General features: G+C 41.0%; 3 protein-coding genes across 6 annotated transcripts in view; all 3 read right to left on the minus strand.

Annotated features, from left to right (window-relative positions):
* Positions 1–3,479: 3,479 nt before the first annotated feature.
* On the minus strand, positions 3,480–20,246 carry tspan17 (tetraspanin 17). Its single transcript, XM_034121195.1, has 8 exons — positions 19,665–20,246; positions 11,783–11,833; positions 9,209–9,355; positions 8,271–8,441; positions 7,645–7,770; positions 6,997–7,044; positions 5,312–5,428; positions 3,480–5,064 (listed from the first exon to the last, which is right to left on the minus strand). The coding sequence occupies exons 1-8, from the start codon at positions 19,749–19,751 to the stop codon at positions 4,999–5,001; spliced, it is 813 nt and encodes a 270-aa protein (XP_033977086.1). The 5' UTR covers positions 19,752–20,246; the 3' UTR covers positions 3,480–4,998.
* Positions 20,247–24,118: 3,872 nt separating this feature from the next.
* Positions 24,119–41,238, minus strand: LOC117475100 (nascent polypeptide-associated complex subunit alpha, muscle-specific form). Of its 4 annotated transcripts, none has more exons than XM_034121204.1 (4): positions 41,183–41,238; positions 36,046–37,364; positions 29,181–31,246; positions 24,119–27,240 (listed from the first exon to the last, which is right to left on the minus strand). In XM_034121204.1, exons 2-4 carry the CDS (start codon positions 36,206–36,208, stop codon positions 25,921–25,923), a joined length of 3,549 nt encoding a protein of 1,182 aa, XP_033977095.1. In that variant the 5' UTR covers positions 36,209–37,364; positions 41,183–41,238; the 3' UTR covers positions 24,119–25,920. The 4 variants fall into 4 exon arrangements, with proteins under 4 accessions (XP_033977095.1, XP_033977094.1, XP_033977096.1 ...); XM_034121203.1 differs by lacking the exon at positions 41,183–41,238 and adding an exon at positions 41,047–41,150; XM_034121205.1 differs by lacking the exon at positions 41,183–41,238 and adding an exon at positions 37,466–37,484.
* Positions 41,239–69,502: 28,264 nt separating this feature from the next.
* dctn4 (dynactin 4) overlaps positions 69,503–72,089 on the minus strand; it is a 10,669-nt gene continuing 8,082 nt past the window's right edge. Inside the window, exons 12-13 of the mRNA XM_034121274.1 lie at positions 70,939–71,036; positions 69,503–70,853 (exon numbers count right to left, since the gene is read on the minus strand). Coding sequence (XP_033977165.1) covers positions 70,634–70,853; positions 70,939–71,036 — 318 coding nt within the window. The 3' untranslated portion in view covers positions 69,503–70,633. The remainder of the gene's footprint in view (positions 70,854–70,938; positions 71,037–72,089) is intronic.

The following is a 72,089-nucleotide window of genomic DNA, read 5'->3' on the forward strand; positions in this document are numbered from 1 at the left end:
TCTATATTAACAGCAACGGCATATAGATGAACATGTTTTGATTGAGTAGCTGGTCGAGCACTTTAATATGCTTTTTATAGAGCACAAACTATTAAACAATATACTGTGTATACAATGTTTAATAGTTTCTGTTCTATAACAAATTACATTTCATAAGTTGGTCATATGTACAGTTTCAATCTGCAAAATAATCAGTAACTTAAGATATCAAATACAGTAAATATACAAATAAAAGGTACAAATAAGGGGATATATTAAAGAAAAGTAGATCATTGTAAACACAATCCTTGAGTTAACCATGAGTAATAATAATAATAATAAATGTAATTTATATAGCGCTTCTCATCTGTCAAGACAAATCTCGAAGCGCTTACTTATGAGTAAAAAAAAAGAAAAGAAGAAACGCTCGTCTGTTTTCATAAATCCTTTAATATATGAAAGAGGCATATTTTAACACATTATACAGTGTAACAGACCATGTCCCACAGTTTTCATATACAACATTTCTTTACAAGGCTACCCATACACGCAGACAGGTCTAAACTGAGAGAATGGATCGATAACATGGCAAGTCAAACTGAGAAAAGATATTCATAGTGGTTTCGGTGTAAAACATACTTATTCCTCAACTGTAAACTCGTTCAACTTTAAAAACGCTTTTTCGTTCCAGTCACATCACGCTTGTGTCCTAATCTAATGTCATGAATGTACTAACAACTGTGATATTACTGTTAATGTGCTCACTAACAACTCAATTATGCTGCTTCTCTGTGCTGTGATCAGCATCTGCGCATGATGAGGTACAACTTGTGAATGTCAGATGTGCTGCTTGATTATAAAGGGAAATGTCAAAAGAAAATGCATCAAAGCTTTGAAGCTTGATAAGGATCAGAGGATATAGTGGGTGAAAAGGACAGTTATTTAGTATTCATAAAGGAAAATACAAAAGAGGTCAATCAAGTCATTCAAAAATCAATTTGTAGCAAAAATAAGTTCCACAGCAATAAAGAAAGATAAAATCCTGGAGTGATGATTTTGATGATATTCAGAAACCGTCCGCATCGAGCTACTGAAGAGAAAATATTGTTAAACCGGTCGTTTCTAATCATTTAAATGCTTTGTGATTGCATATAAGGTCTGCACACACGCCTTCACACATAGGAAATTGAATGCTCATCTGCTTTCATGCTCACGAAAACAAATTAAAAAAATGTAAAAAAAACATAAATCTAAAACATCGCAGGAGACAACCTTTATTTCACATTGCTGAGCTTCACTTGTCTTGTGCATTGCGCTGCATAAGGAGAACTTGTAACGGAGCGTGGAGCAGGAGTCCAGGCTGATACAGACTTAGACATTCATATGCATAAGGCTCCTCCTTGGGAATGATTTAACTGCCCACAGGGAAAGCAGAGAAATTAACAGGGTGTTTCATAATGCAAGGCCATTATGATAAAGGACAAAGCCTAATTAGCATTGTTTTCTCCCTCCCCCTGTCCCCTACATTAAAGGAATACAAAACCAGAATTACCCAAAGCTGTTAAAACAAACATACACCAGAAAGTCACCTTTGTTGAGTCTGCATATGAAAGCCACGCTGCTAGAACGGCTTATTATGGCATTATTGTCCTTATTACCAAGGTGACTGTCTGATTATTGGCATATCCATCCTGACACGGCAGTGGCTGCTGAGAGAGAGAGCCGGAGTGCTTTTTGTTTAAGAGCTGCAGCAGAACTGACACCCGTGGCCTCCATCTGCATTCAGCCAGATCCTCGGCATCACTCAAAAAGGCAGCAGGCCACCATTTTATCATGTACAACAGAATATTCTCACAGAGGGTGTTTTTTTTATTCATGAAAGGGGCATTTGAGACCCTGAGAAAGCACTTCCAATCAAGGGTGATTTAGGAAAAAATATTTCAAAGCTTTTTGAATTAACTAATGACACATTATTAGTTTCAAGCCACTTCTCAAAAGGATTAAGCTAGAAAGGTGTGGAGGGAAAATAAACACTGTTTTCATCCTGATCTGCTCGACTCCAGTGGGACAGATTGATTTACAACGCTTCGTGAAATCAAAGAGGCCCACACACATTTTTTGAATCAGAAAGAAATCCCGGCACATCAGGCGAACGTGGCAACTTTGGGTGGGAATTTCACATGTTTCTACATCAGATCTGACGGGGAAAAATAATGTGTGTTCTCTCAGATTGCTGGAGGCTCTTACTCACTGAATTACACCTAAAGCGCTGAAATAAATGAGGCTCTCCAACGAAAAGCCACCCATTTTAACAGAGAAGTCATTAATTCAGTTCAGAACAGATGCAGTGTGCTACTCTGGATCTATGCTATGGTTGTTGTTTTGACTTGAGAGGCTGTTTTTGTTTTTTTCCAAAGGAGCCCTGCGTGTAAAAATACATCAAAATGACAGGCGAAGTCGGATCAGATAAAGTTTTGAAGAGGGAGCGTGTGGGCGAAAGCAACATGCCTCATGTAAGCAAAGCAGGTGATCAGAAGGTGCCACTATTCTACGAAGCAGAGTTGGTGTGCTGTTCAAAGAATATTAACGTGACTCATATTTCACCTTGCATGCATCACGATTCATCATGTTTCTTTTGGCAGCCAGTCTGTATATGCAGCTGTGTGTGGTCCAGTGTAACCCACCCAAATCATGCCTGTGCTACGTGACTGAATGATGCTGCTGCAGTCGGAAACAACTGTTAAATGTAGAAAGAAATGTACAAAAATCAAGTCATATCAGAAACTACATTCTGCGAGGATCATGGACGAAGATGAAAAGCTGTGAGGGCAACTTAAAGGTGGGGTAGGTAATTCACTTCAGAAACACTTTTTGTTATATTCCATGGAATGCTCTTAACATCCCGATAGCAATGAATACATTAAATGCTTTGACAATAAATACATACAAAAATGTCATCTGTGGAAGCCGTGGCGCTGTAAAAAGCACAACCAATCATTTTAGCCGGCCCGGCTAAAATAACTGGATGGCCTACCTGCCTGTCAGCCTTCCATCTCGTGCACAAACTTATCTGGTGCCCTCATTGGTCATGTGCGCGTTCGTGTGTGTTGGAGGAGGAGCTCTGTAAGGAAGTCTGAAGGAAGGGGCAGATTTCTTTCGGCTGCGTACTTTCAAATTCTAGCGCACTCGAGCTGGTTTCTCCATTCTTACCTACCCTACCTTTAATAATCTGATTTTTCTTATAATGAACAAAGGGCAACACAAGCTGAGAACCAAAGTGTTAACTTCAATAATGCCTCAGCCTGGAAATAATGGCAAAATATTCAATGCCATCATGTGAAGATTCTTGTTAGCATGGTTATTGTACTACATATCAATTATCTAGGCAAGGTTAAAGCAGCATTCACGTTATATTGAGGCTGTAGCTAATATAAAAAGCTCACAGCATGGTTTTACTATTCTATTTAAAAACTAGTCCAAACAAAAGACACAACATTGAATTAAAGATAAAATCGGTTCTGTAACTTTTTTAATATTTGTTTGACTTTTCATTTCAACTGGCACTTCCCACATAAAAGGGACAATAAATTCACATTTGGGCTATCTAGAAATGCTACTTGTTATTATGGCATTCCTAATATAATCACAATATGTAGCCAGACAAAATCATATGCATTTAGCTTGTCGCCGTATGATTTTTTTTTGGTCTCCAAAAGCTTTTTTGCAGTTGACTGATGGTTCAGAGGTAAAGCAGGTGCCTGGTGAAGTCAAATAATGAACCCAGAAAAGAAATTAGTCTATGAAAAGATAGAATATAAAGGATTAATAAAAGGACATCTTTAAAATAGACAAATATTCTTATTTCATAATGCAGAGGACAAAATATAAGACATATGCGGTTTAGTAAGTCAAGTAAAAAAAGGCCCCAAACCAGCAATCCCATGTGCCTGAGGGATGCTCAGAGATAACAATCTCCACTATCTGTAAACCCTTTCCCTGTATAGCATAGTTCCACCATCATAACCACACCAGGCCATTTCATGTAATACAATACAACATCCTTCAGTAAATCTACAGATAATACAATCACTGCAGGGCAAACAGGGTGACTTTCGAGGAACTGTCAGTGTTCTGCATTAAGTTAGTCTTCTCAATTCAACAGACATGGATGGAAACAAATAAATATGCTTTCTTACCAGTGGCAGAAAGCACATGTTTTCGGCCCTGAGGTATTGTGGGGGTGGTGCAGAAATTCCATTTAAGAGAATAGGAAAGAGACAAATATATCACTGGAAATTAATGGCACTTTTTTTTACATTTTGAGTTAGAATTTAAGTCTCCTGAAAACATTTAAAGTTGCAGACTTGACCGGCCAGTGTTCAGAGTTTTTTCAGTGGTCATAAAAGGTCACGATGGAGAGAAAAAATGACACGCAGGGGAATCCGTGTGTTTGTTTTGACGGTCGGCCAGTCGCCCATGATTCCCCAGAGCAGGAAGTGGTGACAAGCACGTTTAAAACAGGCTGTTTGTAGAATGAGGTGTTCAGCCCCTCACTGAGGCTCGGTGACATAAAATGGAGACCTATTGTCCCTTTTGCTATGTTTTTGTTTGCTTTATCCATGGCTTCCAAACTCCCAGTTGAAAAGGGGTCCGTGTGCAACTGCGCCCCATAAATACACTTGTCCAAAGAACAAAATGAGAAGAAACATAAAAAAAAGTAAGAATCTAACTATGAAGTAGGCAGGACAGTCTTCTGTATATTTGGGTTAAAATCCCAGCAGAGTGGTAAACAAAGTGTTGACTGTTTGGTTTGTGTGGGATGTTCCTCACCCCATTCAAGTGTCTCTGATAAACAGGGAGTAAACTCTTTGTGTCTGCACGTTTAGTGTGAGAGTGCGTGGGTGCTGCTTAGCTCAAAGGCAAAGTAGACAGAGTTGAAGGTTCTCGGCGTCCTCATTGTGTGCGGTGTTGACCTGGCTGGGGGGTGAGGGGCGGACCTCCCTCACTTCCCCTCTCATGTCACCAGTTGGCTTTGACAGCTTTCACATCGCTCACCAGGTTTTGAGCAAGGCAGATACCAAAGATCTGAAGAGGAAAACACACAGGAGTCACGACATTAGATCAAATTTGATCAGAATACAGGATGTTGTTTAGAAAGAAAAAATAATGCTGTATTGCAGTGGTTTGCTTAATAGTACCTGCCGTCAGCACTAGATGGCAGTCACAATACAAAATCACACCCAAACATTTTAGTTTTCGGAACATACTTTATTTTAAATGCAGTAGGTTCCCTTTTTTCAATAAAAAATACAATCAAACATGGACTTCTTACCTGTAAAAGTGCAACACCAACAAAGATTCCAGCTACAATAATCAGGTTGTCCTGAAGCCACTTCTCAAACTGTCCCACACAGCCCTTGGTATAGATATATTTCTGCCGGTCCAGCTCCTTTAAAAAACAGAACAAACAGATAACAAGTAAATTCATAGTAGGAGTAAATCAATTGTTTCCTAAAATCACATTAACAATGATCAGCTCTTAGAGAGGACACTGGCTGTTTTCATGGTTTAAAAAACCAACTCTGAACTATGACTCATGATGGACAAAGCAAACAGACACATAGCATTTTGCCCACTGTCTCTTTCCCCGCTGAGGACGGCATGAGGAGAGATAGATAGTCACTCTGAGATTAGAACATGTCAGTGTGTTCACATCATGGAGAATATCAAGGCCGTGTATTCAGCTTCTGGGAGTGCCCCTGTGAGGACTGAGCAAACAGGCAGAAGCTGCTTCCTGTTACCGGACAGATGTCTGCTTGTGTTTTCACATGTTGATATAAGTCTTCTATCCAGAGATGGGACATAAAAAGGTGTTATTTAGAGCCGCAAAGACTCTAAACTGGGGGGTAAGAATGGGTGTGAACAGGACTCTATACAATACTCTCTTTGTTACTCTCCAACACAAGTCAACCCGGCAAACCCTTTGTCCTCCTGCAAAACCTGAAAGCTATCTTTCAACCAATGGGAGGCAAAGGGAGCCCTTTGGCAGCCAATAAAAAAAAGCAGGAAACATGATGTTATTCTGGCTGTGAACTTCCTCTGAAGCTATTTCAGCCCTCTGCTTTTTTCCCCTGTCCTCCCCATGTCTCCTGCTCTTCCTCAGCCTGCTCTCCACACAACAGGCAGCACAGGAACTTGCTGCACATCACTGATAGTTCCAGCAAAATGTCAAAGGCCAGGGCGTTAGCAGAAGAGCATGCAGAGAAAATGAATTCATACCAACTCAGTGGCAGGTGGTTCACTGTATTGCAGTGCGCCTAGCAACAGCAATCTCCCTGACTGCAGTGCAGTGAGTTGTAACCACCACACCCACACACAGAGGAAAAGGGAACGGACTGGCATAACCCACTGAGTCGCCAATTACAGAGTGTAGTAAGGCTGCTCTCAAGGCTATAACTGGAGCCTAATTATCCCCGTTAGAAGAACAATCTGTTATTAAGGCAAGAAGCACGAAGGGGAGCCTGTGTGTGACTTAACCCTGTACACACACTCTGTCTGCTCTGTTGGCCAACTACTTCTGGGTTTACTTTTTCTATGTGTGCATTAAGAACAATGAAAAAACATCTTTTAATCAATAAACGGGAGGTCTAAATGTTGAGAAATCTTATTTGTATTTGTTCCACTGAATGTTATCACATTCTTTACAATACAAATGAAGCGGATTACCACTCCACCCTCCACGGATGCTCAGACCATTTCAATCAAACAGGATTGCAGCTTGTCAATCAACTCGCCCTCAGGAGTAATTCCATTCAGCAGCTTCGAGTCATTTTAAGCAGAAATCACACACTGCCTGCCAATCATACCCCACTCTGACAGTTCTGTGAATGCAAAGGTTTAGGTGCTATCATTTCATTAACATGTTTAAATATACTATCAATATTCATTTTGAAAGCTGGGTCCAGATAAGACTGGAAGAGTTGTAACTAGAATATAATGGTAAGAGAGTGTACAAACCAATTTAAGCCGAACATCGTAACCACACTGCGTGTTGATGACATCCTCCTGTAAGAACACAAGAAAAATGTAAACGTCATCTTTATTTCAACTACTGGTCACACTAGTGTTATTAATGCTCATTTTAAGTCTGAGGGACAAAAGCAGAATTACATTAAGAACTACCTTCCTTTAAGCCCGTGTCACACTGTCCCGAAATTGACACCAGATGGACACACGATAAAGGAAATGTTCAAATTCGGCTCTGATCGTAACAACATCGGGCCATTCGTAAAGTCTACGATCATATTTTCGTATGTGGTTCGGGTGCCATCCTGTGGCCTTCTGGAGGCATCGTACTTGCTTCGGCTGTTGCTTGGCTGTTGACCAAGTTCGGGGCCATCTTCGTACGAAATTCACAATTCCATATTCGTGTGTCCATCTGGTGTCGATTTCGGGACAGTGTGACGCGGGCTTTAAAGAACAACTCTACGTTATTGATACACCAAGGGTAAACGATGGCTTGAAATCAAATGGCTGCAGGACTTGCTACATATTGGACTTGTTATTTGTCTGAAAGGCCCCAAAATAATTATGTCATTTTAGAAAGCAGCAAAAAATGGCCATTTTTGCAGGATTAATCCTGCACTTTATGGCGGGATGACTCACTGCAGGGTCTTTGACACAGCAGGAGAAGGGGACTCCACAGCGCTCCCTGCTGGGGTTCGGCTCTGTGCAGTTGAAGTAGATGTTCAGGTTCCAGTCGTCGGGCCCGTGAGCTCCACAGCAGGACCACTGAGACGGCAGAAATAACAGGCAGAGATTAAGCGGCTACCTCCGGTTAACGGACAGGTATATTTTCTCTGATCTTGAAACAGCTCTTTATATCTGGGCTCAAGTCAGCCTGGGTGGGTAGCCAGCTTACTGAGGCGGGAAGCAACAACAGATAGTGAGACACAAATGGAGGGACAACAGCCGATCTAATCGCCTTAACTGTGCGTCATAACAGAGCCCAGTGATTACACATGGGAGTCTATTATCTAAACTGTCTTGTTCATATAATTGAATAATCATTTGAGAGGAATACAGTCACATTAATCATGAGATTTGCTGAACATTTGTAGTGTCTGTCTCCTCCCTGCTCACTACTGAGCTGATTCAAGATAAGCTTAGAAACTTGTATGAAACATCATTTCTAAAGAAGGGAGTGGATTTTTCCAGCTGAGCTGTTAAAAAGACATTTTGATGTGGAAATTCTGTTACAAATCTTTTTCAGTCAGTAGGTGTGTACTCACATATTCCTGGGCAAAGTCAATAAGATTCTGCAAGTCGATGTCATCACGGTAGGCCTTTACATTGTTGTTGATGAAAAAGTTGAGCTGGTCTTTGATCCAGTCTTTAAAGACGAAGGCAAGGATCCCCGCAGTCAGCTCCAAGAAGAAGATCAAACCCAGGAACACAGAAAACTGACACACACAATTGAAACACACAAGCAGAAAACAATAAATCTGTCACTTCAATCAGGGACTCTGTGCGCCCCACAGAGAGATCCTGTTTTCTTAAAGATCAAAACATTAAATCACATTATTTCTAGCATTTCCTGTAAAATAATTAAAAGGACAACAGGTCTGATGAAAAGTCCCTGTCAGGGTCTGGTTCTAGCAACAAATACCGCAGTCCCAGAAGTGCCGTTATATCATCCCTTTACAGTAAATGTAGCAGGAGACGGGGCTAATGATAAATGCACAAAAGCCACATTAGCTCTTCTCTCAGACGCCTGACTTACTGCTGCTAATGGACATCGGCTGGAGTTAATAGCTACTCTTGCAGCCAGCAACAAGGCAAGTTTGTCTCCGTCAGTCACATGCGGTTATCAATACAGCTGAACACAAACAAGCCTCCCAAAATGGTACCATCATGGCTTTGGGCTTTAGAATAATTATTCTTTGTTTCACAGATCAGAAGCAATGATGATGAAAAACATTACGTGACACCATGAAAATGTCTTGGTGGATTATATAGCATGGATCATTAATTTCGAATGAAACAGGACTTGGTTGCGTGAAGAGATAACACATATTTGTGACATGCAACCACCCATAGCATTTGGCTCGGGTGAGTCAAAGTGACACCTGCTGCAGAGACAGCCTCGGCTCTGGTGTGAACTGCAGACTAAGGGGGTGTGAAGAGCTTGAGTTGGTGTCTATGCTCAGAAAGTCGGGAGCTGGCTTACGAATTTAAGCAGGGTGGTGTTCTCTCGGAGCGCTCCGATGCAGCCAGCAAAGCCCAGGACGAACATGACCCCTCCTATGACGATGAAGAGCCACACCGGGTCGAAGCCCCCGAGGTCTGTGATGGATGACAGATTGGCCAGCACGCCCTGAGGCAAAAGATAAAAGGATAAAAAGATAGGTTAGAACTCTGACAATAATACTTCCGAAATCAAACCTTACTATCTCTTTTACAAGTTCCAAACTGAAGTCATAACCTGACAAACCACAGTTAACCTTGGAGAAGAGATTGTGATATCAAGTAGTGAGAATGTAATGACACAACCACGAGGCAAACTGGTGTTGCACTGTTCAGAGATGCAGGAGCCGCGCGGAAAAATCTAATAAAAGGCAATACTGTTATTTGATTAGAACGGTATCTACAAAGTGTGTTGCTTTCTAAACACAATAACAGCTTTCCAATGTAATCAACACACAACACAATTTCCCTCTCTGGCAGACCTATGGGAAAAATAACTTTTATCAGGAGAGACACAGTCCACAGCCGTCAGCAAACATTCACTAACAGACATCGGTCCTTCCTCTCTGCATATCCTGCTGCACAGCCCCCAGGCCACAGTGTTTCCGACATGTTTTCCTGTCAGTTTTTAGTCTGCATCATCCCTCGCATTGACACATTTCACAAACAGACGCCAAAGAGCGGGTTCATGGTACGCTGAGTCAATGTTCCAGGGTAGCACATTAGAAGGAGGTGCAAAAAATGCTTGTTCATACATAACTTGTGTTCTGGTTCATGCATGATCTCTCACCACCTCTTCATAGATCTCTTTCCCATCTTGAAGGATATGTATATGTGGGCCTCTGCAGGCGCCTGCTCTCTACTCTGATATCCTGTTTGCTTGTCACATACAGTGCACATGTCAAACACTTGAAGCTAAAGCCCAAGAAGCTGAAATCTCATTCTGCTTAAAGTAAGCTCCACTGCACTGAGCCAAGGGACAGCGATATGACAGAGGCATAACTGGGTTCCTGTGTTTTTGTGGCACTCGTGCAGAATTGAGTGCCTTCATTTTAATTAAAGCATGAAGCCCAGAAACAATGTCGTCTGGCGGAACGCAGCAGGCTAGAAACTAATCGTCTTAGGCGGTGTTTACACGAGAACGAAACGGGTTGTATCTACTTTTCTCTCGCGTATTGCCCGTTCGTTCACACGAGGCCGTAACGGAACCACGGAAACAGACCCCGCAAATGATAACGGGTCCCAAGGTGGATAGATCTGCAAACGGAACGCTCTGGGGGGCCAAACGGCTCAGTGTGTACGTCCTATACGATCATTTCCTGATAACGATGAAGCCATAGCCCCACCTCTGCTGCTCACTGCTGTAGCTACTGTCAGTAGCTACTGTTAGTAGCTACTGCTACTGCTACTGCTACTGACCATGCTACAGATGTTAGTGCAAAATCTACAGCTCCTCAACCACAACCATCAGCAGCAAGTGGACATGGAGAATTACATGAACTACATGCTGCTAAATCTACCACATAAACAGAAGGGCAACCATGGCAACCATGCTCGGGGGTCTTCTTCGCTGCTTTTGGTGTATTTCGTGGCAGAAGTACAGCGCCACTTACAGGCCCGGCATATGTACTACAGCGTTTCCAGTGGTCTTGTGTGAACGGACACGTTAAATGAGCCGAATGCGTGTGAACGGAAGACTTTTTTGATAATGAATTCGGTCCGTTTGCGTTTGCGCTCCCGTGTAAATGTGGTCTTAGTCACTGAGACCCAAACTCACCACCACTGTGCCTTTCCAGTACCCGCTATTCATCATTGGGCCTAATCCCTTTAAATTATTCCCGCTCTTCCACCAAGGTACTCCGATGCAGGCCTATTTGTACCTAATAGGTTCACGACCAGACGTTTCTAATCGGTACACGCTTCCACGCTGGTGCAGCATTTACTGAACAGACCGGTACAATTTCTAGCTAATTAATGAACAAATTGACTGTTAACTCAATTGGAGGGAGTTTTAAATGTGGTCATGATCCACTGCACATGAGAGGTTAATGGTAGCACCTGGCTTTTGTAGTTGGTATACTGAAGAAATAAACAGGAAAAATGTTCAATGCAAATGTAGGGCATTTGTTTTTTGCCTGGAAAAGAGATTGTAATCTTGGTGAATATAAATCAAAGGAGTTTGGAAATGTGAACTAATGCGTCCTTATTTGTAACTATGCTTATCACTAGATTCTGGTTAACTACCGACAATTGGAAAAACGTATTGGCCCAACAAAATGTTAACAGTCAGACGCAGCAACATAATTTATTGCCTGAGACAACCCTGACTTGTTTACCAGGACTTCTTCCCGGTAAAATGCCTTTTAGTGCTACAAAGCATTACAGGAACATTGCCCTTATTTTCCACGCCACTTCTCTCTTAAGCCCTATTTCTATCTAAACGTTCGTGCAAATGTTACTTCCAGCTTATTTCTGCCGGAATATGGAGAAGAATTTGAGCTATGCTGTTGAGGCAATCATGTATTTCAACAGTGTGTGTTTGTGTGTTTGAACTCACCTTCTCCGCCCATGCCCACAGGCCAACAGCCAAGAATGTGGCTCCTAGTAACTGTAAAACAAAGCACACAGAAGAGACTTCACTGTAGGGTGGAACGCAATAGCTAAGTAATGAAGAAAATCAAAATTTGACACTAAATAAGGATCAGGTTAGATCAAGTTAATGAAATTAATAAAAAATGTCTTTCTTGACAAATGAACAGAATCAGGACTGTAGGTGTGGTTTGATCACAGTGATGTCTCCAAGGCAACAAACTCAAACAAACCAACAACTTTCTGTTGTTAAACTCAACTGCGAATGATCCACAGTTATCCATAACATCACCTTTTTCCAATAGCCTCACCCACATCACATCAAGTGATAAGAGCACAGACAAATCTCTCAGTGACAATAACTAGTATTTTGTAAAACGAGCAGATAATAGTGCGTTCAATTGAAACAAATGGCTTTTAGAGCCTTGAAGCAAAACGGACAGCTGAGTAGATTCCTTAACGAGCCGTGGAAAGGGTAAATCACTAACTCTGCAGGTTATTGCAGGTTAGAGTCATTGCACTGCTCCGCTTAATAGGCTGGAGGATCTGATATCCTGAGAGTTAAGGGAAATCCCTTCGGCATTAGCCTCCTGTCCCAGTGAAGGATGAATGTAGGGCTCACAGTTTAAAAGATGCCAAAAAGAAAGAGATCTTCAAAAAGCACTGGGGTTGTGGCTTGAGATAGCCAACTTACTACTTTTTGAAAGAAAAAGAACAGTACAAGGATTATAGGAATATGTACAGAATCGTTCATAGCCCTATTTCAGGGGTCGGCAACAGGCGGACCGCGGACCTAGATGGACCCGGACCAGTGTTTCCCCTACCATTGTCTTGGAGGGGCGCTGCGCCCCTCGCCGTCCCTGAAATTCAAGGTGTTTTAAAAAAAAAAAAAATTATAATTTTTTATTTTTAATACTTTAAAAAAAAAAAATGTATATAAATATAGCACCAAATTTTAACTAATCTATATCTACTGTCACTTTTCACATTGAACATGTGCTCTTTTATTAAATAAACTAAACGCTTTCATTTTAAGTTGTGAGTTTAGTGTTTTTGACCCTAAGAAACACTGATGCATTAATCAATAACAATAATCCACAGCTCCTCTCTATGCTCGAGAGGTTTTTAAAAAAAAATATCCCAATGCCTGCCACCCCCCGTATATAATACACCAAAAGCAGTGAATAAGACCTCCCGGGCATGGTTGCCATGGTTGCCTGGTTTCCCTTCCATTTATTCTCCGCGGTGGATTTAGCAACATGTAGTTCATGTAGTTCTCCATGTCCACTTGTTGCTGATGGCTGTGGTAGAGGAGCTGTAGATTTGACGCGGGGTGAGCAGCAGAGGTGGGGAGAGGCTGGGCTCTGGCTGTTTCGGCGGCCTCTGTTTCTCTTTTTCTCCCTCCCCAAGGCGAGCGTGTGCTTCTGCTGTAAAAGGCAGGTGCACCGCACCCACTGCCACTAACTCTGAGCCTGGCTCCTGAGCAGGACATTCTCCCCGGTAGTCCACCAGCAGAAGAAAAACACTCTCCGCCTCTTCCAAGGGAAGAGGGAACTGTGCAGGGGGGTCTGCCGGAGGTTCCTGCTGGGTGCACTGTCCTGCGAGATACCGGGACTTGGCTCGAAACACTTGGAACACTGTTGTTGTTGTTGTTGTTGGCGAAACACATCAATGACGCGGGTGACGTGCAGGAGAGGTGGGGAGAGGCAGGGCTATGGCGTATAGGGCGTTCACACGGAGCCGCTTGGCCCCCCCAAGAGCGTTCCGTCCGCAGAACTACCCACCTTGGGACCCGTTATCGTTTGAGGGCTCCGTTTCCGCGGTTCCGTTACGGCCTCGTGTGAACGAACCGTCCATACGATAGAGAACTGTAGCGGATACAACCCGTTCCGTCTCCGTGTAAACGTGGCCTTAGGCTCATAAAATGTGTATTATACCATTCCTAGAACTATTGTTTCTGCTCCAAAAAGTCAACATTTACTGGAAACAGATGAATGTCATCATTTCCAAAAATCACAAGATCTTTTATAATGCAGTTTATTTGCTGCGTGAAGAAAACGGTATAATCTCCCAGTTGCCACAGAAAAAAGGACCAACTGATGAGTTAAAGTCCTAAAAGAAAAGTGACCTGAAAAATATAAACTCTTCATTTAATCTGATCAACTATTTTTTTCATCTCTTTAAGAGTGACGGCATCATAAAATATGACGACAGACATTCATAGCTTGAAAACCTAAAGGTCAAAGGAATTCCATTTTGTACATACTCACTAATCAGACAGCAATTCAGTAAAAATCACCCATTTCTTGGTAGTGGGGCTTTACACATATAACGTTAGTCAAATTAACTGCTTAGCTCCCGCAAAATTGACATTCCTAAGAGATTTGTGATGGTAATTAACTTAACTAAGGAACACCGTAATGGCAAAGTCTGAAATATAACAGCTCCATTGAAATTGGATTAAATCATATTGTTGGGAAGCTGATTAAATCGGGAAGCAAGTAAACTCATGGCAATCCATCAGCACACTTAACAAGACTTGCCGCAGGGCATTCACATACTGTGGGGTTTTAGTAAAGGGTGTGGTGGATTCAACTGGAAAGAGACACGCAGGAAGAGTGTAAGATCCTGGAGATCAGGTAGAAGAGATTAGACAGACAGTCAGTGGGAGTATTAAACCAATTAGCGTCCGACTCTAAGTAATCCACCTAGATTAAAAACTGAGACAGAGAAAACAACTCTTACCTTACAGCATGGAAGCTACTGTTACACAAAGGTATCTAAAGTTTAATGATATGGAATCGTTCTTTAGATAATATAGGTAATTTAGTGAAAATTCAAAGTGGGATATTATTTACATATGCTATGAAGATTAGCTTCTAGAACACTGTGATTTACATTCAAAACAACAGTTAAATAATTCCCCCATTATATGAAAATATAAGGCAGCACAAGCACCTCATTTTCAAATGAAAACTAAATAGTTATCAGCCAACATGACTGTTAAGGGAAGTGCATAAACATTATCATTCCCTACATCGGATATAAATGCTAAAATAAGGAACTGTAGCACTCCCACAAAAAATGTTGCATCAATGTTGCTTATTTCAGCATTCAAAAGGGGAAGACAACTTTGACTGAGGGAAGTTAAGTTCAGTTCACAGTAAATATATATAATTGCGTATGTTGTAAAGGGAGGAGCTTTTCTAGTAAATGCCTGCCAACCATTTAATGGTTCTTCCTGTATTATTTGCACTACTTTGTCCTCAACAGTACACCAGGAAGAGTTGATGAAACACGGTTGGGTGATATCTGGCACACATAAGGATTTAATTTCCTTCTTAAACAAGTTTAAATTATACCACTGCTTCACTTAGGAGACATTTAAAATGTTTATAATTAACCAGAAATCCTTAGGAACAGATTGCACATGACTGGGATTATTATTATAATTTGGTGCTGCCTTCAAATGCTTCAAAAAGTGTCCATCCAATTTGGAACGACATTTTTGGTGATACCAGAGCTGCTACATGTTGAAGAAAAACAGCACTGAAATACTGTGATTTGACATACAGTGTACCATGCAATAGTCCATTTAATTTATATTGTAAGTAATATTTATATTCAATAGCATTATAATGCATGTCATGTTGCATTTCCCCCATTTCCCAGATTAATTGAGGTGTTCTTGAAGGCAGCTTTAAGTGAGACAGCTATGAAGGTGTCCAAACCTAAGGCCCTGTCATTTTGGATTTCCATTTCTTCAACTATGTCTCAATTTCTTTCCTAACTAGTTATTTGAGCTCGATTGTCTTTATTTATAAAATGGATAATCATTGAGTCTCCTTTTGGATAGGTAAGCCAGTTGAGACGTACTTAAAATTAAACTAAAATGTAGCCAATTTAAGCAGGAAATCCAACTGTTACCTCAAAGTATCTCTAGGCAGTGTCTGTCACTATATAAGCCTCACACATTATTTTTCAGCAAATTTTTGTACCCGTATTATGTTCCTATTTTAAAGACCTATCTGCAGAAAAACATCCCTCATGGGAAAATAAGGTTTGGACTGAAGTGAAATTGACTGAATGAGTACATTGGAACTGAACATGCCTTTGTGCAGTGCTCGCTGTGTTTTCTTTTATCTAACTTTTCCCACAGGCCGAGCAGCCAGAGTCATATTCAGGTCAGTTGGTGGCATTGAAGCACACTATCTGCGAAAACTGTCAATGCTTCCCTAAGAGTACAATAACCTACTGATAATCAGTGCTTTTTAGCCAGAAGAAGATAAAAAACAAAGGATTTAAAATATAGATGCTAAATATAGAGATCCACATGAATCCCCTTTTATCCATTAAGCAATAAAACCAAGAATAGCACAGAAAAACAGTTTTGTTCTTGCTTTGTTTATTCGTAAACAAGGTGTTTGAAAGTTTCTTTTATCACAACGGCTCGAATGAGATACTTTTTTTCTTTCTTCTGTACAATGTTTGAACATTTAATCTAATCTATGTGCTTATATCCCTTAGCAAATACACAAAGTCTGGAACTAGATGTCCCTGTATGCGCTTTGTTTGTTAAAATCAGACTTTTCAAGTTTATTTTGAATTGTTATCAAGTACCGCTGCAATGTGTGTGTCCCAGTGCGAGGGTTTCCTCTCCGTGTGGAAATAGAGATTATCACCACTTGACAAGATGCTCCCTGAGCCAGCTGATCCCATTAACCTCAACTAACTAGCAGACACACCAAGCTCCACGCTGCCTGGACACACACAAATACACAGGGTATAGACTTACTCAAGTGTGACTGCCCTTTCGCTGACTCTCTAAAAAGCTGAATATCTAATGCGGCTGGCCGTGTGAACGCAGCCATTCTTAATTATATGATATCAGCGTCACTGCCAGCGCAGTGGATTAAATGAGAAGCTCTTCTGATTTCACAGGAAGAAATCACTTTCAGACATTATGAATTAAAACTTCACAACACTTGACACTGAAAAATCAATTGACATGTGCCTGATTAATTACAACAGCATTTAAATAAAACAGGTTTCAGAGCCAAATTATATCTAAGTGGAATAGACTGTTCCTGTTCAAAGCTTTTAACTCGTATCGGGATCCAGATATTGTGTTGACCTAAATTAGATATAAAACATTTGACATGGAGTATGACATCAGAAATAAAAATGAATCAGAAAAGAAAAAACCCTTGTGAGTGAAGTTTGCCTTCCTGTCCACATCTGATTTTATCTGTGGAAAATGGCAAATATTACAAAACAGAAAAAATCAGACATAAGACTAGAGGAGAGGAACAATTTTGTTTTGTGAGGCCTTTTCTTTGATACACAGTTAAACCCATGTTTAATAGGTTAAGCAGGCTGAACACTATAGTGCAACTATTACTTGTATTATTGACTAACCTGTTGATTAAAGTCTCTGTCTTATTTGAATTTCCCAGAGCCCAAGATGACATATTACACGTTTTTGTTTTGTCTGATAATCAGTCTAAAAAGCACAATTTATATTCCGATAACCCCTTTTTTTACTGGAGAAGCTGCAATCAGCAATCATTTCCAATTTTTTCCAATTATTTTGTCAATTGACTAATTGCTTAGATAACAAATTATTCCTGTCCTACTATGCGCACAGACAAAAGCATGCAATACAAGGCTTTCTTCCAATGCACTGATACATGCTGCATATGCAACATGTGAAAACATTAACTGTTGTTTACTTCATTATGTGCATTGAGCGCCGTGTCCTGAAATGGCTGCGTTCTCACTTTTACAGCTGTCCACCTGAATGTAGCCCATTCTGCATTTATCCCCTAATGTGGACAGTCACACTTATAATAACACACAGCCTGCCTTCAACCAACTCAGCCAGTTGGTAACAAGCCCTTAATTACAGCAAATAGAGCTTCTAAACAGTTCTGCGGCTCAGGCAGAAAATATGATTAATTAAGGGGATGTTTGTGAGGATTGTGTCTTTTGTGAGGACGTGAGAAGGTATGTTGTTGGGTGAAAATGTCTGGCTGTCAACAGCGAGCATGAGCGATGGAAGAATCCAAACTAGGTTTTACCACTCTATTTTGTTCACAAAATGTAAGGTCTCACAAGCATTCTGTCTCAATTTAGACAGCATTTTCAAGCCTGACAAGATCACTATAGGAAAGACAAATGGCTTGATTTGGAGAGAATAAACCCCATCTCTCTCTATTTCGGCAATGCACTAGCTTGTCTGTCGAATCGTGTTTAGCAGCGCACAGACAAGGGGAGAACATCTTCTAGCGATTATTAACGGAAACAGCTAGCGAGCTGGAACTTGTTGCAGCTCAGACATAGGACTGTTGGCTTGGCCTGAGTGTCAATACAGTCTGCAACAGAACACAATATGAGTCAGACAATACTATGGCCCTATGACTCAATATTTCCTGGAAGATTGAATTACAGAGCACTTTTCATTTGTGAGGCCAATTGTAAAATGATTATGTGCATGCTCCAGTCTGAGGTATGTTTGTCAGTTCATATCAGTTTCAGAAGAAAAAGACAGAGATAAAGTAGCAGTTTGTGAAACTCCTACATCTTGAAGGGGAGTGTTGAGCAACGAAGAGGTGGTGACGAAGGAGGAAAAGGAAGATATCCAGTTGCATGTGGATCCCATGTGCCTGTTGAGTCCGTCAGAACAAGCATATGGAAGGGAGAAAACACAGAATCACACCCTGTCCTCCCCCCCAAGTCTTTGTTATCACCAGCCCTCTTTGTGCGTTTGTGGGTGTGTGAGTGAGAGAAACAATGCTATCCCACAGAGCCCGGGCACTATAGTAATGGAGGGAGTGAAAAGGGGTGCTTGAAAAGAGGAGGGCTGGATGGTATTCAGGCCTGTGTGGCTTTTTCCTCCAGCTCCAACAATGTGTGGGAAGACCCTGTGGGTCACAGAGACACGCCATTCCTTCACCCATAGACATTATTATACACCAGCCCCACAGACGCAATGCAGACGGGCAAGGAGGGTGGGGTGAAAGAGACTGAACAGAAGAACTTTTCAGACTTAGAAGGGATACATATGGAGAGAGGGCATTGTGAAGGAGATGTGCCACTGATCTAACAATACAGACTCATGTAATTTCTCAAACTCAAACACAATGGTACCATCTTTACAGCCAAGTCAGAGCTGGGAGAGAAACTAACATTAGTCCAGCTTTTGTTTAAGTTTGTTTGTATCTCCACCAGCCACCAACGCTTACAGACAACCAAATCATTAATAGTGGTCCCTTTACTATAGTAGAAACTATAGTTAGCCAATGAAATGTTAATATATTTACATCGGTGATTTAGCCACAATATTAGTATATGAGTTTTGTGAAGGGTAAAAGATGCAGCTGACCAAAAAGTGAGAAAAAAAAGTACAATAAATGGACGTCTGCTAAAAAAGTTGACAAAAATAACATTTTAAAAGGTCATGTCCATAATGCTCTTAAGACCTCTCGCACATATAACTACTATCCTACACTAGTAAGTAATTAGTGACTTCCTGTAGGACAGTAAAGTAAACAAGCTAATCTGTTATACGTATACAATGAGTTACTATACAAAGCTTAACAACAACACAAAACCAGCACAACAACAACACATGGCATGAGCAAGAACTAATTTAATACTTTTCTAGTAACTTAAAAGATCGTGAAACTAAAACTTAAGGATTAATCTAAATCCAAGTTGGCTAACTCTAAAGGTGCTAACGTAAAGCTAACTTACCCAAATACTTAATGAGACTTTAAGTTAGCAGCATTAGCGTTATGTTTGCTTGTGGCACCGACAGGAAAAACGATTTAAAAAGTGTATTTACTTACCCAGAATAAAATGTTGAATCCAAATAAGAAGTATTTCACGCAGCAGCTGACTTCTGCCCCTTTATAATGATTGTGTTTTCTATTCATTCTTCCAAGTATGGTGGCTAACTGGCAAGCTAACTAGATGACGTGAACTACTATGGCTGGTACTTTAAAAGCTTAACCAAAGCTTCAGTTCTTGAACTACTGAAGCCAAGGTTAGCTGGCTCCATCAGCTACAGTACACGACGCCGAGTTTACTCGCCGGACAGCGATAAGTAAATCAAACATAGGAGGCTAATTATCTTTTCCTCGCTTTAGCAATTAGCTTGCTAGCCCAGCTAGCTCGCAACTTATATGGTTAGCATTAGCAGCTAACAACAACAAATGCAGGGACACTTTAAGGCACAGGCATTCATCTGCAGTTCAGTCGATATTCAAGTTGCCTGGCGTTACTTTCGTAGCGTAAATCACACCGGGAAATGGAGATAAAGCTGCTGGCCTTTCAGCTAAACGCCTCCTCGATTATCTCTGTTGCCGCATCGTCCCTTGAAATCTTCATCCTTGTTGTTTTGTGCAGTAAAACAAGCCCCTGCTGTCAAACGAGGAAACCACTGCACTGGCGTTCGCCCTTTTCACCTCAAGAGCGGCCTCTACTGTCTCAATACAGGTTTTCACTTTACTGGGTGAACAGCATAGGCAGCTATACCAGCAATAATTGTATACGCCGAAATCGAGCAAACCAAAGAAAACAGCTATGATATTTTAGGTTAATAGCGGCAGGGATTGCAAAGGTTAGCTTTTGTTGAAAAATGTATGTTCAGCAGTTTTGAATACATGGTTTACAGACCACGTTGTTAAATGCCCCATCCCAATAGTTATATTTAAGAATATGTAGCCTTTTCCTCTTTGTATGGTAAAGAAAAGAGAGTTTTGGAAGATAAACTAACTTAACTTTCACATAAGTGTATTGCCAATACATATATTCCACAGCCCGTCCAATAATGGAATGCATTAAGGGGTTAAAGGACAAGATGAAATATAAAACTGGTTTAAATGTTGCTGTAGGGTTAATGTGAATATGAGCCCCCAAACCTATACAGCTGATGACATGCCATCTTATTTGCAGTTCTCTTGACAGTTCTCTTCACTTTTTGAGCTAAATTAAATCTGTGATATTTAACACAGAGATCTCACCTTTTTATCCCTCAACAAAGCTGTGCCAGAATCGACAAGTTATATTCATCATGACATTTCAATTGAATAAGTGAGCATCCAGGTTACTAGAAATGTGTACACTGCTCACCATATTGTGACTGAAAGTAAAAAGATGATGCAAATATGACTAATGTGGACACTGACAGTAGCAGAGTTCAGAACTTACAGATATGTGGGCTTGTCAGGAAAAGCAGATGTTAACTAGAAAATGCATTTCCTGCTGAAAATGCGTGTGAATGCTGTAAACTGTACATTTGTTGCTGAATTTAGCTGAAAATGAATGGTCTCTGTAGCTGCTTTTAGCTACAAAAACCAAGTAAGTGTGTTGTTGAACTTAGCGGAGAAATGCAGAAAAGTGAAATTATTTGAATCAAAATGGTTACAGCTCAAATGCATTGCAATGACAATAACTTGAAAGTGAAATGTTAAACTGGAAGAGTAGGAAAAATAGTGAAGAAGCTTAATATTTAAAAGAAAAGGTTTAAAAAAGGTATAAACAACTAAATGTATAGCCTCAATGTCCTGAAATAGCTGAATAATGTAATAGTTGAATGGTTTCTGTAGCTGAAAGTAGGCTGAAGGAGTTAGATATTAAATGTAAGTAGTAGTGAATGAATGTGTATTAAGAAGAGAAAATAAAGTAAAAAAGCTTGGAAAAGCAGCAGAATATTTTAACTGCAAACTATTGAACTAACTTGATGGTGAATGATCTGTCGCCATGGCAACGGTATTTGATGACACCCCATAATACGCTTAGATATGTTGATGGCTGCATCGTTACCAAACCTGTGAAGTTTTGGGTTGTTTGGAGCATTTTCACTGAAGTTATGAGAAAACCGTGTTTCATGGCGAGCATTGTGTTGCCATGGCAACGGCATTTGAAGAAATCTAAAAACTGTCACGTAGATGTCTTCACGGCTGGACTGTTAGCACACATGTGAAGTTTTAGCACTTGTTGACAATTTTCATAGGAGTTATAGCAATATCGTGTTTTATTGCAGGCCATGGCAACAGCTTTTGAGGAAAACTCACTAATGGCACATAGACATGTTGAGGGCTGGACCATTAACTGTCATCTGAAGTCTGGTGGTGTTTTGACCATTTTCCTATCAGTTACGACAACATCGTGTTTTTTTGGCGAGGGATGCGTTTCCATGGAAACAGCCTATGGTGAGATCTCAGATTTGGTCTAGAGCTGTTGAGGCGTGGACCGGTGATATACAAGTGAAGATTGGGGGACGATCGGACCGTGTCCATTGGAGTTACAGCGACATCGTGTTTTATGGTGAGGGATGCGTTGCCATAGTAACACTACATTACGTAACATCAGATTTGATGTAGAGCTGTTCAGGGCCACAGTGTTAACCATCATATGATGTTTGGTGGCGTTCTGAGCATGTCAGTTGTAGTTATGACATCATCGTGTTCCATCACACAGGTGTTTATGTTTGAGCTAACGACGTTATGAAACACCTGCGCTTGAGCCCAGAGATCGAAGGTTTCCATGGTGATGTGCAGTAATCAGTGAGGAGAGCCTTTCCATTGTTCTGAATGAGAGATAAACCTCTTACATGTGAACGTTTTGTTGAAGAACCGTAACAGATATCGGTGAAATTTCAATGCGTGAAGCATCTTAAGGACCCTGAGCATCTGAAGTGTGCTTTTTGTGTACTTTCAGGTCAATAATGTGGCGTTTTTTGCAGATTAACTAAAGGTGTGCGGCTGCTGCTGTGAGGAAAGACCAGCCTGAATGTACAATGGGCTTTAATGGAGACATGTTGAAAGTTTTTGTCACTTCATGCCCTCAAGAGGCATTTTGTTTAATTATTTTGCTTAATTAATTTTTATTTTGGGGATGTTTTCCTACGTTTCTCATGAAAAATTATGTCTCAGGAGTGTAGGGTTTGGGAATTATGGCAGGTTTAAAAAGAAATATGAAGGCGAATTTCAAGCTCTCCTCCACTCTACCTGTGACATCACGCACTCACACGCAATACACACTAATGTTAAAATCTGAAGAAGGCCTCTTTACCAAGGTCTGAACAATGTTTAATATCTCTAAAAGTAGGAATCTGATTTAAAAGTTGTTTAATATGAATAATGTCAGAAAGATGTGTAACATTGTAAAGTTGGAATGAGGTTTCTGAGTGAAATTATGAAGGAACAGTTAGCAGTTGAAGTCGCATGAAGATTTTTCAAGTCTGAAGAGTTTCTCCATTGACTTCCATGTTAAAAATGTGATGTATTATGGGATATATCTCGGGAATTATGAAAGTTATGAATGAGAAAAGTAATAGCCATCGATTCCCGACCGAGCTGAATGTTTTGATGTTTGAACGGAGTTTCTGCGATGTGGAATGTGGGAGCAGAATACGGTCAAAATAACCCGGCGGAATAAGAATAAAGAATTTGTGCGTAGAAGAACAAGTAGTTGGAATGCTGTATCAGCATTCCCACTAAATAATACAACTGTTTTTCTTTATATTATTTTCTTGCCTCATTTTAATACTATGAGGAATTCTTGAAAGAAAAGAAAAACCCTGAGAGTACGTATGAAAAATAAAATGTATCTTTGATACACAGTGCCATGCAGGCCACATAACATAACTTAAGTTCAAACCGCGTTGCCTCATTTGAACTTCTGTCTGGGGTCCTACAGATGGCAGTCTTTGAACCTATGATAAATGTGGCTTTGGTTTTCTTTTCACCCCAAGGAGTTGCTGCAAGGGACATTTCTTTCGCCTAACTATCCCCTTAAATATGTAGTATGGTGCACTGTGAAGCATGATGCAAGCCTCTGTAAAACAAAATAAACAATGTTAGTCTACGAATACGGTGGGTGATCCTGCACATACTGTATGCCAGAATTTGTAAGCTTATTCGAAGCCTATTATAATGTTACAGGAATTTAATACAAGAAGAGGTTGTTAATCACTTTTTTGGGACTGAAAATAGGCAATTTAAAACATATCAATCAAACTATTAAACCACAATAAAATATACTTTATCAACTACAAATGTAATGGAGATGCTGTTACAGTGCATTAAGGGGTAATGTAAGGATCAGATGGAATATGAATCTCTGTTTAGTTGGTGCTGTACAGGATTACTGTAGACCTACATTTGTCACAGTTTAACCTTACTTCCAGTGTACCCTGAAAGTAACTCATTAAATAAAGTGATCTCATGGATGACCAACATAATGTTTTATTTTCTGTTTAGGGTAAGTATAATAATCACACAAAAGACAAACTATACATTATTTGAATTAATGTGTCATCACTTTTTATTTGCATTTATTTTCAGACATCATACTGTTATGAAATGAAAGAAAAATGAGCTGCATTTAAAGAAAAAACATGTTGTGATTATGTACTGTGTCTGAGGATGCCGGCGGTGTTTGGTTTGTCCAAAGGTGACCCAAGTTGAAACCTATCCATGACAGTAATAGGCTTAATCCTGCTGAAGGAGCCAGGTCAATGTGAAGCAGGTGTCCCTGCCACTCAAAAACACACACAGAAGTAAATATTTATAAATGTGCTGATGCTTTTGGCCTTCACGTCAGAGAGTGAAGACTGATCTGTTGTGTGTGTGTGATGGTATGGGATTGGGCAATGTGCGAATGGTGTAAACAAAAAGCCAGATGTGGTTTGAAGGCAGCAGTCAGGTTTACAGCTAAATGTCACCATCTTGTCAACATATATTTTTGTGCAGGAATATTTTCATTTTCACAAAATAAAATGTATTTGCTATTTCTGTTGTGAATGACACCTGTTTGTTTAAGAAAATCATGTTTTCATAATGCCAATTGAGCCATTGAAATGGAATGAACAGAAGTGCAAATCAAGTATAAAAAGAAACTTTAGAAGTAAAAGAGAATGTACATTTCAGATATGTATGTATTTAAAATACAATCCATTCCTCTTATCATTTTCTCACAAACACTTCGATTATTATTTCACAACATACAACATTCTTCTAACCTTTTTTAACAACATGTGTTATACCTTTTCTGACATACGCATTTTCTCATCCAAACAGGCACTTTGTACAATAAGTACAGGCACAGAACATGTTAAAAGGTTCCTCATGACAGATATCAACAACCATCAATCTCCAATGCGACTATTACAATCAATATGCCATTACATTTGCATTTTGACAGCTAATATTTGTTTATTGAATTGTTCATCATCAATGGTTTTACATAGGGGAATAAGTCTTTGGAATATTTCTTTGTCCTGAATCAGGTGCTTGATTGAACATGTGCGTAAATGCCCCAACCTCTACATAACTCTTCGTCTCTTCATCTCCTCGTCATTCCCCCTCAATCTGTCTGTAAAGCTTACATTCATTTTAGAAAATGCAGTACATAAATCAACATATAACATACATAACATTCGCTGTGTTAAATTGATTATTGCACTGCGATAATTATGCATATGAGTTATTTCCCATTGATTAAAATGGATAATAAACTGTGGTGAATACTGTGACCCTGTATGATAATGTGATTAGCATTTGTACTACTTACCACTGTGCTTTTGTCAGCTAAATATGTATACATTATTCACTCCATGTGTCCCTTCTATGTCTTACAATTCTTCAAGTCTCTTCCCATTTTGACTTGCGTCACACCAGCAAACATATTGATATTTCATTTATAACATTAAAAACGATGTAGTCATACACAATTTAACTGGAACAGTGTGAATGTATGTGTTGTGTAAAAGGAATCATATTGAAGCGGATTCAAATATCTTTGGTTACTCTATTTTTTGTCTTTTTGGTATTTAAGAAGCGTACAAGCCACAGCAACTGGGTTATGTAAAAAGCTTGTTCTTGTCAGTACATACTTTGAATGTGAGTCATATAAAGTACTAATACTACCTTAATACAAATATTTACCATTGTCAAGGATTGGTATTCAAAGTTATAGAAAGGTATCTTCAAAGGAAAAGTATAATAATGCGCCATCAGAAACCATTTTTCTGATTAACCCAATGCCCAAAATGTCTATGAACCTAAATCATATTTTGATTGCCTTCCATTAATACCCTCAAAGGTCCGTGGAGACAGTGCTTCTCTTCACCCTCAGGCTGCCGCCCCAGCCACGGGGACAGGTGTTGTAGGAGTGCAGGCCGGGCGATCGCAGGCCTGAGTCTTCAGACTCAACAGAGGCATCAGAGTCGGTGAGGGAGCGAGTGTTGTAGAGCCTCACAGGTGAACAGATCCTCTGTGTTGGGGTTGGAGGAGGGCTGGTGAAGGTAGGGGACTGGGCCCCAAATGCCCGCGACTGGAAAGGACTCATGGGTGGTTTGTTACAGTCATAGCCATGGTGAGAATTTCCCAGTGGGGAGATGGGGAAGCTGTGGCCGCTCAGTGCTCCAGGGGAGGGGCTGTTTTTGCGTTTGGCTGCATTGATGATGTTCTTGGCCAGGAGGCGATGGTTGGCTTTAGAGTCTTGGTTATCAACAATGGGGGACATGCAGAGACTGTCTTTGGGTGGGGGAACAGGAGAGGTTGCAGAAAATGTGTGCAGAGGTTTAGTGGCGGAGAAGGATAAACTAGTCTGGGAGAGTGCAGGAGACTGGGGACGTGAGTTCCAAGGAGGAGACACAGGAGAGGTGGCTGTCAATGTTTGGGTTGGTCTGGATGTAGGAACAAAGGTAATTGTGGAAGAATGGCTTTTTTGGCTCACCTTAGGGGACTGGCATCTTGATCCCCAAGGAGGGGAGCGTGGGGATGTAGCTGTAGATGCTTGGGAGTGTCTGGAAGTAGGAACATGGGAAATTGTATTTTGGCTCATCATAGGGGACTGGCACCTTGACCCCAAAGGAGGAGAGCGTGGTGATGCAGCTGTAGATGTTGGGGTTGGTTTGGATGTAGAGGATACAGTGGAAGATTGTGTACACTGGTTCACCATCGGGGACTGGCATCTTGAACCCCAAGGAGGAGAAAAGGGGGAAGTAGTTGTAGGTGTTTGGGTTGGTCTATAACCAGGAATAGAGGTGTTGCTGGAAGACTGGGTATTCTGGCTAACCATTGGCGACTGACATCTTGAACCCCAAGGAGAAGAGCGTGAAGAAGTGGCTGTAAATGTTTGAGAGGTTCTGGGTGCTGTACTGGAGGTCACCATGGACAATTGGATATTCTGACTGGCCACAGGGGATTGGCATCTGGTACCTCTGGTAGAGGATACAGGGGAAGTTACTGAGCCGCTAGAGATGGTGGTGGAGGGCCGGTTAGCTTGGAGGCTGGGAGCCCAGGTCCCAGGTGCCGGGCCCTCTGGGCTGCTGAAACGTCTGGTGAGGCTGGGCGTCCTGGTTGGTGTTGGAGCCTCACTGCGGGATTCAACTGGGGAGGAATCCTTTGGTGTCTGTTGGACCAGGACAAATGATATATCTTAGACATACATTCAAAAATACATCACACAAACATGCAAATAACAAATGGTTATACAATAATTTGGAATAAATAAATGTCTTCGTTATGTTAATGCTAAGGTTTTGATTTGACCATGGCGAGATTTTTTGTTTTGCTTAAACTTGCAAAAGCCCAACATGTTACAGTGAAACAGGCCTTAAGTCTATTCGAGACTAAGGGCATTTTGGGTCAAATATTTTGTAAGTGTTAAGGCTAACCCCCAGTGGCATCCAGCCTATCTCTGTGTACTCCCTTCTTCTTCTTCATTAAGCCTGGCTAGGACACTGCTAGGACACATGCACAGTCTTTAGTGTCTCTCTCAGGTTACTGTCATTTAGCCTTCCTGAGATGGTTAACCTTTACGGGGATATGAAGTTACTCGACTGAAGCAAGGACAGCATTCCTTCTTATGCACATACTAATTAAGAGCAAACAATCTCCACTTCGCAATCAAAATATAAACACTGTCTTTGGTGTTATAGACTGAACTGCTCGGCTTAGTATACTGAAAATGTATGGTCTTTAAGATGAATGTCACTGATCACATTACTAAGGTTCAGCGCATCTGTGAAAGAAACAGACCCAGGTAAAAGGTTATTGCATGTGTCTGAATGTTAGACACCCCCCCCCCCCCCCCCCCCCCCCCCCCCTACATCAACAAGGATCAGATCTTAACATGAACACACATAACTCAAAATCTTATGACTCAAATATCTTGCAATGGCAAGATGGAATAAATATTTTAATTTCAAAGTCACATGCTATTCCAAAATAGATCTGTCTCCTGCTGCATATTATCTTTGCGCTAAACGGAAACATAACGTTTATTTGCATGTTCAAGTGTTTGCAGTGATTGCAAGAAAGAAAAGAAAGTGAAATAACAAACAGTAGTCAGTCAAACTAATGGTTGAAAGAAGTAAGTGAAGTCAGGAACTGAGAAAAAGGAGAAAGAGGTCACACAAAGTTTTAATCAGAGAAGGAAAGACTCACTCTAACACAAAGAAATCAATCATTACAGACAGGAAAAAAGCAGAAGAGAGCAGTGAATCAAAGTTTATGAAATGAAATAAACACAAACCCTGTAGTCTATAACAACAGTGATTGATGATGTTCTGTGAGAAAATACTTCTGGAATTACAGCTTTAAGTCACGAAAACAATATATATGTCCATGATACAAATTAGTATGCAGCCTGTAGAATTGAAACATCAAAGAATCAAAGTACACACTATATATTTATGTAGGAAATGCTGGAAAGCAGAGTAAATTACCCCTATGACATAAAGACATAAAAGGAGTTCTCTCCCTGCAACTTTCATGTCAGTGCGCAGAATTAAATTGCAAACCATAGATCATAAAGCAGATGCCAGACCATCTGTTAAAGTGCTTTTTGAAGCAGCATCACCCTGGTGCCCACAGGACTGGGAGAGAAAAGTGGAAAAAGTGTGAGGTTGTTTCTGATCATATTTCAAAATGTACAAAAAATGTAAGTATTTTAGTGCTGACGCGCTTGGCAGATTTGAATTTTAACTGCAGGTAATTACTGCTGTTTGGGTGTTTGTTACTGCGGAAAAGTACAATTATAGATTCAGTGAACAATTTAGTTGTTTTCACTTAGATAATCCTGGAAGAAGCAGGCACGGTACGGCCCTAATTGCATCTATTATTAATCATTTCTTATACAATCAATTGCTTACTGAAACATGTGACTTTTCACATATCAAATATTCCGCTCTGTTATTTACCTATAATACAATAAATAGTCCTAGAAGGCACAAGTTAAACAGAAAAGTGCATCAAACTGCCCTATATACTAAATTCAGTTTCAGTTTTCCAACTATCCTTCAGATGTAAACACATTTTCTAGAAATAGTAGAGAGAGGGTCTCCACACCTGTGGTGCAATCCCTGCCTTCTTTGCAGAAAACATAGGCCTTGGTGCCTGGACCCCTGACCGTGGAGAGGACACTCGCTCTGGAGAGAAGGCCGACATAGGAGAGCTGATCCTTGGCTGCCCATAAGCTGGATTTGGTGGATATTCAGCTTCTCTTCTTGTGGGGCTGAGGGGCAGCTGTGGTAACATACTCTGGGTATGGAAGTGAGAAGGAGGGTTATGAGGTAAGGAAGTATGTCTAGAGAAAGGCTGGTTTGATATCAGGTTCTTGGACTGTGGTGCTCCTTTGGGTAAGGTACTAAGGGGGTCCTTGACTGGGTTGAGGATGAAGAGGGAAGAGGAAAGCTGGTAAGGCCGGTGCCTTGACAAGTCCATCTCTAACTTGGAGCAACCATTTTCTAACGGAGGCTCTGCGATTGGCTCTGGTTCTGGGGCTTTTTGTCTTGGTTTTTGCTGGACAGCTTGTTGGGCCTTTAGTTTTTCTGAAAGCTGAGCCCCCATGTCAGAATTTTTTGCAATGGCTTTCACCCTGCCAGGCATGTTTGCTGGGTACACCCAAGATGGTGGCAGAGACATAGTGGGAGAAGGAGACCTCATTTGTCCCGAATTTTGCTTCTCAATCACATATTTCTCCATCCTGGACTGTCGCTTTGCGAACAGCTCAGCCCCCTTTCCTGATACATTGGTGAGGCTATGATCTGGCACATGCTCTGCCCTGGGACGGGTCCTGGAGGCCTTGAGGCTGGAAGCCCACTCTGGAGCTCTTTCCTCTTCTGCCCTGTCCTCCTCCTTGGCGAGGAAGTTGGAGGCCTCAGCACCCAGTGCCAGCAACTCTTCCTCGGATACTGGCTCAGGCACAGATATATGTCCATGTTTCTTCCTTTCATCCACCCCCTGCACCAGAGAGAGAAGCTCAGGGTTCGGAGCTACCACTGTCTTCTCTTTGAAGGTGAACATTGACTTCCTATTCCCTCTTCTAGCAGCACCCTCCTCAAGTATTCCCGTTTTGATTGGTGTTATAGACTTCCACTCTTGAGCAGGCTGAGGAACAAAGGTGGAGGGCTTTGGGACTTTGGGAGGGCCATAATGGGGCATGGGTGGGAACTGAGAGACAGAAGACACAGGGAACTGGGGGGGTGGAGGAGACAAGACGGGAGACATCAGAGGTGGACTGGAGTAGAAGTTCTGCGGCGGCTGGTTTGTAAAAGCCGGCAGAGGAGGTGTGGGATATGACGGAGGCGGAGGCAGTGGTGAGAACGCCGAAGGTTGAGGAGCAGTGTAAACAGGGAGGGGAGGAGTGTCGTAAGAAGGAGGAGGGGGAATGTCCATGACAGGGCTGGAGGACTCTGGTGACTGCACTGTCAATGGCGAGAAAAAAGGCCTGGCCGTTCGATTGATGATGGCGTTAGTCTGCTTGGTTGTTGGAACAAGAACCCTCTCAGGCCCAGAGGTACTGTGGCAGCCATTATGAAGCTTTCCAGGGTGAATTGGCCCTGTGTGGCCCTCATTTATCTCTGCCTCACACTCAGCCTGTCTCATCACAACCGGATCAGTATTATTACTTCCAGGGGGAATCTCATCCTTGACTTTGTCCTCAAGCTCCTCTGAGAGTTTATCTCTGGCCTCTTCCTCTTCCTCCTGTTCTTCCTTGACAGGTAGGAAATGTCTCTCTTGGATAACACTGTCTTCCATTTCGTCTACCTTGTAGAAATCTTTAGCTGGTTCCTCCATGATATCACCTACTGAATGTACCCTACCAGGTGGTGACAAGAGTGGCTTACTGTTCTTAAAGTTCAGGTCTCTATCCTTTTCTTCAGTGCTCTTCTCTGCCCATGTTATTTTGTTAGTAGAGGGGTCTGTCTTCACATTCTCAGGTCCGTCACCCCCTGACCCCTCTCCACAGCTTTCGAGTGTAAAGGCGCTGACCCTTTGCTTGCGCCGGTTGAAAAGCTGCACACCTCTGGAGCTGGAGTTTGAAGGGACTGTGAGCTGAGCAGCGATGATCTGACTCCTGACACGGGCCTCCTTTAGCTCCTTCTCTGACAGACTGGCACTCCTCGTCAGATCTGGAGTAAAAGAGAAAGGGAGAGAAAGTTGGAAATCTGATTAATGAGAGAAACAAGGGATTTTGTCTTTTTTGTGATGAAAGGGACCCCTAACTTTGGCAGACTTAGTAATGGGCTACATCTACTCCTTAAACAAAGACAACTCCCTCAACATCTAATTAAAGCTCACCAAACCACTTGTATATACAGTACAAATAGAGAGAACCAGCAAGGACACATTTTTAACAAGTCAGGGATTAAATATTCTCTTTAAAAACCCACATAATTGTTTCTGCACCATCTGGTTCTGATTCTGCTTTGCTTTTGATTACAACCAATCCAGTGAGAAAAATAGGGCTTTGTGGACACTTGACTCAGCAGACTGGAGCTTGAGACAAAGAACTAACAGACGTAGGAGGAAAAACATTTTAATAAGCTTGTTGACTTAAGTTCATAAAAGATCTGGGTCATTGTTCCGACAGTACCGAGAGAAATTGTTGTCAATCATCGTCTTTAACCGATACTGCAGTTATGCTGATTACCTTGAAATTATGGCTATGTTAAAATTGACAAGTTTGTTTTTGGAGCTTAAGAGCTCCATTCCAGACAGCGGAGCTATTTCCTCTGCCATCTGCAGCAGTCCCTCCCTGAGCATTCCTCCACCGCTGAGAAAACTCCCCGCGTGAGCTTCCAACATGCCTTTGGTTTCTCTCTGTAGTTCATTTGTGCTGCAGCTCAAACCCTTAATAGACGATGTTTTTAAATGTACAGGTACGGCTTCCAAAAATGACATATTTCGACTGCTGTCTATAAACATACTATACAATCAAGTGTTCCCATCTTAAATATAGTGACTAAATCATACTTTAAGTTTACAAGAGGAAAATCAAAGCTGCATATTCCTTAAACATAATAAAAACCTTTAAGAAGAAACTCTGATGGGTATTTTATTTGAGAATAACTGCTTGTGGCGACACATCTGGTAGATTATTCATGTTATTTATGTAACTCTGACCTGTGAAAGACAACGTCTCACTCGCACAGCCATGACTCCTTCTTTATTTAATAAGGTGATGTATCCAGGGAGCTACATTACTTGACCTTATCATGTGCCAATCACACCAATTATGCGTAAATCAATCATTTGTAAAGCTTTCCTATATAGAGCTAATTCTGCATGCATTTTTTCCTGGCACAGAGTATATAGCTAACATGATCATTCCCCCAGTGAAAGGGAATAATATGCATCTGTCATTGATTTTACAGACTTTCAGTCTCCCCTCAGCAGTAATTGAATTAACTCTTTGTAGGTCACCCATGAGTTCCTTTAACAAGGACCTATCGAAAGTTCAATAGTATATCTTTATCATCTTATTAATGTAATATATAAAATGGGAACTATAGGCCCTTCTGGATTATAAACAGTGCATTTAGATACAAAAAAGTTTACCCCTTGACGATGCTTATGTCTGGAAATACATCAATGTCAGCGTCAACTATGATAAATCACTCAACCTGACAGTGAGAGAGGAAAGAAAGAACGGGACACTATTAGAAGGGGATATATCAACCACCTCACATATTGGTGACAACAATATAAGAGGGATGAAAGCACTATCACACAACCCTTTTAAACAAGCAGTCCTGTTGACATGAGCATAAATCTCTTTCCTTTATAGACTGCCGGAGAGAACCTCATATTATTTATTAATATAGCTGCGAACACCAGCACAGGTCTTGACATTTTTATTAGCTATTTAATTGTATAAATCAGACTACTTGGATATACCAGAACCAGAGCAGTAAGGCTAGAAATCAAATGTCCTCCAGCTGTACACATCTAGTTACCTCTAGTGGGAGCCAGAGTGGTTATCAAGTAACACACAGGTGCAAATCCCATCATGATTTACATATTTCTCTCAGCAGAATTGATAGTAATGCGTAGAATGCGTAGAAAACGTTTTTTATTATCAGATAAAATGACACCAACCACTAAGTCATTTAATTCCCAGCAAATATATAAACTCATAAAATCATAATAACAACCAATAAATGTTAATAAATATGTTACAGAAATGAATTCATTTTCTTAAAGCTACAGGGCATACTACAGATCTGAATGAACGGATCACAGAAAAGCTGAAAAGTTATTTGGACTTTGTTTAAAAGTTTTTCATTTATGAAGTAAAACAAATAACCTTCAAGTTTTAAGAATGTAAAAATCACACAAGTTCCAAAAACAACAGGATGCTACTAAGTCATTATGTCATATTTCTCCCCCAAAAAGTAAAGAAGAAGTTTTAATTCAAGGTTATAAAGATCCGAAAGTTAACTGGAAGTTTAAATGGTATGGCTGGATTCAATTTAGAGCCTATTCCCTTACCTTTTTATGTTCAAATTCAGAGCTCCGCTTTTTTGTTGTACTTCCACAAGAGTTTTTTCAATGTAACTGCGTCTGATAGCTTCACACCCCCTTTCTGTAGCGGGACACAGGATCGGATTTCTCTTTCTCCGCAGCCCAGCACACAGACAGGCAGACAGGCAGGGAGGGAGGTGGTCTGTAGCTGGAGGCTGTGCTGTCTGTCATTCAGCCTCCAGCTCTGTTTCACTTTTTCAAATCTGCACCACCACCTCCAGGGTTTCCATTAATTATAAAAACGGAGACATATGCCTCAGAGAAAAGAGCCCAGGGGCTTTTGTAGCTCGAGTATTGATGCACACACAGACTGCACTTTGTTTTGACAGTTCTGGAGAGTTGTCCAATCAATGGCAAGTATTGAGCGGCTTATCTCTGTCTAATGTCCTGTGATGGCAGGGAAGTGTGTGATCCCTTGTTGCAGTCTTTGAAGGGGAAGGGGAGAGCAGAGATACTCCAGTAAATGTGCAGCTTATGGATTAGGCCACTAAGACTCTAGAGATTCAGCTCCTGACCTTTGCTGCCCTCTGTGTCTGTCTGGAAATCACCATGTTAGTGTGTGTGTTTATGATGCACTCTCCCCAACCGAGGGTCTGCCCTTTCTGAACCCTCTGGGCCCTAAGCTCCAGCCTGTAAGGGCAGGATAGGAATTTCCTGTCCTCCAGCAGAGACAAAAGTCAGACCTCGACACTGATGCAAGAATCTCATTTCCCTACCTCTAACTTTCCCTACCTCATCCCCCTGCCCTCTGTCCCATCCCCTCATCCCTGCGTGGGTGAGAGCAGACGGCTAACTGCCCCCACAGCGGGAGGATTTAAGTCAGGGGGGCCAACTCTGCATTTGTGTATCAAAGGTTAGATTACCCTGTCGGATGTTATCTTTATCCGGGCGATGGCTGTGGGGTGAGCGGGATGACAGCACTAGCCCCCGTGGGTGATGTGTGAAGCGGTATGGAAAGGCAAGGATTAACAGGGGTCCTGGGATCTTACCCTGCTGAATGTGACTCAAACTCCAACTGGATCCCATGGGGGAAATAAAAGACTGAGCTCTGCCGCTCGTATTGTAACATCTGTGTGTTATGAAAGGTCTCTGCAGAGGTGTAGTCGACTAATTACTGTCTTTAGTGTTATTATCGGTGATCTGTGATCGCTTTGAGGAAACTAATTAGTGAGTAATGAGTGAAGGGAGCAGTTTTGAAGGTACAGAGGCTATACTTAGATCTATATCAGGGACAGTTATCTGATAGCCATGACCTTTCTGTAATACTTCCTCAATGCATAATGTATTTTTACTCTTTGAATAATGCTCTGACAGACATGTCCCGGCCCAGTTAATTACCTTTCCAGCTAAGGATTGTTTCATTGTTTTTCCATTTTCCATTACCAACTAAATGTTGTTGGTGTTATTATAGAGTGTGAAATCCTTTTGACATCTGGGAATGTAAAAAGAGGTTTCTGAAGAAGTTTCCAAACGGCTTTGCCACAGGTTAGCCCATTATTTTCAGTGGCTGTGTTGTATATTCAGACTGCCCTTTAGCAGTGATGCATGATTGCATTTCCATTGCTGTTGGGGCTGCCTGTATTTTTACAGCACGGAAACAGATGTTTCATAGAGAGCTTCACTGTGTCAAGTTGCACTGAGGAGGCAGGGCTGTCTGTTTTGTCTATTTGCTGTCTACTCGCCTCAGTTATAGGTTATCTGATATGATGATATATTGCAGTTCAAGCCACACTGTAGCATTAAGGCAGCACTACAAACAACCACCGGAAATGTGTTCACAACTACATTTCCTATGAAGTAAAACAAAGTAACAATCAGGAGTGGAAAGTAACTAAATAAATACATTCAAATGCTGTACTTAGGTATGATTTTTAAAGTAAGTGTACTTTCACTTGAGTGGTTCCATTATATGCAATATTATACTTTTACTCCATTACACCTCATCGAGAAATGTATGTACTTTTACTCCATTTGTCAGCTTTAGTTATTTTCACAGCTAAGATTAATAATACAAAATATATTTATAACATAACTTATGATGACTTTATTGATCCCCAGGGAGTGAATTCACAAGCTACCCAGTTCATAAAGTAATTATCATAGCCCCACAAGCTTTAGCTTTACCAGCTGTTTTACATTAATTGATGAAGTATAATTATAACTATTCTAAATTAAGATATTCTGCATTATGAATACATGCTATTTTGGAAGTTTAAATATCTTTGACTTATGCAATTTAACTTGGTAAAGGATTTAAATGCAGGACTTTAACTTGTAAAAAGTATCGTTACACTCCAATTGAAAGATCTGAGTACTTCTTCCACCACTGGTAACAATACACATTCTGGCTGCTGCTTGAGCGTCCCAGAAAAGGACGGCAAATGCCAGATAAACAAACACTTACTTGTTTTCCGGCTCATCTGTTCTTTGTTGAATCCTGTTGTCTCCCATGATGCATTGCATTCCGTCCCAGGAGTGTTTTGGGTTGCCTGGAGAGGTTTCCTCAATGCTCCTGGACTCCAGCTCACTCCTCTCCGGATAGACGTATGTCCCTTTTCCATCTCCATGTTACCCACGGTAAAATGATCAGCGGCAGCTAAACAAAAGCCTTTGGCAGGGGAGTATGTGAGAGTTTCGTTCCAGTCAGCTCAATCCTCTCTCCTGATAAGATGAAACTATGGTCCAGTTGGAAGATGGAAGTTTAGTGCTTACTGGCAGGCAGTGAATACATTACATGAGGAAAAGACAGAAAAAAAGGACAAGGAAAGGAGTAGCTCTACTTTCCAAGTGGCTGCTTCCGGTCCTTTTTCAGCTATAATCCCAAAGTTTTCTTGTAGATGAAAGTGCTCTCTTACTTTGGTCTTCATAAAGTATTATTCTCAATCTAACAGAACTTCCTAGGAGGGTCAGCTCCGATGTGCCTTGGATAAGTTCCCATGGACAACTGCTGCGAAAATTGCTCAAGTTTGTTGTGCTCTGTTGAAAATCTGGCAGAGAGGGCTGAGAAACAGTTCACTTTCTCTATTTGCATCTCCCTAATAGTCCTTTTTTTTCTCTCTCAGACGTCGCTCTTCCTCCTCTGCTATTTTGGTCACCAAAACATGCTTTTCGTCTGCATCGCAATCTCCAGCCCGCAGATTATTTTTCTTTCGGAGAAAAGGATCTGCCCTTTATCTTGGAGTTCATAACTCTACAGTGACGTGAAGGGGAACTGTGTATATGGCAGCTTCCTGCTGTTAGGTGAGGAATAACATTTAATTCAGGAAAGGTCAGTCCAGAAACGTGTTTGTATTCAGAGCTCCAATGTATTCAACTAAAGTGGCTCTATTCTGGTGTTCTGTGTTATATATTACACATGAAAGCCAGACACAGCCTCTGAGGGAAGGATAATCGATTTTGTTCTTTTGTTTATTCACAAAACCACAAGTGAGAAGGAAGGTTCTTATTTCTTCTGAGGGTAGTTTCGATTAATACTGAAATGCATCAGCACACTAAAACTAAGAAATTGTCAAGAAAACAGTAATTCTGCGGTCAGCAGCTCCACCACTCAGATTTTGAGTTGGTTTATTTGGCTCCTTGTAGAAAACATCTGTGTTCTGATTATTCAGTCTGCAAAAAACAGTTTTTTTGGTGGTGGACCAAGCTTCAGCTGTACACAAAAGGATGAAAGGCTGGTGTGTTTAATCTAATTCCTCTCCATGTCCATGTTGTGTGCAAAACCATCTGCAAAAAAAGAAAAATATGCAGGTTAAAACTAAGTTATGCAAACTTTTCTTCAGCTTTATGATTTAAATGTGACATTTGCGAAGACAAAGGCTACCCACAACTTTGGCATGGCAAACTGCAGGTTTGGCAATCAGCTGGACAAGAATCCTACATCATTTTCCATTCTCGCTGTTTGTGAAAGGGCATTATAGGTTTAAACCAACTGCTTTGTACAGGATTTGAAACGATAGTTTCTAGAAAGCGGTCCAAAAAACCTCACTTAAAGAACATTTTAATATACTCAGTTTGGCTCATCTGAGACTTGTAATGAACATTGGTTGGCTTCCAATAAAAGCATTAATCTAATGCTTTGTTCATTTATGAGACAATGAAAGTGCATTTTTCTGCCTTTAAAGATTAAGATCAGCCTTCTCAGTCTAATCTGCATTCAGGTTAAGAATGTAGAAACGGAAATGAAAAGACACCATTATAAAACTTTGCGCCAAATTTACTCAGTGTAATAAAGAATGTCAGAATAAATAGTCGATACGTTTGGAAATGTATTTATGTATGCATTAAACCTGCCAAAAAATGAACTTTATCCCTGCCTTTGGGTCTGTGATATGAAACAGAATGCTGAGAAAGTAAATGTGTATTAAAGATTAGTAGCATGAAGTAAAGAGACAAAGATTTGAATGTCTTACATTGACATCTATGGCACCCTTCCCTCTTATCTGATGGAGCATTTCATTAGATCCACAGTGTCATGTTCTCTCTTCAAAGCTAATAATAGCCACTGACAACATTTGTGATGATAATGATGTGTTTACACATCCTTTCCCCTGATCAGACTTGCCTCTGCGAGAAGCTGATCACGGTTGAATTTGTTTTCTGTTGTGATTCACCACTGTAACACTCAGGAGTGGGAGAGGGCTGTGCAGAGACATACTCATTATTTTTAAATTCCTCAGAGGCATAGCAACCACGCTCACATTCATCTCATCCGAAGGTGTGCAAGCCTAAAGTTGTTTACATCTCTTGAAAAAGTGTTTTTGTGGAGACGCTCTCCCTCTGACATGACAGCTGAGTCATGACAGTGTGGAGGAGGACTGCTCATTGACCCCTGAACACAATCAACCCAAACAATCCCTGCCCCACCTCCCTGCAGAAAGACACAAAAATCCTTCTCGCTTACTGGCGTGATTGTGTCAAGTGAGAAGAGATGAAGGCGGGTTATTGTTTCGACACTCTGACAACAGCCCTTTGATTACTCCAGATGTGTTTGGTTCTATCTGAATCTCAATGTCTTTTTAGATTAGCACCCCATCTTGCTACATTTCCTTTTTTTCACAGTCAGTTTTGTTCCAAGACTTCATGTTTTCTGTAATCATGGTAACAGAGGTGAACACATGTTGAGGGCGTGTCCTACATTGCTGTCCCGGGTTGATTTAAATGTGGTTTGATTACTTGTCTTTCAAATATTTATTATCTACTAGACAAATAACAGATTTTGGATACTCAAAATTGACGTGAGCACAGATGCAGATTTAGCTCATAATATAAAAGACCAACATATGGACTCTTAAAAATCCTCATCTGCCACAATCTGTTTTTTGGTTTTATTATTCATTGGTCCCAGCTTATTATTATCCAGCTTGAGTGTTCTATTTCCAATCAAACTGATCCCACCTTTTTTCATATACATCCCAAAAAAGTCATTCATATCACTGTAAATCAGGAAGTATACAAGATATGAAATGCCACATAGGTAGGAGGTAATACAATTGGACTTTCATCCAGGAGACAGTTCTTCATGTCAAATGTAAACCTAGAATTGATTGCATTAATCCTAATTTAATGACAACTCACAAAAAAAAGTGATAACTTTTTGGTGAACCGCTGTACAAGCCTTTTGTTGCAGGCCTACAGTACATGTCATACCCAAGATCTGATGTCATCTCTTCTCCTCTCTCTACCCTCCACTTATCTTGAAGTTCAAAAGGTATTTCAAAGTGCCCACCTGTCCCGCTCAGCTTCCACCCCGCACAGTCTTCCTGTGTGGGGTGGAAGCTGGATATCATTTACAGTCAGGCCCGTAGGCCGATTTAGTGTGTAATCACAGAATTCCTGTACATCGTCAACATGTGATGGATCCGTACTCAGACAGCAAATCTATCCCACAGCTCTCTACCTCGCTTAGTAATGACGCAGAAAAAAAATTGCTTTGGCAGCCGTACCAACTGTAATCATTCATTTGTCCCTCATGGCCGTTGTCTTGTACATTTATTACACATCTGCATCAATAGCCAACTTGTAGACAGCATGTCAGCCACCTAATAGCTCAAACACTGCATGCATGTTCACCTCAGGTATGACATCTGTACATCATCAGTTGCTCTGGGCGCACATTGCAATATGTGAGATGTGTGGATGTTAGGTACAGTAAGTGTGCATTCTACTGTAAGATTTAAAGGTGTATCAGTTACTGAGCTTATAATGAGGCATCTGGTCAGGACATTGGCTGGCAAACCTTTATGATGGAATGCCTGAGGGGCAGAGCTGCTATGTGTCTGTTATCTCTTTCCTTTTGCCTGGATCCTTTACAGTTTGGCAAGAAAAATCATTCAGCTGTAAAAGCTAAAAGCCTAGCTGGGCCCTTTGCTCTCTCTCGCTCAGACAAAGAACCATTCAAGGGCCCTCGCAGCACTAAGAAATCATTTTGGGTAGTGCTCCAAAATTGGCATTCCTGGTTCATAATTCCTCAGGAGGCTGTGATATTCAACATGCCACAGCTTGTGCAGGTTGATGAGTGACATCTAACACACACTGGAAAGCAGCGACTCCAATAAAAGTCACAAATATCTCTTTCTCTCTGTTTGTCTTTCCCCTTTCATGAATCGTGTAAGTGCTATCATAAATCAGGCCGAGGAAAACCTTGTAATAAAGTGTCTGCTTCATGTGGTGCTCATCCTACTCTCAGAGTCACAGGTGGAGAACTTCAAGAGGCACAGACAAATACTTGGAGTAGGTGTGTATGATCCGGTGCCAGGAGGGGGGAACCTTCTAAAACAATCAGTCACAATCTGAAAGCTATTAGACATCAAAGGCAGAAAGTACAAGCACTTTAAAAAAATTAAAGATGTCTGCAAATAATGCTGCATGGATTATTTGTGAAGTGGTTTTAGTATCATTATTCTCTTCAAAGCACGACATTTGCAAAATGAGCTTTCTACAGTTTCAAAGCCTCTCCTGTCAAAGCTAACTAAAGGGTATCATTAGTTAAAATATGTATGGTAACATATGGCTGAAGAAAGCCTACAGTTGACCTCCTGTAAAGCAGAAAATGGGCCTCGCCTGTTGTGTTAACAGGAAGCAATTACTTATATAAGTAAGTCAATGCGGCTCCAGCAAGGTCTTTAATTGGATACACCATCTAATGTTACACAGTGCAGTTCAAGTCTATAACCTGGAGACACAGCGGGCTCCATGCAGTCAACACAATGGGTTGGGGGTATCAGTGACCACAGTGCTAATGTAGCAGCAGAGCCCCTTCTGTAAGCCTGCAGCCTGCACCGAGGGGAAAACAGCGGCCACAGATGTTTGTCATCTACTCAAACAAAGACTACCAAAGTTTCCCTCCTCTTCTGCTTCAGTTCACTGCACTATTTCTCTCCCTCTCCAAACAAAGATAGTGTCTTACCCCGTTAAAGATAATTATAATGGGCTGCAGGTGACAAAGTGTGCAGCAATCACGGTTCAATCTCAGCGACAGATACAATCCCAGGACTTTCTGCTCTTTCCTGTTTGTTTGTGTTGGTGTTAGTCATGCTGCTCACCTGTACTCCGGTGGGTCTGGCTGTGTGAGGCATCGAGTGTGTGTACTGCCCCTTTTCAGTTCCTACGACTCTGCACACACCTCCCCTTTTACCTCTCTCTCTCTCACTCTCTCACTCTCTCCGTCTCTCCCTCTCTCTGTCTCTCCCTCTCTCCAAATTGAAGCAGACGAAGGATGGGGGTGGGAGGGGGTCAGTTGGAACACAGAAGGCTCTTTGTCTGGGATCTTTTCATATGGTTTCCTTCAAGCTTGCATACTGAACACATTATGCTATAATATATTTTCATATTCAACACGGGGATGTTGAGGGACCAGTGAGCCCCTCTCGCCCCCCCACCTCTTTCTTTTCCTTTCTTGACCCATTTTTCCCGCCATGCACACCGGGCAGAGAAATCCAAATAAAGAGTGAAAACTATGCGAGAAAAAATTCCTGCTAAACCCACAGAGTGTGTTGATGCTGTCGATGGGTGCTTTGAAATAATAGAAGTCGAGACTTGAAACATAAAATAGAGAGTTCGCGCCAAGTGTTGCTCAAGACTCGACCCTTGGACCGTAACATTCATATTTGTTACATTACACACATTTGTGTACACACATTTGGGCTTGTATGCAGGGATGTTAATCCTGAAATTATAATGCTTGCTGATATCTGTTCTGATCTCCAGAAGATCGTAGTCCAAAACTATTTCAGTAAACTCTGGTTCAATGTAATAGTGTCAGAGGGTTTAAATCATTCGATCTGTAAGTGTGTGTATCTGCAGTTTTCTGTGAAAATCTTTCCTTTTGAATACTGAAGGCAGGATGAAGACTGGCACCGGGTAGTAGATCTGCAGTTGAGTCATATGGTGGAAAATAAAATCCATCTTGAATGGCTGCCAAGATTTAAGAGTAACATCTTAATCTTCTTTAAGACATAGGATAAGCTTACTTTATTTAATGGTGCAGTTACTCTTCTTGTGGTTTACCACTTTTCAAACAGAAGTTCACACAAATTGTGCCAACCTCTACTTCCCAAATCAGTTTGGATAATTTTCAAACAATACAAAAACATTTCCAGTGTCTTTTGTAATTCTGAAGGCGTTGTTGGTTGTGATTTGGATGTCATGTGTTTATCTGAACTTTTCTTTTCACCACCTCTCCTCACCTGATGGATGGTCCTGCCAAACCGCTCAGACAATCCATCACCTCGAGGCTACTTTAAGTAACGTTCAGCCCTGCCTCTTCTCCTCCTTCAACACCCCTTTCTCCCCTCTTTGTATTATTTTATCATTTTCTCCTCTTTCCTCACAAATCTGTCAGACCAGATCGATTTTCCTTCTCCTTATCTCCATATTTTCTTTCTTTATAGTCCCACTTTAGGCTACTTATTCCTATTTACCCCTTCAATCTCCCTCACAATTCCTGTGTGCTCTCTCCTTTGCCCCTGACATGTTTATATAAACCCCATGCAGCTGGGAGAGCAGCCATTAGCCGCTGCGTCTATCTTTCTCTCTTCTCTTTCTCTGCCTTTTCTAGCGGCCTGCACTCTTCTGGCGTGACTCTCTGAGGGGCAGCTGTGTGTGTGGGAGAGCAGGGAGCTGAGGGGAAATGTTAGCTCACATTCCTTCAGAAGAAGAGGGGCTTTTGCTGCAAGAAAGCGTCGTGGAATTTCCTAAGTGATCTGGTTTGCATTCCCTCTCAAGTCGAATCCATCTACAGAAGTTATTAGAGCGGGTTTGCTATGGGCCGAGTCCTGAATTGATTAGAATCACACACACACAGCCCCTCTCTGCTTCATGCTCACCATACCACCCCTCAGCTCATCCCTGTGGATGTAATGGGATACAGCCATGGGGCTGTTCAAAGGCACAGCTTTAGTATAAACACAGAGGAAGGCAGAGAGAAAAAGAGAAAATATTCACCATGCTTGCGGATGTTTTGATGGGTAGATGTTCCTCAATGATAATGAGCCGATTTCTATTGGCGCAACTCAGTCAAGATCACGTCTCATATTGTGCACTACTGCATACCGAATGGGTTGATTTCCAATCTTCTGGGATACGGTTTGTGTGGAGAACTAATTCGGTTAAAGGCACACTCATGTTTCAGCCTCTGTTTATTTTCATCCAGACATCTGTGTTTCTCATAAACTACCTCAGAGAGTGTTGTGGTCTGAAGCAACGATGAATAAAGCCTGGCAGAATGAGGGCGTGGCCGCTTGTGGTTTGATGATGAATACTACTGTGAGGCTTCATTAGAAAGAGAAGTACAACTGACTAATTCCCACTGCTGGAAAGTAACTAGGTACATTTACTCCAGTACTGTACTTTAATACAGTTTTGAGTTCTTTATAAAGTATGTCTATGTTATGATATTTTATACTTCTACACTTATAATAACAACTATAACAATAATAATAATAATATTAACCTTGTCGATTCATATTACTAAAACAAATATAACCACCAGCTTTAACATTAAAGTTGAGTACACAATAATGCATTTTAAGTACTTTTACTTGAAGTATTTAGGAATATTTGTATGCTAAAACTTTTGTAATTTTGTTATTGCATGACTTTTACTGCCTTAACTTAAGTACAACATCTGAGGGTGTCAGCCACCTCTGTTAGTTTCTGGCTTGGGTGCCAGACTGGCGCCTGCTAATATATTAAAACTCACACAAACTCCCCAAATCCAATATACACTAAATATACTTCATGGCAGAAGTCCCACTACGACATAGTTTAGTGGTCTAAATTGCTTCCACAGACTGGGCAGGGCATCTGAGATGCTTGTGGACCCTGGAGTCCTTTTTTTGTTGTTTGTGTGCATCTATATGTGTGAGTGTGTTCATTTATGAACTGTATGCTCGTGCCAGTACCCACAGCAGCATAAGCATATGGTGGGAGCTCCTATGCACTAATACACAGACTGAGACAGAGCCCAAACCACAATCAGCTGGCTCTGCAGTCTGTCTGTCTGTCTGTCTGTCTGGGTAATGTTGAAACACTAGCCAAGAGTGCTATTTACACATAACAAAACATCTAATCAGCTAAATGGCAGCATCACCACTCTCCTAATAATGTTCCTGGTAACAATGCTGCCCAGACGTGAGGGAATTAGAACCAACAATGAACCTCCCAGGCTTGCACTGGACACAATCACTGTTTCCTTCACTGCCAGCGCATCTGGTTCTGATTTGTAATGTTTTAATGTAATAAATTCCTGGTTCTGATTCACTTTAAAATCACACTCATCAATGTTCACATGGCTCCGGCAGCCAAATCAAACAAACAAACACAGGATGTTGCAAAAAAAGGGAGTTTGGTTGATATTGTCTAAGTTTGTTAGTGGAAGACCTAACTGCCCTTGTTATTCTTTGATCCAATTATGTAAAATGTACTGCTAAAAAACATTTATGTCTCATTCTAGAAGCTAAATGAGGGTCTGCTGAATGAAACTAGATTAATATAAAAGGTCATCACAGATCAGTGATTTAGGTGTGAGCACGGTACACAACATAACGCCTTTCACATACAGTTCAGGCTGTAATCTGTACAGGACATTACTTAATTCAATGGAACGTCAAGCAACATATTAATTCCTCATTCATCAGATTGAAATGTTAAGTGTTGGAGAATAAGGGGAAATGGGTGGGCCAGGTTTTATCTTATCTACGCTGCATATTTCCAGTTCATTCGGTTAAAGCAGCCAAATAATGTCAGTCTTTGATTTGCAGCATATGGATAAATACATCCCGTCCGATTCTGTTTGGTTCTGCCCATTTCCATCTAAATGCCTTTCTGCTTAGCAGCCGGGCCTCTCTGGGACAGGAACAAGGCAGGAATTATTCTCCTAACAAGAAGCTCACTCTTTGTTTGGATCAACGCCGTGCAGAATCTAATCAACATTTACCAGGAGACAAAAACAAAGCGCCAAACACTGATCTGGTTCACTGCCACGCTAAGGACTTAATCTGTGTCCCACAATGCAAGGTCCTGACAAAATATTTAGTCGTCTTGCCTCCTGCAAATGACATTAGTGCATGAGCCCAAAATATCTGCAGCAGTCATTGTGAATGTGTAATGTAGTGAAATGCCAGGAAATCAGAGGCCTCAGCTTGTGGGTTGTGTGAGTAAGAGAGAGGGAAAGAGTCAAAGAAAAGACAGTAAGTAAAAGGGAAGGGGAGAGAAACATTCTTTAATGGTCCTATTTTTGGCTTCAGCTTTTTATAGGTTCATTATAAAAAGTATGTTATTGGAAATTCGCACATCACTAAATGAAAATGAGCTGCACCACAAAAGCTAGCTTTTTCATAGAGATTAGTTGTTGTACATTTTTACACATAAACTTCTGAAACTGTTACGTAGCTAACTGGACTTCGGGCAAGTTAGCTTATTTCTTGTTTGTAATGAAGAGTAAAATAGGTACCATGAAATATGGTCAACATAGTTGGATTGAAACTTGATGCAATCTACTGTTTTATATTGTATTAAACTTCTGATGCCACGTTAAATGAATGTTGAAGTAAGTAGCATCCATCATGTTGCTACACATTTAAGCAAATATATAGAACAACTTTTACATTTTCCCTCTTTTTTGACCTGTACTGATTTCCTATTGTAAGATCTTTTGGGAATTTTCCCTTTATATTATAGAACAGCGGAAGATAGAAAGGAAAAGGAGACCGAGAGGATGACTTGCTGCGAAGGGACACGTGTCAGATTTTTCCTGGGTTGCTGCTGTAAGGACTTTGCCTTTCTACATGAGCTGCACTTTTATAGGGAATCTACTGTACGTGTCACAAAACCTGACATGAACAATTTTGACTGTTAACGGAGATAATGGGTCAGTGGTCAATTACTGTGATGCTGCTGATCATAATGTTATCACAAGCCATGTCGACTGTTCCAGACGTGTTGACTCTCATTTGGTCTGGAAGAAATTCAACTCAATCCATCATACCATCAGGGCTCTGCATGGCCTTCTCACTTTTTTACTCTCTGAATTAAGAAACTAGGTTAGATTTTTTTTTCCATTCTGTGGGCTCATATTTATTCTCAAGACACTAGAGGCTTTGTATGTTAGTCTCGTTCAACATTTCCCTGGGAAAATAAGCCACGGGAGAAGTTTTCAAACCCTGACCTTGGAATAAGTTACAGTAACAAGCTTTCCCCAGTTAATGTACAAATAATGCAGCTGGAAAAACATTAATGTTAAATTATGTTGTTAGACGGTTTATAGTGAGCCATATTCTTTTGAATGTTTTTATTCATAACGTAAAATCATTTCACAGGGCTTATTCAGAGAAAAATGTTACCAAAGAGCAAAAGCAGGCGCTCGTGTGTCATTTCAGTTGCCAGGTAATGCCTAAAGCTTTGCCAAAAGGTGAGTCAGGCTGTAATAGGTGTTCCTGCTGTCCACGTCTGAGCAGAATCTCCACGGTATGCTCTGCTCATCACTGTCACTCTGCGGTTTAATGGTCTTTCACTGGCCTGCAGTGGATCCCATTACTTTGAGCCCATTGCAGATACTGGCAAGGACATGAATTTTCCATGAAGGAGAAAGTGGTAAAAGAGTCCATGGAGGCCAATGGACGGGTCATGGGGAAGCTGTTTCATCAGAGGCTGCAGATCGTCATTTATCCACTTTGGAAAGGCTCGAAAGACCACAGGGGACATGCTGTATCTAAAGAGGACTGCATCCTAGAAGAATCATACCCAATAATGAGCGGCATCATCTCACACCTCTCTCTCTCTCAACAGCTTCTCACTTCCTTCATGAACAGTGTGGAATAATAACAACTGTTTTTGTTCAGCCCTGCCATCAGAAAAGGTGTGAATTCCACAAGGCTTGACAAGAGGTGTTGCAACAACCAGCACACATGTTAAGCCTATTTAATAAGATTTTACATTGTGCTTTGAATATATGAACAATTGTACATCTGGACATATAATTTCAGGATGAAAATCTAGTAAGTGTCAGGAAATTTACCCACAAGCAGTTGGAGCTTGGTGACTCTTTGTATGGCTCTCAGAGATTGGCCTGTTTCACCACAGTGACTTACTCAATAGTGGTTTGTGTCAGTAAAAGAGATTAGAAATCCCCAATTCAATCCCAGGAAAGAATTTACTCTGGTGTGTGTGTGTGTGTGTGTGTGTGTGTGTGTGTGTGTGTGTGTGTGTGTGTGTGTGTGTGTGTGTGTGTGTGTGTGTGTGTGTGTGTGTGTGTGTGTGTGTGTGTGTGTGTGTGTGTGTGTGTGTTTGAATAGAGTGAAAATTGGTAGTCATGCTCACTTTCATAGATTGTTGTGCCCCAGGATGAGAATGATGTTCTGTTTCCATCGCACACTATATGAACTGGTCTGATTGGACAGGTTTTGGTCATTATTCTGTGATCGCAGTAAAATACGTTTGTAATGATTTTACTGAAGGCAAGGCACTTTTATTTGTATTGCACCTTTTAACATGCTGTTTTAAGGAATCCCACCTGAAAGTGTTCGATATATAAATGTTTGTGTTGTCAGCATACAGTACTAAGCAGCAGATATTTACTTTTTTTCCATGACGTAAGTTAGTGGGATCATGCTGATGTTGAACAGAGGAGACCAGAGAACCGTTTAGCACAGTACCAAAAAGCCCAGTTTTCCAGTCTGGTTATATATGTGGTCAACCATATCGAATGCAGCATCTAATAATAACAAGACGTGATTCAAGACCTTAACAAGAGCAGTTCTGGTACATAAACTCACAGGAAAACAACATGTGTTTAGGGCAAAGAGTGTTTTAGGCTGTTGTAAACAGTCTTTTAAATGATTCAGTTAAAAATAGAGGGTTTGTTGGGTGCTTGTAATTGTTTATTAGTGAGATTGTTCTTTAAAGAGTGGCTTAATAACAGCACTTTTTAGGTCCTGTGGAAAATCGAGAAGAAGTGTTGATTATTTCAAGGATGATCTGATGTAATGCACCCATATTGTGTGTGGTCCCCCACACACGTTTAGTCAGTAGTTAAAACCACCAACAATAGCTCCACAGGTCAAGGTCAATGTAGAGGTTACACAGCAGTTTGGCAAGTCATCAAAAAAGTGTAAAGTATTTAGTTGGCCTGTAGATATTTTGGAATGCAGCCTGGCCTTATCAAATATGATATCATATTTAGTTAAATGTGCAGAAATAGCTAAGGGCATCTCATACATTCTACAGTACACACAAATGGGAACATGAAGTCCATACGAAGAGCCTGATAAGGAAACATTTTAGTGACCTTGCTGTTCTTATCAGTCTCGTCAGTCCAGGATAAGAGAGAGCTGTCCTCTCTTTTTGTCATTTTCGTTATCAGGGAGGTTGGTGTTACAGAGTGTTCTTGGTTGGAGTGGCAGTGACCGTAGATGAATGTAATAACAGTGTTAACCAGCACTACTCTTTAATCGAATCTCAAAAGGGGAGAGTGAAGGGAGGGGAAATCATAAGACCGATACATGATCTGGTTATCAACATGCTGCTATTAAGGTGGTGGCGTTTCTTTTTCAGTGGAGCACAGAGGCTGCTGTATGTCAGCGTGCATCATACCCAGCCTGGCCAATAGATATCACAGACTAAACCAAAATGGTCCATTGGTACCTGATCTGCTTGGGTGGAGGGCGTCTGCCCTGAAAAGATGCATGTTTTGCTGAGCTTTGTTTTTTTAGTTCAAACTTTTTTTAAAGTAATATTGCCATGGGTAACTTTGTTCTCAGTTTATGCCAATTTTTGGTTTTCCGCTACTTGTCCGGATAAAACTTGGTTGAGTTAAATCCAGTTGCCCTTGTGGGAATACAGTTGTGCACTTTTCTCTAGGTTAAGCACCCGGATTATCCCAGCAGGTAGAGATCCCATTCACAGCACATGACTGGTTTGATTTCACAGACTCTTGGGAAAGTTATGTTATCACTTGAAGAAATATTTCACAAGACTTTTGTTTTGGTTAAAAGACAATAAAAAAAATAAGATAATAAAGCCCAAATTTGTCATAAATTATCTTTTCAATGATTAAGTTGTTAAAGAAAACGTGCAAAACAAAAACGAAAAAGTAGAGATAACTGAGTCCGAACTGTACATGAAGTGTATACCTAAACATAACTTTGAGATGTTGTTCAATTGATTTTTTCACAACCTTAATATTTTACAATCAAACACCATCACATTTGAATACATTTTAAATTAATTATAAGGGGTAGAAAAAGTTTACAGTTATATGTGATTAGAAAAAGAGGCTACTGCGGTATGAATGAGAGTATACCGGCAGCTGGACAGACTTATACGTCCCCGCAGAGGAGGGATATATTGAAATCATGGTGATCACTCTGGCTTCTATCTGTTGGTTTATGGTCTATTATTTAATCCCAGAATTATTATCAGCTTAATCTGTTTTATTAGCTGGCAGCTTTATATGCCTCAGTGTTCTGAGAGGCGATGTTACTGTTGGCTCGTCCTGAGAGGACTCCTGTGGTGTTCAGTGTCCTCTCTGAACTCCTGTTGATGCCATTCACAGCTCAGTGCTCATGCAAACACTGATGGCAGGGTACATTTGATACAGATCCTTATTGATTTCACTCTGCACTAGTACACACTTGAAAAAGTTTGCTTATGTACGAAAAACGGACTTTTAGGAATTTCCCATTTCCATACTGTATTCACGGTTGTTCTCTTGTATTCAACAGCATTCAATATAGCTCTTATAAATCACTCTGGAACCAAAGCCAAGGCAAACCAAAGTATGTCTTACACTACTTCCTGGAAAGAGAACATAACAATGTTCTTAACATTGTTGTGTAAAAAGATTTAAAGCCCATAAACGACAGCTAAGTCTTGAGCCAAGTCTGATAGTGTTGAGTTGAGTCTGACAATTCAGTAGTCACAGGATAAACCTCCAAGGAAAACAACTTTTTTTTTGCTCTAGCCATCAGTTTCATTTGATGTATTGTACCTACCATAATAATGGCTGAGGACTGAGAACATGAAAACATTGCTAAAAAATAAATATGGTAACAAACACAGTCGGAAATCACAGGGGTAGCAGGTAATAGAGCACCTGTAATGACTGTAAGATTGTCTGGTCGCCAGTTGGAGCCATTTATATCCTCAGATCTCAGCAATTACCTTGGTCTGTACAGTGTTGTCATTACTGATAAAGCCAGTGTGAATCACAACTGCTACAGCAACAGGCATTTCCGGCTTGGCTATAAAAACAAGCCCTGTCTGTTGCAGGCGACAATTTGCACTTTTCTTGTAGATGAAGCAATTAATACCGTTATGTTACATTACATTACATTCACTTGTTAGACGCTTTTATCCAAAGCGACTTACATACTCAATACTGTGGGCAATCCCCACAGGAGCAATTTGGGGCGAAGTGTCTTGCCCAGGGACACAACGACATGCTGACTGCAGTGGGACTCGAACTTGCTATCTTCTGATTCGAAGATTAGCGCACTAATCCACTGAGCCACAGCCTCCTGTTAAGAACCACTAAAGTGTTGTCCTGACCAACTAGTCCCAGAAGGATTTAAGAACACTAGTCTCTGTATTTTATCCTTCCAACTTTTCTGTTTTCTGGTGCGTAATGACAATTACATCCTCACAGGGACGGTTGTTTTTTTAGTCTTGTTTTTTCTTTACAAACATAGAGAAAGTAACAAAGCCACAGAAGCTCTTTCTCAATTCCCGTCCATCAATTGGGGCTGTTAATGACACATATTTCCTGAAATTGCTCACTTGGGAAACTGAAAACCAGACGGGACTGAAAACATTCTTTTATACCACAGATGGGTGATTCAGTCTATCAAAGCACAAAGGGGGGTGTGGAGGAACATTTCCCCTTTTAACTTCGTAGACAAAATTCCCTTATGAGCTGTTAGACTATGTTAGATTTAGATGACTGGAGCTTCACTCTACACTCTCTACATGTGTGTGAATAAATGTGTACTTGCATGTACACACACACACATACACACCTTTACCAGAACTTTAAAATTCGCCTCAGGTGTATTCAGCCTGCTGCGTCTTACTAACAGCAGACATCGTCTCAACCGGATGTCTGGAGAAGACGCTGCTGCGCTGACATCATTGACTCTTCCCATAAATACCAAACCCTCCATCATGTCCGCTCCTGCACATGACCCCTGACAGGCACTTAGCAAGGCAGGACAATGTGGAATCAATAGCCAAATTATTCACACAGCGTGCAGAGGAAGTGTCTTTTCTAATTTAAAGTAAACTAATTTGTTATTGTAAAGAGGAGGTTACACCTTAGGCCATTCAAGTTGTTTATCCATAACTGCCTGTGAATGCCGGTTAGTCTAAACCCCATCTGCTCAGCATATGGGTTCGGGTAGGAAACTATGTTTCGCTCTTTACAATGACCAATTAAGTAGACGTGTTTTTTCAGCAGATACCATTTTTATGGAAAAACTATCCATGCCTCAAGAAAACCCCTCGACCACTGTTATAAGCCACCCACCTGGATGATACCACGGGCTAAATAAAAACAGACATCAAACGCTCTTTTTTTAGGCATCCCACACAAGCTTTTGCAATGCACGACTGAGGAAGACATATAGTTCATGCACACCGTCAAGTACCCATAACCTCTCCTGTGTGGATGCCATAGCCTGAAGCTCTCTTGATTATAGCTTTTTCAGTCAAAAGCAGGCATTCCAGACAGCAGCAATGAGTGTGTTGTAAATAGACAAAACCTGCTTCGACAGGCTTACTACATGGTGTCTTATTTTTTAGACAGTTTATTTTTACTTAGGTACTTACTTACTTTTGAATTAGTACTCTTAAACCACAGATGTTCTCATATGAACCAAGGGAGTTGGGAGAAAAGTGTGTCATTTTGCTGCTTTCCCATCTCTCTTTTTGCATAGAGTTGTTTTATGGGAGTTAAAGTCAAAGTCGTCACGGCTCTGCGGGTTCGTCTGTCTGTGAGAGTCAGATGGATGCAAATGAAGCTTCAGAAACAGTTAAAGTCACCACAGAAGAGAGCTACCCCATGGACCGCCACATGAGTGACAAATTAGATATACAATACTTTGGCACGTCAGTTTGTGAGGCTGTCGGTCTGATGTTGCATATGATATGTGTTTAATGTCTGTGGCAACATTGGATTTTGAGCACATGAGCGAGCATGCACCCTGTGCGTGCCATTCTGTGTGTGACTGTGTTTAGTCTACAGGCAGAGGAAAGGAGCTTGTGGTCTGACAAATACAAATAGCTGAGCCTGTGAACGCGTATCAGCACATTACATCATCACTTCCATTTTCTTGCTGTCGCCTAACTGATGGTCAAACGTTCTCTGGGCATGCTCAGGCACTGACATGTATAATAAGTAGGATGCATGATTGGAAAACAGAGGGAGTGAGAGAAAGACAAAGCGAGGTTGGGTGCAGTGGGTGAGTAGATAGGCACTAAGCCATTGTGACAGGATAGAGCAAGCTACTGTGGTATTACCAGAGTGTTTAGAACATGTGCAGCATCAGCGCTAAAAAAAACGCTGAGCAACAGTGAATGTTTCTTTTGTGAGGAGAAAATCATTACATTGAAAATATAAGACGCTCTTGGGAGTGACAAAGAATGTTAAAAAATAAGCTGTGAAGTTGGTTAATATCAGTCAGAACTTAACTAAAGGACAGTAATATTTGTACTTTATTGCTTACTAAAGTACAGACAGTATATCATCATGCAATTTAATCTTTTGTTATCTAAATTGTATTTTCTTTTAGTAGAGGCAGAGGCACATAAACCTGCACTGACACATTTTTCGTTGGATAACACAACACTGACATAATATCACCATTTAATCCATTAGGCTAACTCATTAGCGAGCAAATGCAGATTTACATATCAAGCAGACATGGAGCAACAATAGCACCAACATGGAGTCACATTTCTGGCATGTGACAAATGTAAGTTGAATACCCTAACTCCCTTTAGGTCTGTTTTTGGTCTCATCCAGTTCTTAAGACAAATGTCTAGTTCATTAGCAGCTAAATGCTCCACTTTATTTAGCAGCTTGTTGCTAACTGTGTCTGCAGGTTAGCGCTGGACAGATAATGGACACTCAATTTTTAACATTTTCCTAAAGGAAATCTACTGCAGCCAAAAACATTGCTGATGAACTAAAAACTAAAATTGTAAGCAATAAAACAATGACGTTACAAGGTTCTGTGGAGTTAAAAGGAAAAGCCTGATTATTATTTTCTGTGGACTCGTCACTACAAGCGACCACATCATATTATACATATTATTTTGTTTCATTGTTATTGTTTACTATGGCCGCTTTAAATACCAAGCTATATCAGGAAAATGTATTTTCGTGGCTGATAACATAAATATGTGAGAAGACTGTTGTTCCAGCCACTATAAAAAAAAAGCCTATCCATGTTTCAAAAGCAATTTTGTCCTTAGTCCCATAATGTACAGCACCTTGTAACATTTCGTTTAACACTATCATATGACCGTGTTCCCAGAAGAGGTAAGAACAACTCGAGGCAAACAGTGAGCTTGTTTGTTGGCACTGAAGTCAAGGGATGTAATTTGTTACTGTCGTTAGAATCTTATCACAGTTCCTGTAGTGCCATTTCTCTTTGCCTTTGGCTCACTAACATTTCCCGCCATATTCCTTTGATTAGGGGCACATCTGACTCCTATTAAAACTTCCACAAGCAGATCCAGGGGCTGCCTCGGAGCTGGATGGAAAGTTGGTTTTTTTCTTCCTTTACTTTTTTTGTCATGCAACCAGCAGCCAAATCATGCTTCAGGAAAGAGCAGTATCTGCCTCACAGAGAGCGTTTCAGTTTAGGGAATAAAGTGTCAATGCAACCGTTTCCTCATTAACACTCTCCAATTTTTGTGACACACTCCAGGCCTTTATTACTTAGAGTTGAACTTACCATCAAAGCAGAGCAACTAAATATTTCTTTAGCAGTTTAATCAACACCATATACGGGTATGGCTTTGAAAGATGTTGGATAAGTGCCGTGTGCCTTTGGCCGCACAATAAAGTCCTCCGCCAAATGCCATTCAAAGCCTGGGAATCAGATTGAAATGGATTACAGTTGCATGTATACATTTCCAACTGCTAAATTAGAAAGTAAAAAGAAAAGCAAAGGAAATGTTTTTGACAGCAGTGGACATGTGCTGACCGTGGCACAACCAAAGGCCATAAAAGCAGCCAGGGATAAAGAAGAGCTGCAGCCGAATGGGCCGCTGCCTGGCAATAACATTAGGAAGTGATATGACTAATCCACGGATTCCAGGGAGGAAATGACACACTGTGGAAAGCCTCAGAGGCCTTGAATCCCACAGAATACCAGGCGGAGTCCACCCCTGAAGGAGAGGAAGTTATTTCAACAAACTGGGCATTTATTCTGAATTCAGTGTAACTGTCCCTCTGGCCAGTTTGTCACTGACAGCAGTGCTATGTGTAACACAAGAGATGAATTCTGATGAACTGGAAAAGACAAGGAGACGACACATCATGACAGCTCTGTGACACTGCTCCATCCCTCTATGCTCTGTTTGCAGCTTTTACGCTGTATGGTATGGCAGGTCTTTACTTAAAAACAGACAAGGCTGAGCCGGAGTTAAAACACTGCAGACCACCGATTGGTCAGAGAGAATTATCACTAGCATGTCACGGGATAACCTGAATAGACTTGCCATTTTAAATAGCCAATCTACCATCAGTACGGCTATTTTGGAGAATTGGCAGACTGCAAAACTACGCTAAGGATTTTCAGATGTCCCTGTATTTGGTTGCCGCATGGTACTGTATATTAACAGAACTGCATACAGCATGTAAGGCGGCGGCCAATTCATTCTTACTAGGGCTGATTAGCGCTGCATGAAGAAAAAATAGCTCGACTTGCAGTACAGAAATACCCAGATCTCTCCTAAACCTTCTGCATCAACGAATGTGAATAGAAGAAGGAAAATAAATCTGGATTTGCCTATTGTTGGCTATTTCACAACTATTAGCGCTCAACGATTTGAATAAGGGCTATTCAAAATGTACCTCAACTGAAACAACTTCCCCAATGTAAATCAATGAGGATGGAGAAGTCTTTTTTGGTCCAATAGCATCCCGTAACTGACACAGAAGTTGTAATTCGATGGTTTGGCCAGAACGAACATTTACTTTCCAGCCTACACTTTTTGGGAAAAACAAAACCACTGTAAACTTATAAAGTATGAGTGTATGAGTTTGCCTCTATCATGTTGGTCTATTGGTTGGCCAGTCCTCCTACTTTGGTTTCACACTGACTTATATCAATCCCTTTGGATCGCCATGCAATTTGCAACCATGGTTCCCAGGTGATGTGTCCTATTGGCCTTGGTGGTTCACAGTCATTTGTATTTAGTGCAAATGTTCATGAATTGAATTATTTTGGTGAATCCTTAACTTTTCATTCACCCCCGTTATCAGGTCAACATTTCAGTCTGTCCAGTAATTCAGTTTATAATCAAAAACCAGCAAACTACTAAATTCCCATCAGCCTCAGCTGCACTATGAGCCAAGCATAAATTAGCAATGTTTGTATGCTAAACCGCTAGATGGTGGACATGGTTAACATTACACAAGCTAAACAATAGTATGTTAGCATTGTTAATATCAGTACAATAGCATATTATGAAGTGAGCATGAAGTTCTACCGAACAACTGATATAAACTTTAAACTTACAAATGTGTATTACATGCTGATTCCAGTATTATTTACAACTGGCAACACATATTTATTAGGCAATGTGGGAAAGGCTGTAAGACAACATGTAGCAAAATAAAGTTTACTGAAAATATTAGAAAATGTTGACAGAAAGATAAAACATTACTTTTTTGGTGTCTGGTCAGCATTTTCTGAAGCGGCCTGGGGCTTTATTGCATACATAAATGTAAATAATGAATATGCATCTTGCAAGCCTATTTGATATATCTGAACAGAAGTCTTGAAACATGTTGACTTCTCTCTTCACTGATCAAAGTGTGGAACACCATATGCGATATATTACCATTCACGCTCTGTTTCATATTGGCTACCAACCCCTCTATATCACAGCAGATTCATGGCTGACAGACCAGCTATTTCAGGTCAGCCACCCCTGCCACAACAGCCCAAGCGTGTTGTAATTTGATCCCGAAGCCAGGAATTAATTGTCAACTTTTTTGCCAGAAAACATAAATCAGTTGTCTGCTTCCTTTCAGTGTCAGCCCCCTTGTGCAAAACCAGAGGCAGCCCGGCCTGTGAGCTTATGACTATTGTAACACTAGGGTGGGCCATAACCAACCATGAAATCAGCCATTTAGGACGCTCAGACAACATATATTAGAAAGGGTAAAGGTGAAGTCCAAAACCATCAAAACAAAACATGTACAGATGGGAAGCAGCAGGAATAAATGACCAATCTTGATATTATTTTCTCCAGTTATCAATCATTTTGATTACATTTCATTTCAGTGTACCAAAAATGAAAACAAGATGTCTGATAACATCTGGACACATAACTAACAGTAACATATTTCGAATGAATCAGTTCGACATAATAATAATGCCGGACTGGTCGCTTGTTTTCATAAGTTCCTATTTCCTGCATGTCTGGCCCTTTTCTAGGATTAGCTAAGTGTTCGCGAGGTCCAAGTAAAACAAAGATGACGTTGGTAGCTCGAGCACTGCCCTAAACCGCCATCCGATCTATCTGCTGATCTCAGCCTAGATCCTGTCCAGACAATGCCCGGCTTCCCCGTGCTGCACCAATCAAAACACATGCCATTATATGGCACCCGAGTGAGAGGCCTGGAGATGAAAACAAAACTTAGGAGAAGGAGAGGGAAGGTGACAGAATGAGGAAAGAGACGAGGAGGTATTTAGACAGAAATACCAGGGTAAGCTGCTACTGCTTAAAAGCCAAAGTCATCAAATGAAGAGAGGCATTTGTGTAGTCTATTCAGACCACCCTCTATGCCTTTGTTCAGTCTTTTGTTGTGTTCTTATGCCCATGACTCTGTTGGCTGCATTGCCTCACTCTCTATTGCTCTCAAAGAAAAACCCCTTCAGTTGGATGGAGAGCAGTCCCCCAGTCGCTGGCACTGTGCAGACCAGTGCTCTGATGAACTAAAAAAGGGGCTGGGGCTGCTGGTCGGGGGCAGTGAACTCGGTCCTCCCCTGGTGCTCTCTGACAGAGTCTAATCCATTTAGGTCGAGTCCTGGCAGAGAATCTGAGGTCTGACAAAGCCCAGCTCTGTCTGTGCGATCCAGCCCAATGAGTTTTAAGCTTTTACAGATGTGTGGAGAAAGTAGGCATGGAGCAGGCCCAGGCTGGGATGGCTGACTAACTGGACGCGGGGTGCTAAATCTGCCTTTCAACAACAGCCTGATGAATCCTTCGTCTGCTAGCCCTCTCTTTGCAGGACAAGCTTGAAGCAAACCAACACACAAAGAACTCAGACATCCAAGGCCTGGCGGGTATTTCCAAAACTGATATGGTAGAATTAGGATGCTTTATGCTTTGTTGTTTTGTGCAGGGCAGGCAGCCAAGCGTCTTATCAGCCCTGATGTTGTCTTTCTTGGTTTCTGTCCTAATGCTCTACAGAAGGAGAGGAGGGGTTCGATGAGGAATGTCAATTTCCACTCAAATTTCCCCTAAGATTACTTGTGAGAGATGGACAGACTGTAGCCATCATGAAAACCACCGAAAAATCTGGAAAAGTGTAACATCTCTATGATCAGACAAGACATAGCCGGCATTACTGTTCGCCAAAAGTGATACAGAGAACATCAAAGCAGACTGAGTTGACTTTGATTATGGGCAGTACATCTAGATTATGTCATGGCAGATGAGTACAAAAAAAGATTTATTCAACATGATGCTGAAACAGATGTCAGCGACGTGCTACGCCATCTAAATACACCTTTGTTTCATTTTCCACTAAAGTATTTAAGTTAGGGAACCGTCATGGTGAAATCCACATCCAGCTTCTCTTTGCCCCTGAAAACATACTCTTTGAATACATTTTCTTTTGCTCTGATCAAGGCCAAAATACAGATTCATACATCATGAATCTATTAACAGGTGAAGGAATACAAACAGCATCCTCTAGTGTACTACTGTGCAATCTTGCTGATCAGACATACAGTACATACAGAGCTAGAGCAGCAAATCTTTATTATTTCACTCAAAGCTGCGACCATGAGCCAAGATACACACCTACAACAATGTGATGTTAGTTATATGTGACAGCGTATATTACACACGGTTTGGACAGGATAGAGAGGGTGTGAGTGTGTGTCTCAAACCCTGATGATAGGCTGTGGGTGTGTGTGTTGAGAGATGACTGAGGATGTGGAGGTTTGCTGAAATAAATAGGTTTGTGTTAGGTGTGATAGCAGCACTTTCCATGTGTCACTTCCTGGCCACCTGTTTGCCAGCGAGAATGAATACAAAGGTACTGTGCTTCTCTAAGAAACCTCCCCTGAAAGACCCCTTCCTCCTCCTCCTCTCTGAGCATTCTAGCACAAGTTAGGTCAGACTCCATTTAAGGAAAAGAGTAACTCACCATTTTTCCGCCAAGCATTGCCTGAGAAAGGGAGCAAAGTTTGAATGTTGTGTGGGCTGCATTTTCAGACTCTCGACTGAGTGCAACATGTCTCATAACCCTCATATTTTATTCTGTTACAATAAATAGTTAGAGAATGAATCTTTCAGGAAGTTACAAGAAGAGTAGTAGAAGTCAATCAGAAGTTCAGAAGCAGATGAAACAATTACAGCTAGATGTTGAAAGAAAAATCTAATTCAGCTGTCCTCTTTTAAATTGTTTGACATTTTGGGAAATGTGCTTGGTTGCTTCATTGCAGAGAGTTAGATGAAAAGATTGGTATTTTCACTCTCACGTGTTTCTGTTGAGTATGAAGCTTTAGTATAGTCTGTATTAAAGTCTGTGGCTTCCTTTCCAAGTCGACTTACTTCGGCTTATCCGAAAATTGGTAAAGAGGCCAATTGTTGGTGGGGCTGAGGCAGTGCCGCAGCGTAGCTGAGAGCAAGCGACTACCAACCTGTGACAGCACACAAAGCGTTTAAATTATGCATAACTTTCAGCCATAATTTAAAGGGTACATATGATAACATTTCACCCATCCTATAGTGGGATCTGCAGTGACTCTACAATGTTGTTTTGTACAGATGAAACAATCACCATATAAAGTATTAATTAATGACCTCTAAAAGATGCTGGTAGGTAGACTTATGGCGCATTTCCACCATGGCGCGGAGCGCGGTTTAAGCGTGCCGGGCCCGTTTTTGGTTGCGTTTCCACTATGCCTAGTTCCGGCCCGGGGCTACTTTTTCACCTTTTTTCTGGCCCGACAAAATCGTGGTTCTATCGGGGCCAACAAACAGGGCTGAGTCGGGCTGAGTTTGCTAAACTAGAGAGAGAATCGCTGGCAAGGGGGCTACTGTACAACTACAACAAGATGAACATATTTGACCGTGATTTAAATTGTAATACACGTTTCAAAATAATGCCGAAGTAACAACATACTGATACCGGTTAGTAAAAACCATGAATTAATGCTTTGACAAGTCTGCAGGCAGACGAAAAACGTTTTAAAATGCGTGTTTTCTGAATGGAGCTCGGCTAAGCTAACGCAATATATGCTCCGACCGTCCACACTCACAACAACGGCCTATACAGACATAAATAAACCAGCGACTGTATTCGCCATGACACAGACAGTCTGTGGTTTGTACTTGTTTAACTTTTGTCTAGTTTCTGAACAGATATGAGGAGCTGTGAGCTTGAGCGCTAACAGCTAACGGCTGATGTTGTTTTTCTGGGGTGCTCATTGAAGATGACGTCACGGCTCCGCCTACACTGCGTTACTATAGTTACTACCCCAGTTCCTAAACTTTAATGGAAGCGCAGCATTAAAGTGAGCTGGGCCTAACAAGGCCTAACAAAACCGTACTAAGTCGAGCGAGGCCTGCGGTGGAAATGCGCCATTTGTTCCCCTAGGACAGAGCCAGGCTATCTGTTTCCCCCTGTTTCTGTGTTTATACTAAGCTAAGCATTATATTTAGCGTAAAATCCTGAAAAGGATATCGATCTTCTCATTTAACCTTCAACAAAAAAGCAAAAGAGCTTGATTCCCAAAATCTCCTGCTATTCCTTTACAATAATGTTGGCTGTTCCTCTGTGCAAGGAGCTTGAGAGCATCACACTACAAAGCCCTAACCGTACTAAATGCAGGATGTGAGCAATCAAGTCGACACAAGACTGAAAGCCCACACTAGAGCGACACAATGTTATTGTCTGTAGAATCAAAGAGAGGACCATTTCTTCTGGGAGGACATCCAAACCAGCATTCTGCCTCCTAAATCTGAGTCAGTAACCATTGTGTGTGCTTTCCAATGGGAAGTCTAATTACTGGTTGCAGCCAAGGTTAACTGTCAGTTTGGGCTTTACCAAATTTCCCCTCATAAACCTTTAGTAATGTAATGCAACACCACACAACCCATTAAAACAAGTATGTGACAACTGCCTCCGTTTTCAAAAACTGCACATAGAGGTTGATGAACACAGAAATGGGTTCAGCTCAGGTTTTTAACTGCAAAACTTAAAATCATATTGTCACAAAACAAGGCATTGCCACTAAAAAAGGTACTGTGTTTTATTTCTCACTAGCATGCAAGGGTACAATGTTTAACATCCCAAAAACACACGATAAACAATAACTCTGAAAAAATGTCCTTATCGATTAAAGTTAAACAGGAAAAACCATCACGCAATTATGAAAATGAATGAAAAAAAACAACAATAATATCTTTGGCAATGTACTGTTTTTGTAATCGGATCAGGTTGTGGTGTAAGAGCCGTGTAAGTTATGAGAGTATCCCTGGAGACACAGACCCAAATATAAACAGCCTGACATACACGCCTGCCAATCGAGCCAGCGGCAGCCATCTGGGCCTCTCTAGTTACAGTGCTGAATAAGAACATTTGAAAATAAATAGCTAGCGGTACCAAGTTCCTGTTCAGGCTGACTCAAGAAAAACCGCCTTCTCCTGTTCCAGCCCACAGGTGATCAAGCCAGAGTAAAGCTCACTAATAAATTCAGCTCCACGGCCCCGGAGGTGTCTGGGATTTAGCAGTCCTGATTGAGGGGATGTTTGACCTTCTGGTTGGAGCTCTCTGCCTCCAGAGGGTTGTTTTAAGCACTAAAAAGTCGTGTCTGGGTTTTAGTTTTCGTGACCCACTTAAAGGCATTGTGCTGGCAAACGTTCCCAAAAGGTTTCTCGTCTGGCAGCAAACCCGATTTTGCCCGACTTTTGGTCTGCCAAAGCTTAGCACGGCATTCCTATTTTAACTTCCCTCTAATTAGGGGCTGGGTGGACCAGGAGGAGAGAAAAAAGGAGGGATGGACAAATGGAAAGAGGGCTACAGAATTATAGAAAAGGAGAAGAAAGTAAAAACGATAATAAAAGCTTTGAATAAGAGGAGAAAAATGAAAATATGTGGGGAAAGATGTTTCTGCGCAGAAGGAATGCTTTGTTTAGCTTTTCATGAGGTCATGTTATGATAACCCTCAGCATGAAAATACTTATGAACTGACTGAAGTAAAGGAGGGGGAAAAAACTGTTGATAACACATCATGTTGAACATAAGTTCCTGCTAACAATGTTGTGCAAGCTACACCCGAAACACAAAGTCACTGCAATCCTAAGGCTTACACCCACATGTTGTTTTACTCATTTAGAGGAATATCTGAACAGAAACTCAAACGTCTACATGTGACTCCAATCTGTATGAAACTACACCTCAGAGGTGGTCTCCTCTTTCAACATCCAGCAAGCAGAACGTTTTCTAATGCTGAACAGAGTGATGTTGTTACAGTGGGGAATGCGTTGCTCTTGCTAGAGGGTGAACAAGGTCAAGTACTCGGGGTTCAAGCTCATCCATCCTCCAGCAAATGGAAAGATGTCAGGGATGTATTACTACTGCACGGCCCTGGAGTCATGTCCCATACCTGCCGCTGTGGGTCAGCTGCTGTGTGCACACACACACACTTTCCATTTTGCACCCCTGCTAATGCTAATGTGATGGTAGATGAATGTTGCCCACTAGCATCTTGTTTGAACACAAATAGTTTACAGACACACATGGGAAGAAGATGCATGTAATTGCAGAAAATGTGAAATCCTATGAAGAGTCCTTGTTGCTTAGTCTCCACCAATATCAGAGGACGCTACACAGGAAAGGAGTGACAGATGCTTCAGATTGGTCCCAGACCTAAATGTTCCCCTCCTTTGAAGACATATTTTCTTCCCTCAGGACTCCTCTCTCTCTCTCCCTCTGCGTCCTTGATCTTCATTATTCCTCTTCAATTTTGTTTGCATTCTTCCACCTTGCGACCAGGCCAAGCCACTTCTCCTGCACTGCAATATCATTACTGGCCAATGTCAGATGTAGTGTATGAAACCAGCTTTTTATTAAGGTTGTTGCTGCCAGTGTTAGTTGTAAAAACTGGATTATATTGTTACCTCAGTAGTAAAATGTATTATATACACTTCTGCCTACACTAACTCCTATTCTGTTTCTCTCCAATGCACACTCTCCCATCGACCTTTATAAAAACTAAATAATGAACTCGTAATGCGAGGTCCTTCTTCCAACAATGATGGGGGTGGAGGGATTTTTTGGGGTTTAGGTAAAGTCGCTGTGGCTCATTGAAGTGAAATACTCCCCCACCGAAGTCAGCGGGCTGGCAGCAAGATTATCTTTCATGCGTAGGCAGGAAATCAGATCTGTGAGACCCATCAACAGGAAATTAAAGGGAAAACATGGTTTAGACAAGAGCCCAACAAACCCCTGTCTACCCAGACCCTCTCAGCAGCCACTTCTACCATAACCAGGCCTGGCAATGCTTAGGACGTCCTGACAGTGAAAGACTCCTCAGCCCTGTCTGCAGATAAACATCACTAGTCCTCCGACAGCAGATATCTTACAAATATTTTGGAAATGTCTCAAACACTCGTGAATACAATCTCCATCCTCTCATCAGTCTTATCTGCACTCATTTCACTTATATCTTGGTTTTCTGTTTTTCAAGCCTACGTTTAGTTTTTTTCTGCTTCACAATCATTCTCTCCGACTACAATTAGCTTTAACACAGACTGTTATGATGATCACATTATATGTTCCTCTTTTTTGTTGTTTGAGCAGAGATAGCAAAGTATAATCTGTCTTAAATTCCTAAGGCATGACAGAAATGTGTAAGTTATCCCTCAGTTCTCTGCCGACAGTCGCTTTGGGATCTTAACTCTAACTCTGTTTCCACAGCTGAGCTTTAGCATCTATAAAACTATTTTACAGATCATGCTCTCATTAATTCAGTGGGCGAAGGTCTAGAGTTTGTTAAGTATGTGCACAGGTGGAAGAGGAGATTACTTTGATCTTAAACACAATGAATACTGAATACAAATGCATCCCCTGTGGCATCAGCTGTTAGATAATACAATAAGCAGGGAAATTAATGACAGCTCACACTCAAAAAAGTTTGGCTAACGATATCTAGAAGAATAATACCATATGATGCATGTAGCGGCATATATTTAATCATCTAAACACTCCTCCCACAAAAAAGGCAGCAGGCCAAAGATGATATCTAAGTGTTCACTGACAGCAAATAAATGATTGAAAGTCAGAGAAAGCAGACATAACATAGACAAAAGGTGACAAAAGTTGTTGTATATTAGTTGCATTGTCCCTCATGCCAGACAATAACACATATGAAGTTCTCACAGAAAGCAAAAAGCAGTCATTAATCTAATATGTATGCATGTGTAGTCATCAAGAGTTAAAGTAAATCAACAGTTATTTCGAATGCACAACCATAAACTCAGACAGCTGTATGATTCTCTGAGATTGGTTGACTTGATAAACCTTTAAGGAAATACATTTTCCCACCTCAGACATGAAATCCCAATCATTATTAAGCATTTATTTTATGATTACGTTTTATGTTGGGACAGGGTTGAAGCTTTTGGCTAGTAGCCATGACTCCATATTTAGATAAGACAATAACACCACATGGAACTTAACATTTAAATGTTGAGCTTGAAAATCAGATTCTCATAATAAAAACAGCAAACTATAATGAGGAGAAGATGCTGACACTTGCCTTTCTTAGCAGCATGTTGTTCCAAAGACATGTGGAATCACTTCCTGGTTGCTGATGTCAGGGACTGATCCATTATTTTTATAGGGGGTAAATGGTATGGCATGAGAAAGTGGAAAACAAACTGGGTGTGTCAACATTGCAATTTTACACAAAATAAGGGACACATACAGAACACTTATTTTAATATGTGATGGCTTTAATTTAAATGCAAATTTTAATTGAACATTTTAAAAATGTAATACGGATTGATCTAGATAGCAGTATATAAACAAAACACAAATCAACAATCACAAAACAGCAGGAGGATTTGGTGACCAACGTGTGAACTCTACTCATGGGATGGGAGAAGTGATGTTTTTCCTTTATAGATGTGTCTAATTTGATGAATTGTCCAAGCCCTGAAGAGGTGAAAGCATCCAATAATCCACAAGAAAGAGTTATCTTGGGATGCCCCGGGTTGGGAACTTCCCCATACATCTTATATATAATCAGAAATCCTTTATTAGTCCCACAGCGGGGACATTTACAATAATGAATATCTCTCATGTGCAATAAAAGAAAAAGTATAATCATGTGTTAAGCTGTAATCCTGCAAGAACAAACACATTAACACTGTATGTGGATTTAAAGGCTTTAAAACATCTTGCTGTCGACTCCTCAAGTCTATCTACAGTGGGGCCTCTTCAGTCTGAAAAATGTGCCACTGATAGAGTCTACAACAAATCCACAGAGACAGTTTGACATTTCATATTCCTGCACGGTAAATCCAATGAAGCTCTCATTGATTCCCTACATTGATTTAACTCAGCCTCTCTGGGGTGAAATACGGCACTGCTCAGTGATGGGAACTTGTGTATATACTGGATGTGGATATACAGTATTTGTGGTGCAATGCTGGGTCATTTTGGGCTGGGCTTCTGTGGGTTGGGCTGCATGCCCCAGGGCTGGCTGCACAGAGGAAACCAGTCGCCTCTGTCTTCAGCATCTATCCACAAGTCCTCCGCTGCCAGCGCACTCTCAGTGAGACCTAATGGGGCTTAGCTGCCCAAGAAGCCCCCGGCTATACCGTCCCAGATGAGACAACAATAGTGCTTCTATTACAAGCGCTGCCCTAATTGAAATCCTCTATTTATTGAACTTACATTATTGCTGGCGTGTGGCTGAGTTTCTTTGGGGCATGTAATTCATTTTGGCAATTAATGAACCTTGTTTGGGCGGATACTTGTAGTAGACCACAGAGGATTATCTTGTGCATTAAGATCTTAGTGTGGCAGGTGCAGAGATGCATGACTCTTTTTCTAATCTTTCTTTCAATGTCAGATGATCTCAAGCTCTGCTCTGTTTGCTGATATAAGCAAATAAATGAGTGTAATTTGTGCTCCAGGGTGAAATGTCCTGTGACTGGAATTACACGTCTGTGCAAAGAGACCGTAAGCCTTTTGGGAAAGTGGGGCCTCGCCGTGTCTATGCCAGCAAACTCAAGCTAATCTTAAAGGGGTCAAGACAACTCAGCACAAAAGTGTAGTGTATATGCTATTTTATTTGGAAAATACACTAATAAGCTTTCATATGAATAGATACATTGGAATATTGATCCGTATGATCTTAGAACATGAATATAGTGATAAAGTGATTGCAAAAAGTGTGTCGTTCATAGTGCAAAACGGGGAAATGCATGTTGTAACTGCAGCGGGAATGGTCAAAATCTGTGGCCAATCTGGAGATATAAATGTCAAAGGTAAAGGAAACGGTCTTGCCTTCAAATTTGAGGAGAATAACCTCAGTAAGCTATAAACTGTGGGCGAAGTAAACATTTTTACCCAGCAAAACATACATTGCACCTTTGACCTCTGTTAAAAACTTGATGAAAACATAAAATAGTTTGAAAAGTATCCTTAATGTTTCCTATTGAGAGGATATTGAGCTAGGGAAAAAAACAACCCTGCGGACCCCGCAAGCAGCCTGTTAGCTTAGCTTAGCATAAAGTCTGGAAACATGGGGACTCAGCTGACTGTCCTAACATAAAAAGGAAATTCAACTGCCTGCACATCTTAAACGTACTAATATCACATTTGTTTGATTAATCCGGTGATAAAGTTGATTTTTCCAGTATTTGTGCTAAGCTAGGCTAATTGACTGCCAGCGCACAACCTTAGTGTATTCAAATGACTCATTCTTTGCTGTAATATGATGTTTAAACGTTTTGCTTTGTGAAAAATGTTATCTCTTCGGGTAGAAAGAAGACAGCTGTGTGATTCCAAACATACATTTTAAGGTAAAACACATTTTGACATTGCTCCTAAGCTTTGCAAAAACAAAGTAGCAAAACACAAAAGTTGAAACATGGGGCTATCCATCATCTTTTACAAAACTAGACTAACAATGATTGTCTTATTCTACTTCTACACTGCTCTTTCCATTGGATGGGAAGATTCAGAGCAGACTTTCAGACCTCCATTGGCTCCGGCAAGTCCCCCGGGGCCCCCAACCTGTGGCACTGCCGAGGCCTGTGTGCTGACACCAAGTGCCCCAAGCAGACGTAATGCGCCCGGTGAGCAATTGAGCTAATAATAAATGAAAGCAAAAAGCGGACCCTCAGCCTGCAGTCTGACGGGGCTCAGAGGGGGTGTCGAGGGTCAGCTGCATTCTCAGAGCGATCTTTTTCAACCAGCAGTCCAAAGTCAACATTCCAGCTAACCTAGAATACAGACTGTAAGAAAGTGAGAGGAAATAGAGGGAGAAGGAGAGAAAATGACAAAATACTTTCTCCTAAAGAGCTAATGTTTCACAGGTTTGGCTTTCCCAGCTTTGGAAGCTGACATGCCTACAGTTATTCATCTGGGTAGACATAATCCATTACCTCTAATTAACCAGATGATGGTCTGGTGAGCAGAAAATGAAGGAGGCGATTAATCACTCAAAGCACCTCCAGGCTGACTGTTCAACCTAAATATAAAAGGGGCAAGTGGACGCTGAACGTTCTCTTGGGACTTTTTGTGCTTTTCCTCCTCATGGTAAGAAAAAGGACTAGACCAAACTATTCTTGTCCACACAGGAGAAAAAAGACTCATCTGACCATCATATGAGCTAAATCTATGCAGATGTAATGAAGCACACCTTAACTCACGCATGTACTGTAATACAGAGAAATGACAGCAGTGCGGTCTTCAAATTGCCATCTTTTTATGAGATGGAGGGAATTTACTGCCTCTGTTAAGGTGTCGTTTTTCTTCTCTTTTGCTCGTTTGTGTCATGCTTATTCTGTGGGTGAGTTACTGCGGTTTGGGCGGATGACGTAATTGTGGAAAGGTCCCGGGTGCAGTCAAACTTGTAATTCAGTGAGGAATTTCTCATCTGGTCAAGGCTGGCCGGGTCTGTCTTTATAAATAAAGATGTAAGTCTTCAGAAGAGTGAAAAACAGAGGAAGAGGAAAGGATAGACATGAAAGCCCTTTCACTCACCTACTCAACACTGCCGGGGAACCTTCATATTCATTTCTAATCCCCATAACATGGTCACAGGTCAGCTTTCTGTGCTGTTTACAGTGTGAGGTTCTACAAATAAGAGCCCAGTGTTGCTGAGCATGAAATAACTGCAGTCTTGATCTAGGAAAATATTATCCTGACCAGAGGAATCCAGAACTTATCTTCCAGACGGTGCTTTTTGGGAATCATTCAAGGTCTGTTCATGAGTTGGAAGGTTACTGCAAAAAGTCTCCACTGCCATATGCAATTCAATTCCAAATGTTACTTCAATTATAGCCGTCAAAAGAGGTGGGAGGTAACTAAGTACATTTACTCAAGTACGGTACTTTAGTACACTTTTAAGATTCTTCTAATTTATTACTTTTTACTTCTACTCCACTACAATTCAGAGATAAATCATGTACTTTCACTCCCCTACATTTATTTAATACCTTTAGTTACTTTTTAGATTTGCATTAATGATGTGTAATATAATCAACCCTTAAATCAGACTTTAGTTCCACCTGGAGTAAATTCACAAGCTACCCTGCAGTGTCTTTCAAACTTGCTGCACCTTTACTAGCTTTGATAAACACTGTAATGCATAAATAATTATAATCAAAACATATACTATATATTATTCTGAAATGGACAGATCTGCACAGTGACTACTTTTACTTTTGGTACTTTAAGTATATTTTGATGCTAATACTTTTGTACTTTTACTTTAGTAACCTTTTGAATGCAGGACTTTTACTTTTAACACAGTACACCTACACTCTGGTACTTCTACTTTTACTCAAGTACAAGATCTGAGTATTTCTCACACCTCTGGCCGCCCGTCAGTATACAAGTTTAACAAAACTATGATATTCCCAGCATGAATGAAAGGAACCTCCAGCAGGTGCAGGTACAACACTTGGCTGCTGTGCACTGAGTCAGCTACTGCTCTCATCAGCTGGGCCTGAAGGGGGGGGGGGCTGTTTCAGTGGTACGGACTCGCCCCGTGTGTGCTTTATTACCTCATCTTCTGTGGTGATTTATGGCACTTTCACAGGCCACTCTTCTGAGCTGTTTATATCTGCCGAAAGATAAAAGAAAATCATGGCTTTATTACCCAGAGGGAGTGGGTCTGTTTACCCAGCAGACGGGTTTCATTGGAGAGCTTCAACAGGCCCCATCCCACACATCTGATCTGCCTTTTAGAGGATAAACTGTCCCAGTGTGTGCGAGGCATCACTGAGAGGTACTGATATCTGGTAAATACGAATGGTTCCTGTTGGAACACACATTCCATTATTATCTACTCCTAATGTTGACATTGTATCCCCATGACTCACATCCTGAAGGAGAAACATCCAGCATTGCTTGGATTGTTATCCAAATGTTTCTGCCTGGATCCAAATGTCTCCTCAGTCAATCAGACATAGTTTCAGCGTGTAGGGTAACTCAAGATCACACAATCATGTCCCTGTATGCTCTCGTCCTCTCAAAGCTTTCTTCCATGCAGCTAAAAACTGTTTGCCTGCAGCGCCATCCTGTGGTCAGAGTGAAAATAACACCACAAAGAGAGTTTAAAGTCATGATGGGTCTCAGTCCTAATTCATAATAATAAAAACGTTCACCTGCTTCAAATCATCATAGCTCAACAAAAAAGTCACAAGGTGTGTTACAGTATCACATTATTTTATTAGCCGGTACAGAAGATTAACTGTGTTGTTAGGCTCTGTTCTACTAACACACTGGAGACCAAATATGAAAGCAGCTTATTTACTTATACTTCTACAAACCAGAAGGATACATTTTTTTTAAATCAGAAAAAAAAAGATAGTGTCTTGAGTACATTTAAATAATAAACACTTTGTATTTAATGTCATTTACAGAGCTTCATCCTCTCCAAAGTGCCAGTGGGGGTTACTGTATGAGCAGGTATCACCTTAAAAAAAAAGCCTTTCAAATGAGAAAAAAGTAACTGTGATGATATTGTTTTACATGTGCGATATTCACTAGAGTTGAAGCATGCGAGTTAATACGATATTACAGTCTGCGTAAAGGGATGTTGATGAGGATACATAAGCTGAAAGCGCAGAAGAGATTGCTGCTCAGGCGGGAAATGTTCAGATTGTTCTCAGTTAGGATTTCTGATTCTGCTCATCACCCAATTTCTGTTTCTGTAATCTCTATGGTGTTATAATAATAATAATATAGAACCAATCACTCCTCTTTGTGCAAACTGCTGTTTCCCACATACATTAAAAAGCTCAACCATACCACTAAAGAAAGAAATCCAGAGCAATTACATTGAATAATACAAAGCATACATAGTTGCTTTCCAATTTAAGAAAATATTGTATGTATACAACACATTTTTTATTTTAACTATGTATTAGGTTGTGCATCTTGTAGATTACTGAAAGGGGCTATTTAATGAAATGATATTGTTTAAGCTGAGGACAATCAGGTTGTAAAAAAACATATCATTTGCTTTTTTGAAACAAAAACCAACAAGATATCAACAAATCAAGTTAAATCTTAAGCAATTATCAGTCTGCAGTCAGTCATGGTTTCATGTAGTTTTATAAACTCAGCTATAGTACAATGACTAAATGTACCACAATGTTTTTGGTGACGCACCTTGAGCTGACGCCCAGAAACAACTGTATGCCAAACAGATCACAAATAGCTCTTAAATGACAATAAGCAGAATCAGAAATCATTTAAAAACTAAACGCATCCCACAGTTTACAGAAAGTAGTTCAAAGGACCCAACACTAGGACTGTGTGATAGAATTATTTGTGTTCAGGGAGCGAGCGGTCCCAGGCTCAGCTCCACATGGTGTGTCAGCCAAATTGCCTCTGCGGGGGTCTCGGGCCCCTCTTCGCTCGGCTTGACGGGGGCCGCGAGGTTGCGGAAGTCGTGTCGGATCTTAAATGAAACGGTGACGTCGCCATCCTCCTCTTTCTGGGGGATCACTTTGATGAAGAAACCAATCTTGTTGGATTTCCTGAAGGCAACGACACTGCGGAATAAACAGAGGGTTCAGGTTAAGAGTTAACTCACACACACACACACTTCTAATTCTTTGTGAGTGTGTGTTAACTTACTCTGGGTCATCCTGGAAGTCCTGAGGTTCAGCCAGCTCATCGTATTCAGCGGCAGCATCCTTCCCCGCCAACACCAGTTCTTTGCTGGGTACCATAACCTGAAATAAACCCAAAAGTTTCACCATTCAGTGACTTTCAACCTATATTTAAAACATCATAAAGCTTCTCTGTTTTGAAACATACCAATGTCAATGTGTGTGTTTTGGAAAAACAAATGTAAAAATCCCCCTCGACTCAAAAATGTGATTTACTCGTTGCTTCACTTGAAAGTTTGACCTTCACTGTGCAGAGTGATGGATGTGTAGAATGTGTCACTCGAAGGCTGTTTAAAAAAGTTCATCTGGTGAGGGGGGAAAGTTAAATAGCTTAAATCTGAGTTTAAGCATCATTTTATGACTTAAGGTTGTAGAAAGGACAACTTTAAGACATTATTATTAAATTAACAGACGCATAGCAATTTGCAAAGACAGGAAATAAAAGATGAGGTTATAGCTATAATAAAGACCCAAATAATCACTTTACAATGTTAGCTGTGATCCTATCTCCTCAGAACATTTGACATAAGCTTGGGGCTCAATGAAAGACCACTTTAATTTTCACCTTTCAGTTTCTACAAGCTCCACTTACAGCTCTTTGGGTTTTGCTGCTACTTTCAGACTTCTTGTGAAAGTGTCCCAAAACGGATTTCTGTACGCACTGCCTAGACAACAAACCAGTCATATTAGTGCTATTTGTGGGGGAAGAGAAGTGCTTTGGATTGCATTTACCTGTAAAATAAATAAACTGTTCCCCTATAGTCATCAGCAAACATTACATAATGTTTTGTCGTATTAATTATGTATGTTAGGGGACATCGAAGTAGGCTTTGGAAAGAGCTGGTCGATAAAAACCGACCGAGCATGGCCCGCTGTGGTTCATGCCGCCCCTCAGGTATTTGAATATCTGATCAAGCAGAATGGCATGACTGCACACTGAGTTCGGCCTGGATGTGAATGGAAATGGGTCATGAAGATGCTCGGTTTTGGCCAGGAGCTCTTTCTTACCCAGGCTGGCCGATGACTTCATCGCTAAAGAGGCCAACACAAACAGCCTGTAGTCACAGAGAGCCTCGCAGCAACTGGCAGCTCAGCAGACCATTTACCGCAGGAACA

Source organism: Trematomus bernacchii, unplaced genomic scaffold (genome assembly GCF_902827165.1).
Source record: "Trematomus bernacchii unplaced genomic scaffold, fTreBer1.1, whole genome shotgun sequence".
Lineage (NCBI taxonomy): Eukaryota > Metazoa > Chordata > Actinopteri > Perciformes > Nototheniidae > Trematomus > Trematomus bernacchii.

Bases quoted from the DNA above. Each gene is read 5' to 3' on its own strand.
- tspan17 (XM_034121195.1), bottom strand. From the start codon at position 19,751: ATGAATAGAAAACACAATCATTATAAAGGGGCAGAAGTCAGCTGCTGC. The intron at 9,356-11,782 runs GTGAGTTCAAAC...CTTTTGCCTCAG, and splicing joins TGTGGGCATGGGCGGAGAAG to GGCGTGCTGGCCAATCTGTC. The intron at 7,771-8,270 runs GTGAGTACACAC...CTGCCGTCTCAG, and splicing joins TTGACTTTGCCCAGGAATAT to TGGTCCTGCTGTGGAGCTCA.
- LOC117475100 (XM_034121204.1), bottom strand. From the start codon at position 36,208: ATGGAGATGGAAAAGGGACATACGTCTATCCGGAGAGGAGTGAGCTGG. The intron at 31,247-36,045 runs GTAAGTGTTTGT...CTTTTACTCCAG, and splicing joins ACAGATGAGCCGGAAAACAA to ATCTGACGAGGAGTGCCAGT. The intron at 27,241-29,180 runs GTGTGGAGACCC...CTGGTCCAACAG, and splicing joins AGGCAGGGATTGCACCACAG to ACACCAAAGGATTCCTCCCC.